Source organism: Arachis stenosperma, chromosome 6 (genome assembly GCF_014773155.1).
Source record: "Arachis stenosperma cultivar V10309 chromosome 6, arast.V10309.gnm1.PFL2, whole genome shotgun sequence".
Taxonomy (NCBI): domain Eukaryota; kingdom Viridiplantae; phylum Streptophyta; class Magnoliopsida; order Fabales; family Fabaceae; genus Arachis; species Arachis stenosperma.
The window spans coordinates 9,062,502-9,133,224 of record NC_080382.1 but is presented as its reverse complement, the minus strand read 5'-3'; the positions used below and the strand labels follow the sequence as shown (position 1 = coordinate 9,133,224).

The 70,723-nt window shown below is 37.9% G+C and overlaps 7 protein-coding genes, 3 non-coding genes and 1 pseudogene across 16 annotated transcripts; 5 read left to right on the top strand and 6 right to left on the bottom strand.

Moving 5' to 3' along the window:
• Nucleotides 1–1,386: 1,386 nt before the first annotated feature.
• On the bottom strand, nt 1,387–1,490 carry LOC130938174 (small nucleolar RNA R71). The gene has a single exon (XR_009069349.1). It is a non-coding gene; the product is annotated as a small nucleolar RNA R71 (small nucleolar RNA).
• A 7,830-nt stretch (nt 1,491–9,320) lies between these two features.
• Nucleotides 9,321–9,428, bottom strand: LOC130938506 (small nucleolar RNA R71). The gene has a single exon (XR_009069670.1). It is a non-coding gene; the product is annotated as a small nucleolar RNA R71 (small nucleolar RNA).
• Nucleotides 9,429–33,237: 23,809 nt separating this feature from the next.
• On the top strand, nt 33,238–33,311 carry TRNAM-CAU (transfer RNA methionine (anticodon CAU)). Its single transcript has one exon. It is a non-coding gene; the product is annotated as a tRNA-Met (tRNA).
• Nucleotides 33,312–33,812: 501 nt separating this feature from the next.
• On the top strand, nt 33,813–34,439 carry LOC130933607 (uncharacterized). Its single transcript, XM_057863229.1, has one exon. It carries the CDS (start codon nt 33,813–33,815, stop codon nt 34,437–34,439), a length of 627 nt encoding a protein of 208 aa, XP_057719212.1.
• Nucleotides 34,440–38,652: 4,213 nt separating this feature from the next.
• Nucleotides 38,653–39,162, top strand: LOC130933606 (uncharacterized protein At4g04775-like). Its single transcript, XM_057863228.1, has 2 exons — nt 38,653–38,811; nt 38,890–39,162. The coding sequence occupies exons 1-2, from the start codon at nt 38,653–38,655 to the stop codon at nt 39,160–39,162; spliced, it is 432 nt and encodes a 143-aa protein (XP_057719211.1).
• A 310-nt stretch (nt 39,163–39,472) lies between these two features.
• On the bottom strand, nt 39,473–42,854 carry LOC130933605 (uncharacterized). Its single transcript, XM_057863227.1, has 4 exons — nt 41,469–42,854; nt 40,598–41,189; nt 40,075–40,514; nt 39,473–39,917 (listed from the first exon to the last, which is right to left on the bottom strand). The coding sequence occupies exons 1-4, from the start codon at nt 42,852–42,854 to the stop codon at nt 39,573–39,575; spliced, it is 2,763 nt and encodes a 920-aa protein (XP_057719210.1). The 3' UTR covers nt 39,473–39,572.
• Nucleotides 42,825–43,581, bottom strand: LOC130934451 (uncharacterized). Its single transcript, XM_057864018.1, has 2 exons — nt 43,471–43,581; nt 42,825–43,265 (listed from the first exon to the last, which is right to left on the bottom strand). The coding sequence occupies exon 2, from the start codon at nt 43,263–43,265 to the stop codon at nt 42,897–42,899; it is 369 nt and encodes a 122-aa protein (XP_057720001.1). The 5' UTR covers nt 43,471–43,581; the 3' UTR covers nt 42,825–42,896.
• Nucleotides 43,582–43,973: 392 nt separating this feature from the next.
• LOC130934388 (polyadenylate-binding protein 2-like) lies at nt 43,974–51,160 on the top strand. 7 transcript variants are annotated; one of them, XR_009067759.1, is made up of 5 exons: nt 43,974–44,067; nt 44,213–44,315; nt 44,748–44,818; nt 45,517–45,671; nt 49,124–51,160. XR_009067759.1 is itself a non-coding variant. In XM_057863966.1 (4 exons), the coding sequence occupies exons 1-4, from the start codon at nt 44,020–44,022 to the stop codon at nt 49,130–49,132; spliced, it is 231 nt and encodes a 76-aa protein (XP_057719949.1). In that variant the 5' UTR covers nt 43,974–44,019; the 3' UTR covers nt 49,133–51,160. The 7 variants fall into 7 exon arrangements, 4 of the variants coding, with proteins under 4 accessions (XP_057719949.1, XP_057719947.1, XP_057719946.1 ...); XR_009067761.1 differs by lacking the exon at nt 49,124–51,160 and adding an exon at nt 47,177–47,467; XR_009067760.1 differs by lacking the exon at nt 49,124–51,160 and adding an exon at nt 45,887–46,625.
• A 1,304-nt stretch (nt 51,161–52,464) lies between these two features.
• LOC130933603 (tRNA (cytosine(38)-C(5))-methyltransferase 2-like) lies at nt 52,465–55,398 on the top strand (annotated as a pseudogene).
• A 415-nt stretch (nt 55,399–55,813) lies between these two features.
• LOC130933398 (uncharacterized) lies at nt 55,814–59,918 on the bottom strand. The gene has a single exon (XM_057862995.1). The coding sequence runs from the start codon at nt 59,892–59,894 to the stop codon at nt 56,103–56,105; it is 3,792 nt and encodes a 1,263-aa protein (XP_057718978.1). The 5' UTR covers nt 59,895–59,918; the 3' UTR covers nt 55,814–56,102.
• Nucleotides 59,919–65,842: 5,924 nt separating this feature from the next.
• LOC130933602 (cold-responsive protein kinase 1-like) lies at nt 65,843–66,253 on the bottom strand. Its single transcript, XM_057863226.1, has one exon. It carries the CDS (start codon nt 66,251–66,253, stop codon nt 65,843–65,845), a length of 411 nt encoding a protein of 136 aa, XP_057719209.1.
• Between the last annotated feature and the right edge of the window lie 4,470 nt (nt 66,254–70,723).

Genomic DNA, 70,723 nt, shown 5'->3' with positions numbered 1-70,723 from the left:
GAATTATACAGAAAAAGCTGGGCATTCAAAAATGCCCAGTGAAGAAGACAGACTGGCGTTTAAACGCCAGCCAGGGTGCCTGGCTGGGCGTTTAACGCCCAAAAGGGTAGTAGTTTGGGCGTTAAACGCCAGAATGTGCACCATTCTGGGCGTTTAACGCCAGGATGGCAAAAGGGGGAAGATTTTGTTTTCAAAATCAATTTTTTTCAAGTTTTCAAAGTTTTTCAAAATCAAATCTTTTTCAAATCATATCTTTTCAATCAAATGTTTTCAAAATCAATTTCTTTCCTTTTTCAAAGATACTTGCTATCAATTAATGATTTGATTCAACATTTCAAGTATGTTGCCTTTTCTGTTGAGAAAGGTTTAATGTTTGAATCATATCTTTTCTTGATAGCCAAGTTATTAATTTTTAAAATCAAATCTTTTTAAAATTGTTTTCAAATCATATCTTCTCAATCACATATTTTTTAAAACCAATCATATCTTCTTAACCTCATCTTTTTCAAAATAATTTTCAATCAAATCTTTTTGACTTCTAATTTCAAAATCTTTTTCAAAAATCACTTTACTTCTCTCCCACTTTCATTTTCGAAAATTAAGTAATGTTTTTCAAAAATGTTTTCAAAATCTTTTACTTAATTTTCGAAAATTACTTCCCTTCTTCTCACATCCTTCTATTTATGGACTAACACTATCCCTTAATGCAAAATTCGAACTCCATCTTCTTTGATAAGTTCGAATTTTCTACTTCTGTCTTCTACTTTTCTTTTCCTCTGACACTTCAAGGAATCTCTATACTGTGACATAGAGGATTCCACATTTTCTTGTTCCCTTCTCTTTCTTATGAGCAGGAGCAAAGACAAAAGCATTCTTGTTGAGCCTGATCCTGAACCTGAAAGGACCTTGAAGAGAAAGCTAAGAGAAGCTAAAGCACAACCCTCTTTAAAGGACCTGACCGAATTCTTCAAAGAAGAAGAACACATGGCAGCCGAAAACAACAATGCCAACAATGCAAGGAAGGTGCTGGGTGACTTTACTGCACCTACTCCCGACTTCTATAGGAGAAGCATCTCTATCCCTGCCATTGGAGCAAACAACTTTGAGCTTAAGCCTCAATTAGTTTCTCTAATGCAACAGAATTGCAAGTTTCATGGACTTCCATTGGAAGATCCCCATCAGTTTTTAGCTGAGTTCTTGCAAATCTGTGACACTGTCAAGACTAATGGGGTTGACCCTGAGGTCTACAGGCTTATGCTATTCCCTTTTGCTGTAAGAGACAGAGCTAGAACATGGTTGGATTCTCAACCTAAAGAAAGCCTGGACTCTTGGGAAAAGCTAGTCAATGCCTTCTTGGCAAAGTTCTTTCCACCTCAAAAATTGAGTAAGCTTAGAGTGGAAGTCCAAACCTTCAGACAAAAGGATGGAGAATCCCTCTATGAAGCTTGGGAAAGATACAAACAATTGATCAGAAAATGTCCATCTGACATGCTTTCTGAATGGAGCATCATAGGTATTTTCTATGATGGTCTCTCTGAACTATCCAAGATGTCTTTGGATAGCTCTGCTGGAGGATCTCTTCATTTGAAGAAGACGCCTACAGAAGCTCAAGAGCTGATTGAAATGGTTGCAAATAACCAATTCATGTACACTTCTGAAAGGAATCCTGTGAACAATGGGACTAATCAGAAGAAAGGAGTTCTTGAGATTGATGCTCTGAATGCCATTCTGGCTCAGAACAAGATATTGACTCAACAAGTCAATTTGATTTCTCAAAGCCTGTCTGGAATGCAAAATGCACCAAGCAGTACTAAGGAAGCTTCATCTGAGGAAGAAGCCTATGATCCTGAGAACCCTTCAATGGAAGAGGTGAATTACCTAGGAGAACCCTATGGAAACACCTATAATTCTTCATGGAGAAATCATCCAAATTTCTCATGGAAGGATCAACAGAGACCTCAACAAGGTTTCAACAACAATAATGGTGGAAGAAACAGGTTTAGCAATGGCAAGCCTTTTCCATCATCTTCTCAGCAACAGACAGAGAGTTCTAAGCAGAATACCTCTGACTTAGCAACCATGGTCTCTGATCTAATCAAAACCACTCAAAGTTTCATGACTGAAACAAGGTCCTCCATTAGAAACTTGGAAGGACAAGTGGGTCAGCTGAGCAAGAAAATCACTGAACTCCCTCCTAGTGCTCTCCCAAGCAATACTGAAGAAAATCCAAAAGGAGAGTGCAAAGCCATTAACATGGCCGAATTCTGGGAGGAAGAAGAGGCAGTGAACGCCACTGAGGAAGACCTCACTGGACGTCCACTGGCCTCCTATGAGTTCCCCAATGAGGAACCATGGGAATCTGAGGCTCAAAATGAGACCATAGAGATTCCATTGGAATTACTTCTGCCATTCATGAGCTCTGATGAGTATTCTTCCTCTGAAGAGGATGAGTATGTCACTGAAGAGCAAGTTGCTAAATACCTTGGAGCAATCATGAAGCTAAATGACAAGTTATTTGGAAATGAGACTTGGGAGGATGAACCCCCTTTGCTCACCAAAGAACTGGATGACTTGTCTAGGCAGAAACTGCCTCAAAAGAGGCAGGATCTTGGGAAGTTTTCAATACCTTGTACCATAGGCACCATGACCTTCAAGAAGGCTCTGTGTGACTTAGGGTCAAGTGTAAATCTCATGCCTCTCTCTGTAATGGAGAAGCTAGGGATCTTTGAGGTACAAGCTACAAAAATCTCACTAGAGATGGCAGACAACTCAAGAAAACAAGCTCATGGACTTGTAGAAAATGTTTTGGTTAAGATTGAAGACCATTACATCCCTACTGATTTCATAGTCCTAGAGACTGGGAAGTGCATGGATGAATCCATCATCCTTGGCAGACCCTTCCTAGCCACAGCAAAGGCTGTGATTGATGTTGATAGAGGAGAGTTAATCATTCAAGTGAATGAAGAATCCTTTGTGTTTAAGGCTCAAGGATATCCCTCTATCACCAAGGAGAAGAAGCATGAAGAGCTTCTCTCAAAACAGAGCCAAACAGAGCCCCCACAGTCAAACTCTAAGTTTGGTGTTGGGAGGCCATAACCAAACTCTAAGTTTGGTGTTGAACCCCCACATTCAAACTCTAAGTTTGGTGTTGGGAGGTTCCAACATAGCTCTGAGCATTTCTGAGGCTCCATGAGAGTCCTCTGTCAAGCTAATGACATTAAAGAAGCGCTTGTTGGGAGGCAACCCAATGTTATATTTTATATATTTTCCTTTGTTATTTTATTTTATTTTGTAGGTTGATGATCATGAGAAGTCACAAAATCAATTGAAAAAGCAAAAACAGAATGAAAAACAGGAAGAAAAATAGCACACCCTGGAGGAAGAACTCACTGGCGTTTAAACGCCAGTGAGGCTAGCAGTTGGGCGTTTAACGCCCAGTCTGGCACCATTCTGGGCGTTTAACGCCAGAAAGGGGGCACCAGACTGGCGTTAAACGCCAGGAAAGGGCAAGAACCTGGCGTTAAACGCCAGAAATGGGCACCAGCCCGGCGTTTAACGCCAGAATTGGCTCAAAACGTGTTTTTGAATGCCATTTGGTGCAGGGATGACTTTTCCTTGACACCTAAGGATCTGTGGACCCCACAGGATCCCCATCAACACCACCACCCTCTCTCTTCTTCACCCATTCACCAATCACCTCAACACCTCTCTCCCAAAAACCCCCACCTATCAAATCCCACTATCATCTTCACTCCTTCATTTTCACACACCCTAAACACTACTTCTTCCCTTTTGGCCGAACCACAAAGCCATCTCCCTCTCCTCTTTTTCTTCTTCTTCTACTCTCTTCTTTCTTCTTTTGCTCGAGGACGAGCAAACCTTTTAAGTTTGGTGTGGTAAAAGCGTTGCTTTTCGTTTTTCCATAACCATTTATGGCATCCAAGGCCGGAGAAACCTCTAGAAAGAGGAAAGGGAAGGCAAAAGCTTTGCTTTCACCTCCGAGTCATGGGAGATGGAGAGATTCATCTCAAGGGTGCATCAAGACCACTTCTATGAAGTTGTGGCCATGAAGAAGGGTCAACTTTGATCAAAGGTTGGACCAAGTCCTCACAAACATTTGTGAAGAGGGCGCTCAATGGAAGAGAAACTCAATAAGGAAGCCGGTTCAACTGAGAAGGCATGACCTCAAGCCCATCACTAAGAAAAGGATGGAGCAAACAAGAGACCCCTCTCATCATGAGATCCCTGAGATACCTCAAGGGATGCACTTTCCTCCACAAGACTATTGGGAGCAAATTAACACCTCCCTAGGAGAATTGAGTTCCAACATGGGACAACTAAGAGAGGAGCAACAAAGACAAGGAAGAGACATTGAGGAGCTCAAGCACTCCATAAGACCTTCAAGAGGAAGAACAAGCCGCCATCACTAAGGTGGACCCGTTCTTTAATCTCCTTGTTCTTTATTTTCCTATTTTTCGAAATTTCATGCTTATGTTTGTCTATGTTTGTGTCTTATGATCATTAGTGTCTTAGTGTCTATGCCTTAAAGTTATGAATGTCCTATGAATCCATCACCTTTCTTAAATAAAAACTGTTTTTAATCACAAAAGAACAAGAAGTACAGGATTTCAAATTCATATTTAAAACTAGCTTAATTGGTTTGATGTGGTGGCAATACTTTTTGTTTTCTGAATGTATGCTTGAACAGTGCATATGTCTTTTGAATTTGTGGTTCATGAATGTTAAAATTGTTGGCTCTTGAAAGAATGATGAAAAAGGAGACATGTTACTGAGGATCTGAAAAATCATAAAAATGATTCTTGAAGCAAGAAAAAACAGTGAATACAAAAAAAAAAGAGAGAAGGAGAAAAACGAAAAAAAAAAGAGGAGAAAGAGAAAAAGAAAGAAAAAGAAAGAAATAAAGTTGTGATCCAAGGCAAAAAGAGTGTGCTTAAGAACCCTGGACACCTCTAATTGGGGACTTTAGCAAAGCTGAGTCACAATCTGAAAAGGTTCACCCAATTATGTGTCTGTGGCATGTATGTATCCGGTGGTAATACTGGAAGACAGAGTGCTTTGGGCCACGGCCAAGACTCAATAAGTAGCTGTGTTCAAGAATCATCATACTTAACTAGGAGAATCAATAACACTATCTGGATTCTGAGTTCCTAAAGAAGCCAATCATTCTGAATTTCAAAGGATAAAGTGAGATGCCAAAACTGTTCGGAGGCAAAAAGCTACTAGTCCCGCTCATCTAATTTGGAGCTAAGTTTCATTGATAATTTGGAGTCTATAGTATATTCTCTTCTTTTTATCTTATATGATTTTCAGTTGCTTGGGGACAAGCAACAATTTAAGTTTGGTGTTGTGATGAGCGGATAATTTGTACACTTTTTGGCATTGTTTTTAGTATGTTTTTGGTATGATCTAGTTAGTTTTTAGTATATTTTTATTAGTTTTTAGTTAAAATTCACTTTTCTGGACTTTACTATGAGTTTGTGTGTTTTTCTGTGATTTCAGGTATTTTCTGGCTGAAATTGAGGGACCTGAGCAAAAATCTGATTCAGAGACTAAAAAGGACTGCAGATGCTGTTGGATTCTGACCTCCCTGCACTCGAAGTGGATTTTCTGGAGCTACAGAAGCCCAATTGGCGCGCTCTCAACGGCGTTGGAAAGTAGACATCCTGGGCTTTCCAGCAATATATGATAGTCCATACTTTGCCCAAGATTTGATGGCCCAAACCGGCGTTCAAAGTCACCCTCAGGAATCCCAGCGTTAAACGCTGGAACTGGCACCCAAATGGGAGTTAAACGCCCAAACTGGCATAAAAGCTGGCGTTTAACTCCAAGAAGAGTCTCTACATGAAAATGCTTCATTGCTCAGCCCAAGCACACACCAAGTGGGCCCGGAAGTGGATTTTTATGTCATTTACTCATCTCTGTACACCCTAGGCTACTAGTTCTCTATATATAGGACCTTTTACTATTGTATTTTCATCTTGGTTCTTCTGGTTCCCTCTCTGGGGCCGAAACCAATGATCACTCTTGTTCTTATGTATTTTCAACGGTGGAGTTTCTACACACCATAGATTAAGGTGTGGAGCTCTGCTGTACCTCGAGTATTAATGCAATTACTATTGTTCTTCTATTCAATTCCGCTTGTTCTTTGTCCAAGATATCACTTGTTCTTCAACTTGATGAATGTGATGATCCGTGACACTCATCATCATTCTCACCCATGAACAAGGTGACTGACAACCACTTCTGTTCTACAAGCAATCAAGGCTCTAGTGAATATCTCTTGGATTCTTTAACCGGAATCTTCGTGGTATAGGCAAGAACTGATGGCGGCATTCAAGAGAATCCGGAAGGTCTAAACCTTGTCTGTGGTATTCTGAGTAGGATTCAATGATTGAATGACTGTGACGTGCTTCAAACTCCTAGCAGGCGGGGCGTTAGTGACAGACGAAAAAGAATCAATGGATTCTATTCCGGCCTGACCGAGAACCGACAGCTGAATTCCGCGTGCCGTGACAGGGCATATGCAATCGTTTTCACTGAGAGGATGGGAGGTAGCCACTGACAACGGTGAAACCCTACATAAGCTTGCCATGGAAAGGAATAAGAAGGATTGGATGAAGACAGTAGGAAAGCAGAGAGACGGAAGGGAAGGCATCTTCATGCGCTTATCTGAAGTTCCTACCAATGAATTACATAAGTATCTCTATCCTTATCTCTATGCTTTATGCGTTTATCACCTTTACCCATTTGAGTTTGCCTGACTAAGATTTACAAGATGACCATAGCTTGCTTCATACCAACAATCTCCGTGGGATCGACCCTTACTCACGTAAGGTATTACTTGGACGACCCAGTGCACTTGCTGGTTAGTTGTGCGAAGTTGTAGTGATCACAATTTCGCGCACCACTTGCCATGGAAAGGGATAAGACTGATTGGATGAAAGCAGTAGGAAAGCAGAGATTCAGAAGGAACACAACATCTTCATGCACTTTTTTGAAATTCCCGCCAATGAATTACATAAGTATCTCTATCTTTATTTATCTTTATTTTCGAAAATCATTATAACCATTATAATCTGTCTGACTGAGATTTACAAGATGACCATAGCTTGCTTCATACCAACAATCTCCGTGGGATCGACCCTTACTCACGTAAGGTATTACTTGGATGACCCAGTGCACTTGCTGGTTAGTTGTGCGAAGTTGTGACGAAGTGTGATTCACGTTTGAGAGAACCAAGTCTTTGGCGCCATTGTTGATGATCACAATTTATGCGCACCAAGTTTTTGGCGCTGTTGTCGGGGATTGTTCAAGTTTGGACAACTAACGGTTCATCTTGTTGCTCAGATTAGGTAATTTTCTTTTTAAAAAGTTTTCAAAAATTTTTCAAAAAAATTACAAAAAAATTTATAAAATCATAAAAACAAAAAATTTTGTGTTTCTTGTTTGAGTCTAGAGTCAATTTTTAAGTTTGGTGTCAATTGCATATTTTTATTTTTCTAAAAAATTTTCGAAAATTCATGCATGTGTTCTTCATGATCTTCAAGTTGTTCTTGGTAAGTCTTCTTGTTTGATCTTCATATTTTCTTGTTATGTGTCTTTTCTTATTTTTCATATGCATTTTAGAATCCTTAGAGTTTAAACATGAAAAATTTCTAAGTTTGGTGTCTTGCATGTTTTTCTTTTCTTGAAAATTTTTCAAAAAAGTGTTATTGGTGTTTATCTTGACATTCATAGTGTTCTTGCATGCATCATTGGTTTTGATCCAAAATTTTCATGTTTTGGGTCATATTTGTGTTTTTCTCTCTCATCATTAAAAATTCAAAAATAAAAAATATCTTTTCCTTATTTCTCTCAAAAATTCGAAATCTTTGGGTTGACTTAATCAAAAATTTTTAAAATTAGTTGTTTCTTGTTAGTCAAGTCAAGATTTCAATTTCAAAAATCTTATCTTTTCAAAATCTTTTTCAAAATCAAATTTTTTCTTTTTCTTTTTATTATTTTCGAAAATTTTATTTTTTAAAATTAATTTTCAAAATCTTTTTCTTATCTTTATCTCATAATTTTCAAAAACTTTACTAACAATTAATGTGATTGATTCAAAAATTTGAAGTTTGTTACTTTCCTATTAAGAAAGGTTCAATCTTTAAATTCTAGAATCATATCTTTTAAGTTTCTTGTTAGTCAAGTAATTAATTTTAATTTAAAAAAATCAAATCTTTTTCAAAATAAATTTCAATCATATCTTTTCAATCATACCATTTTCAAAATCATATCTTTTTCAAAATCAATTTCAAAATCTTTTCTAACTTCTTATCTTTTCAAAATTGATTTTCAAATCTTTTTCAACTAACTAATTAACTTTTTGTTTAATTTTTATCTTTTTCAAAACCACCTAACTACTTTTCTCTTTCTAATTTTCGAAAATCACTTCCCTCTTTTTCAAAATTTTTTTAATTAACTAACTGTTTCAAATTTTAATTTTAATTTTAATTCTTCTCTTAATTTTCGAAAATCACTAACCTTTTTTTTTCAAAACAATTTTTGAACTTCTTCCCTCTCTCATCTCTTTCTATTTATTTTATTTATTTACTAACACTTCTCTTCTACTTATAATTCAAACCTTCTCTTCTCTCTGTGTTCGGATTTTCCCTCTTCTCATCCTTCTATTTCTTCTTTTCTTCTTCTACTAACATAAAAGAATCTCTATACTATGACATAGAGGATTCCTCTTCTTTTTCTGTTCTCTTCTTTTTCATATGAGCAGGAGCAAGGACAAGAACATTCTTGTTGAAGCAGATCCTGAACCTGAAAGGACTCTGAAGAAGAAGCTAAGAGAAGCTAAAGCACAACAATTCAGAGAAAACCTTACAGAAAATCTCGAAAAAGAGAGAGACATGGCCGAACCCAATAATAATGGTGGAGGCGCAAGGAGGATACTTGGTGATTATACTACACCTACTTCCAAATTTGATGGAAGAAGCATCTCAATTCCTACAATTGGAGCTAACAATTTTGAGCTGAAGCCTCAACTAGTTGCTCTAATGCAACAGAACTACAAGTTTCATGGACTTCCATCAAAAGATTCCTATCAGTTTTTAATTGAGTTATTGCAGATCTGTGAGACTGTTAAGACTAATGGAGTAGATCCTGAAGTCTACAGGCTCATGCTTTTCCCTTTTGCAGTAAGAGACAGAGCTAGAACATGGTTGGACTCACAACCTAAAGATAGCCTGGACTCTTGGGATAAGCTGGTCACGGCCTTCTTAGCCAAGTTCTTTCCTTCTCAAAAGCTGAGCAAGCTTAGAGTGGATGTTCAAACCTTCAAACAAAAAGATGGTGAATCCCTCTATGAAGCTTAGGAAAGATACAAGCAGATGACCAAAAGGTGTCCTTCTGACATGCTTTCAGAGTGGACCATTTTAGATATATTCTATTATGGTCTATCTGAGTTCTCTAAGATGTCACTGGACCATTTTGCAGGTGGATCCATTCACCTAAAGAAAACGCCTGCAGAAGCTCAAGAACTTATTGACATGGTTGCAAATAACCAATTCATGTACACTTCTGAGAGGAATCCTGTGAGTAATGGGACGCCTCAGAAAAAGGAAGTTCTTGAAATTGATGCTCTGAATGCCATATTGGCTCAGAATAAAATGTTGACTCAGCAAGTCAACATGATTTCTCAAAGTCTGAATGGATGGCAAAATGCATCCAACAGTACTAAAGAGGCATCTTCTGAAGAAGAAGCTTATGATCCTGAGAACCCTGCAATGGCAGAGGTGAATTACATGGGTGAACCCTATGGAAACACCTATAATTCCTCGTGGAGAAATCATCCAAATTTCTCATGGAAGGATCAACAAAAGCCTCAACAAGGCTTTAATAATGGTGGAAGAAACAGGTTTAGCAACAGCAAGCCTTTTTCATCATCTTCTCAGCAACGGACAGAGAATTCTGAGCAGAGCTCCTCTAGCTTAGCAAACATAGTCTCTGATCTATCCAAGGCCACTTTAAGTTTCATGAATGAAACAAGGTCCTCCATTAGAAACTTGGAGGCACAAGTGGGTCAGCTGAGTAAGAAAATCACTGAAACTCCTCCTAGTACTCTCCCAAGCAATACAGAAGAGAATCCAAAAAGAGAGTGCAAGGCCATTGATATTATCAAAATGGCCGAATCCAAGGAGGAAGGGGAGGACGTGAATCCCAATGAGGAAGACTTCATGGGACGTCTCCCAGACAAGAAGGAGTTCCCTATTGAGAACCTAAAGGAATCTGAGGCTCATATAGAGACCATAGAGATTCCATTAAACTTCCTTCTGCCATTCATGAGCTCTGAGAACTATTCTTCCTCTGAAGAGGATGAAGATGTAACTGGAGAGAAAGTTGCTCAATATCTAGGAGCCATCATAAAGCTGAATGCTAAGTTGTTTGGTAATGAGACTTGGGAAGATGAATCTCCCATGCTCATTAGTGAACTTAATACAAGGGTTCAACAAACTTTACCTCAAAAGAAACAAGATCCTGGTAAATTCTTAATACCCTGTACCATAGGCACCATGACCTTTGAGAAGGCTCTGTGTGACCTGGGGTCAGGTATAAATCTTATACCACTATCTGTAATAGAGAAACTGGGATCTTTGAGGTACAGGCTGCCACATTCTAATTAGAGATGGCAGATAAGTCAATAAGACAAGCTTATGGATTAGTAGAGGACGTGTTAGTGAAGGTTAAAGGCCTTTATATCCCTGCTGATTTCATAATCTTAGACACTAGGAAGGAGGAGGATGAATGCATCATCCTTGGAAGACCCTTCCTATCCACAGCAAGAGTTGTGATTGATGTTGACAGAGGAGAGCTAGTCCTTCAATTGAATGGGGACTACCTTGTGTTTAAAGCTCAATGATCTTCCTCTGCAACCATGGAGAAGAAGCATGAAAAGCTTCTCTCAATACAGAGTCAAACAGAGTCCCCACAATCAAACTCTAAGTTTAGTGTTGGGAGGCCACAACCAAACTCTAAGTTTGGTGTTGAGAAGCCCCCACATTCAAACTCTAAGTTTGGTGTTGGGAGGCCCTCATCATGCTCTGAACATCTGTGAAGCTCCATGAGAGCTCACTGTCAAGCTATTGACATTAAAGAAGCGCTTATTGGGAGGCAACCCAATTTTTATTTATCTATATTTTTATTGTTCTTTTATATTTTATTAGGTTCATGATTATATGGAGTCACAAAACAATTGCTAAAATTAAAAACAGAATAAAAAACAGCACACCCTGGAGGAAGAACTTACTGGCGTTTAAAAGCCAATAAGGAGCATCTGTCTGGCATTCAACACCAGAACAGAGCATGAATCTAGCATTGAACGCCAGAAACAAGCAACAGCCTGGCATTCAAACGCCAGGATTGTACCCTGAGGAAAGCTAGCGTTTAACGCCAGAAACAAGCATCAAGCTGGCGTTAAACGCCAGAAACATGCTACATCTGGGCGTTTAACGCTAGAAACAAGCATCAATCTGGCGTTAAATGCCAAGATTGCATGCAGAGGGCATTTTACACGCCTAAAAGGTGCAGGGATGAGAAATCCTTGACACCTCAAGATCTGTGGACCCCACAGGATCACCTCAGGATCTGTGGACCCCACAGGATCCCCACCTACCTTCTCCCTCTCTCTCACACCCATCATCTCTTCCCCATAAACCCCACCTACCTTCAAATTCAAAATCTCTTTCCCACCCAAACCCACCCCAAATGACCGAAACCCACACTTCTCTCCCTCTCCTCCATACCTTCTTCTTCTTTTTCTATTCTTTCTTCTTTTGCTCGAGGGCGAGCAATATTCTAAGTTTGGTGTGGTAAAAGCATAGCTTTTTTGTTTTTCCATAACCATTTATGGCACCTAAGGCCGGAGAAACCTCTAGAAAGAGAAAAAGGAAGACAAAAGCTTCTACCTCCGAGTCATGGGAGATGGAGAGATTCATCTCAAGGGTCCATAGCTCAATAGTAGAGCATTTGACTGCACATCAAGAGAGTCCACTCATGGACCTCAACAAGAGCATGAGGAATTTCCTCATAAGAAATCCCTGAGATGCCTCAAGGGATACATTTTCCTCCACACAACTATTGGGAGCAACTAAGGATAGGAGCACCAAAATCACTAGGGATCAAGCAACAGAGGTAAAGAAGAGACATAGAGGAGCTCAAGAGCACCATTAATTCTTCAAGAGGAAGACGCCACCCTCACTAAGGTGGACTCATTCCTTAATCTCCTTGTCTATTTATTTTCTGTTTTTCAGTTTTTATGCTATATATTTGTCTATGTTTGTGTCTTTACTACATGATCATTAGTATTTAGTAACTATGTCTTAAGGCTATGAATAATTCCATGAATCCTTCACCTCTCTTAAATGCAAAATGTTTTTAATACAAAAGAACAAGAAGTACATGAGTTTCGAATTTATCCTTGAATTTAGTTTAATTATATTGATGTGGTGACAACACCTTTTGTTTTCTGAATGAATGCTTGAACAGTGCATATGTCTTTTGATCTTGTTGTTTATGAATGTTAAAATTATTGGCTCTTGAAAGAATGATGAAAAAGAGAAATGTTATTGATAATCTGAAAAATCATAAAATTGATTCTTGAAGCAAGAAAAAGCAGTGAATAACAAAGCTTGCAAAAAAAAAGTGGCGAAAAAAAGAAAAAAAACAAGCAGAAAAGCCAATAGCCCTTAAAACCAAAAGGCAAGGGTAAAAAGGATCCAAGACTTTGAGCATCAATGGATAGGAGGGCCCAAGGAAATAAAATCCAGGCCTAAGCGGCTAAATCAAGCTGTCCCTAACCATGTGCTTGTGGCATGCGGGTCCAAGTGAAAAACTTAAGACTGAGTGGTTAAAGTCGTGATCCAAAGCAAAAAGAGTGTGCTTAAGAGCTCTGGACACCTCTAACTGGGGACTTTAGCTAAGCTGAGTCACAATCTGAAAAGGTTCACCCAGTTATGCGTCTATGGCATTTATGTATCCGGTGGTAATACTGGAAAACAAAGTGCTTAGGGCCACGGCCAAGACTCATAAAAGTAGCTGTGTTCAAGAATCAACATACTTAACTAGGAGAATCAATAACACTATCTGAACTCTGAGTTCCTATAGATGCCAATCATTCTGAACTTCAAGGGAAAAAGTGAGATGCCAAAATTGTTCAGAAGCAAAAAGCTACAAGTCTCGCTCATCTAATTTGAACTAATATTCATTGATACTTTGGGATTTATAGTATATTCTTTTCTTTTTATCCTAATTGATTTTCAGTTGCTTGGGGACAAGCAACAATTTAAGTTTGGTGTTGTGATGAGCGGATAATTTATACACTTTTTGGCATTATTTTTAGGTAGTTTTTAGTAGGATCTAGCTACTTTTAGGGATGTTTTCATTAGTTTTTATGCAAAATTCATATTTCTGGACTTTACTATGAGTTTGTATGTTTTCTATGATTTCAGGTATTTCCTGGCTGAAATTGAGGGACCTGAGCAAAAATCTGATATGAGGCTGACAAAGGACTGCTGATGCTGTTAGAATCTGACCTCCCTGCACTCGAAATGAATTTTCTGGAGCTACAAAACTCCAAATGGCGCGATCTCAACGGCGTTGGAAAGTAGACATCCAGAGCTTTCCAGAAATATATAATAATTTATACTTTATTCAAGTTTAGATGATGAAAACTGGCGTTCAACGCCAGTTCCATGCTGTATTCTGGAGTAAAACGCCAGAAACACGTCACAAACCAGAGTTAAACGCCAAAAACATGTTACAACCTGGCGTTTAACTCCAAGAGAAGCCTCTGCCTGTGTAAAGCTCAAGCTCAGCCCAAGCACACACCAAGTGGGCCCCGAAAGTGGATTTCTGCATCAATTACTTATTTCTGTAAACCCTAGTAGCTAGTCTAGTATATATAGAACTTTTTACTATTGTATTTTCATCTTGGTATCTATCTTTGGACGTTTAGTTCTTAGACCTTGGGGGGCTGGCCTCACGGCCATGCCTAGACCTTTTACTTATGTATTTTCAACGATGGAGTTTCTACACACCATAGATTAAGGTGTGGAGCTCTGCTGTACCTCGAGTTTTAATACAAAGTACTACTATTTTCTATTCAATTCATGCTTATTCTTATTCTAAGATATTCACTGCCCTTCAACCTGATGGCTGTGATGATCCGTGACACTCATCATCATCCGTCCTTATGAACGCATGCTTGACAACCACTTCCGTTCTACCTTAGACCGAGCGCATATCTCTTGGATTCCTTGATCAGAATCTTCGTGGTATAAGCTAGAACCCTTTGGCAGCCACTCTTGAGAATCTGGAAAGTCTAAACTTTGTCTGTGGTATTCCGAGTAAGATTCAAGGATTGAATGACTGTGATGAGCTTCAAACTCGCGATTGTTGGGCGTGGTGACAGACGCAAAAGAATCAATGGATTCTATTCCAACATGATCGAGAACCGATAGATGATTAGCCGTGATGTGACAGAGCATTTGGACCATTTTTACTGAGAGGATGGGAAGTAGCCATTGACAACGGTAACGCCCTACATACAGCTTGCCATGGAAAGGAGTATGAAGGATTGAAGGAAGGCAGTAAGAAAGCAGAGATTCAACAGGGACAAAGCATCTCCATACACTTATCTGAAATTCTCATCAACAATTTACATAAGTATCTCTATCTTTATTTTATGCTTTATTTATTATTATTTTTGAAAACCTTTATAACCATTATAATCTGCCTGACTGAGATTTACAAGATGACCATAGCTTGCTTCATACCAACAATCTCCGTGGGATCGACCCTTACTCACGTAAGGTTTATTACTTGGACGACCCAGTGCACCTGCTGGTTAGTTGTGCGAAGTTGTGAAGAATGTGAGTGAACCATAGTAGTGTGCACCAAGTTTTTGAAGCCATTACTAAAAATTGTTCGAGTTATGAAAAGAGTAAATCACAATTTTGCCTATCACTACCAAAGCAAGAAAATAACAATAACAACTAAAGAAAACAATAAATGACTTGGAAACATAAATTTGCATTAATTGGAATTAAAATAACAAAAGTGTTCATAACATGAAAATTGACATAAAAGAGAAAATAACAAAAGAAATGAAGAAGATGGAGAAGATAAATACAAGAAAGCATAAAAACATAAATGAAACTACACTAAAACAAGAATTAAAGTGCTGAAATTAAAAGAAAACTAAGCTAAAAACCCTAATTCTAGAGAGGAGGGGGAGCTTCTCTCTCTAGAATACAACCTACATAATGCTAAACTAACCCTAATTTCTCCCCCCCTTCACATGGAGTGAGGCCTTCCTTCATATAGCACTCAAACAGTTTCAGAAAGTTCCAAAATTGGGCCTTGGAGGCCCAAAAATCGCCCCCAGTAATTTGCAATAAATGAGTCACGCGCTGGGAAGTGTGCGTATGCACACTTGCTGATTTTCTTCTTGTGCGTACGCACAGGGGGTTGTGCGTACGCACACATGGTTTTGTGGCTCTTGTGCGTACGCACAGTAGGTTGTGCGCACGCACACTCCAATGTGTACTTCTCCTTTGTTTTTTTTCATGTTTTCTCCCTTTGTACATGCTTCATTCCACTTTTGGCTATCCATTCTTGCCTCCAAGGCCTGAAATCACTCAGCAAACATGTCATGGCATCAAATGGAATAAAAATGAAATTAAATTTCTCATTTCAAGTACAAAATTGCATGTTTTCACATTTAGGGTCAAATTGGGGATCAAACATAAAAGTATGCTATTTTGGTGCCTAAGTGTGAGTTCATATGCTAGAATCCATTCAAATTAAGCCAAAATATATCAGAAAATATGGACTCATCAATTCTCCCACACTTAAACAATAGCATGTCTTCATGCTAAACCAACAAGGAGAATGATCAAAGGGGTAGATCAACTTATTGAATGCAACTATCTATATGCATGCAAGTATGTATATACTATCTACACCTATATATCTATCTATAGTTTTCTATGAGGTTGGTGAGAACAAACTATCAAATTCTCAAGCAAGTATAGACAAATAGGGCAAAGTAAGGATATAATCCAATGCAAGCAAAACCCAAAGAATTGATTCAAATTTCAAAATGAAGCAACTTGCAAGAATGCATGATAAGAGATGTGGAAACATAGAATTGAATAATTGAACCCTCACTAGGTGTGTATACACTCTAATCACTCGGTGTCTAGGATTTAATCACTCAAGTCTCCTTCTAATCATGCTTTCAAGGATTTGCTTTTCATCTAACAATCAACAAACAAGTGATGCATGAATGCAATTATCATGAGGACTTTATATGGTTGTAACGGGGTTAGGGTTAAGGTGAGATAGATATGGCCAAGTGGACTAAGATTGAATCCTTGATTAGTTTAAGTTCCCAACTTAACCTATATCAACCAATTCAAAACAAAATGCAATCCTAACCTTCCGTCATTCTCTATTCACTAACACTCATGTATGCTTTCGCAAAAACATCACATATGCAATTCTTTATTCATTGCTTTCCTCTTTAGGGTGACTAGTGCACCCGTTTTATGATGAAGAGTTTTTTTTTCAAATCAGAATTGCATATGGTCTAATTAGTTCATACATGAGTGTTTCCATTTTCCAAAATTTTCAATGAAATACCCAAAACAAATATTTTCATTCACTACCAATGTTTCCCAAATTTTCTCCACACTTAAATATAACACACTCCTTCAACCTAAGCTAATCAAGGATACAATTGAAGGTAATTCATGGTTTTTTCACTTAGGGTTGTGATGTGCTAATATCAAGAACAATGGGATAAATAAAGCTCAAAGTGGGTTAACAATGGTAGATGTAAAGGGTAGGCTATATGGGAAAAGTGAGTTTAATTCAAAGACGGCCTCAATCATGCTCAATGCAATTCAAAACATCAATCATTAGAAATAAAGAATCAAGCAAAATCAAGATTACAATCATAGAAGATATATAACACACTATGAACAAAATTAGTGGTTAAAATGTGTAACCACTCAATATAGCTCAAAACTCACAAGGTATTTTGTTCTTTACTCTTCTATGCCCCATAAAAAAATTCATTCAAGCAAGTTTTAAAAATAGTTTTCCAATCAATTCAATAGAATGCCCTATAACAAAAACTCTCGGAAATCTTTGTTGTTTTTTACCAAAATTATTTCCTATATGTATGTATGTATGTTGTGATGGATGCAATTTTTCAAAATTTCCTAGTTCTTCTCCTAATTTTCAATAGACAAAAAATTAACATGAACAATTAGGACAAAATGAGCTAGGCATAAGCTATTCACATCATCTAATCACAACTTCTATCTATAAAATATATACCATGCAAAGGGTACAAAATGCAATAGATATAAACTACGAAGAAAATGCAATATAACAATTAAAAACACTCCAAATATCTACAAGAAACATAATAAAAGAAAACAAAAATAAAGTGCAAAGTGTTTAGAAAAGAGAATTTACGCCCCCAAAATGACGAATCCTCCCCTACACTTAAGCAGTTGCACGGTCCTCCGTGCACAAACACGATCCGGGGGGTGTCTCTCAAGAGCTCCACCTTCAGTTGGCGGATGCGGGGGCTCGGGTTGTGTGGAAATCGCCAATGTCCGACGCATTCTTGGCGTCCCCATCCTCGGTGTCCTCCTCCTCCCCCGGCTCCTTGCCTTTATGTCTCATCCTAAAAAAGAATGAATAAACTATAATTATGAATCATAGGGTAAGTAGCACAAAAAGGTAAAGGAGAGAGTAAATAAGCATCTAATTGAGGAATTTTGCATAGTGGTATGGAATACACACAACAGCCGGCTAACATGGCATCCACATAATGAAAAAGTAAGCATGAGTTTCTCAACTAAATGGCCTAAGATGCAAGCAATAGATGATCATCAATTAAGGACAAGCAAACTTAGGCAACTACCAACAAGAGTGAATTGAATGTAGGAATTATTGGATATTGAAGTTGTGCAAGTGAAAGAGCAAAATTGATATAAAATAGCACAACAAACAATAATCAATACAACGATGAGGAGAAACTACTTATTCATCTTTAAGAACAATCAAATAATCAAATGGGAAGGTGCTTGCTACAAAAAGTGACAAGTCTTGATAAGAATTAAGTCAAGTCAACTTAAACAAATGCAAAGTATTAACAAGGAGCAAATACCTTGTGGTGTGATTATATTGACTTAAGAACCATGATGAATAAGCAATTCCATTCAATTCACTAAATTCAAGATGTACTTGTTCAAAATTGCACCAAATAAGAGACAAAAAGTCAATTTCTAAATCAATTTGGTGCTAGTAACTCAACATAATAACAAGTATATTGAAATTCCAATCCCAAAATAACATCAAAATCATTTAAAGGTGCACAATTCTTGATTAGAATGCCAAACAAGGATATAGTTCAACACATATGGTAGCTACAACACATGCATTAAATCAAAAGTTCATCTAGGCATTATGTCAAACACATGGAATGTAGTGCACATATTAATCAAATTCAGGCCAAAATTCATGTATCAACAACCCAAAAATCTAAATTGAACACTTGCAATGCAGCAAACAAACAATTAAACAAAACTTAAGCTAAATTACCAAAATTAAATAAAGAAAACAAAAATCAAAGAAGCAACTATGCACAGAAAGAAAATTAAAGTTAAAATAAGAAAATTGGAATGATAAAGAATAGAAAAGAAAGGGATAGGCAACAGTGGCACTTGTGTTAGCTACTGTGAGGCTCACGACGGTGGAACTTCGCCGGAGAAGAGAAGAAAGAAAGAAGAAAAAGAAGAAAGAAAGAAGAGAAAAGAAGAAAAGAGAAGAAAGAGAGGCGGTGGTGGTGGTAGTTCCGGTGCCGGCGGCGGCGGTCAGACGGCGACGTGGTGATCGCTGGAAGAAGGGTTGGGTGGCTGGGTTGATGAAGAAGAAGGAGCAAAAAAGAAGGGAAGAAGGGGTGTGAAAGGGGCTGGTGTAACATGGCACATTTCCTTATTAACACCCAGAACGCGATGTGTGCGTACGCACAATAACAAAATTTGGGGGTGTTCATACGCACAAGACGTGCGTGCGCTGTTGGCAGGGGAGGTTTCAAGACGTGTGCGTGCGCATGCACAGAACACTCTCTTTTTTTTCTTTTTCAGGTTGGATCAAGTGTGCGTGCGCACGCACAAGAGCGTAAGGGGGCAGGGGTTCACATGCACAGGCTGTGCCAACGCTCCCACCAGAGTGGTTGCAAGTTGGCGTGCGGACGCACAATCCTGTGCGGCCGCACAGATAGTGTGAAAAAGGGCATGTGTGCGTACGCACGAGCAGGTGCGCACGCACAAGTCGCAGAAAATAGGGGAATGCGCGCGCACAAGGCGTGCTGGCGCTGCGAACAGTGGGCATAATAGCTTGTGTGCATATGCACAGATGGGTGCGTACGCACAGGAGGTGAATTTTTGTTGATGCGTGCATGCGCACAGGTGTATGCGCATGCACATGCCCTGTTTTTTCCAAAAAAAAATTTTCAAAATCTAAGGTACCGAGCCTTAGTTCAATCAAAACTCAACACCAAAACATGCAAGAACTCATAATTTCATTATCCAAACCAAAATTAACTTACCAACCTCAAAATTAACTAATTATGAACTAACCAATCAAACAAACATGCAATAACACAAAATATATACAAAAGAGAATAGTTAGAACAATGTTAACAAGCACTTTTATTTAATGTCTTTAAGTTAGATAATTGGGAGGGCCCTTGCTATGGTGGCTTGTGCTTGACTTCTCCACCAATGCTAGAATATCCAATGTCCTCTGGAATCCCAATCCTAACCATAAACAAAGACAACCAACAAGCAAGCTATTTACATATTAACATATTTACAATAGCCAATAACTTTACACCATTGCAACTCCCCAGCAACGGCACCAAATTTGATAAAGAGAATTTATTGTATAGTTTGGAATCAATCAAAACAAGAATCAATTCGTTGGTAGCATAGTCCAAACCAACAATGAAATCTCTTAATCAAATGTTAAAGTTCAATACGAAATAACCGGGAGTTTCAAATCCCGGGTCGTCTTCCATAGGAGTTGCAATTAAGTGTTCAATTATTGGCTATGAGGAGAAAATGGGGGAGACAAAGAAATGTAAATAGCAAGGAATGTAAACATGCAAGAAAGTGACTTGATATGCAAGAAATTAAAAGTTAAAGCAAGTAAAAGCAATACAAAGGGAAATTAAATGCTAAAAAGGGACTCTTGGCATGAATTGGAGAATTTAGGATTCCTATCCTAGTTATGGACCACAAACATGGCAATTGTGTGGAATCAATCCAAATTAGTCAATCTTCCTTGAGAATTAGTCAAAAGCGTAATTGATCTCAATCCATAAGTCCTAGTCAACTCACTAATTACTTAGTGAAAGACTAGCGTCAATGGAAACCAAACCAATTAACTATTCTCACACAATGTGGAATGGACATCCACAACTCAATTCCACCCAAACATCTAATGTCTCAACCAAGGGTGTGAAAACTAAACATGCAAGAAATTAAACACCAAAGCAATAAAAGTCAAAGCTAGGAAAATTAAAGTGCAAGAAACCTCTTGGCAAGTAATTGAGAGCTAAGGTTACCTATCCTAGACATTGACCACAAACATATGATGATTATGAAGAGTTAATCCTACTTAGTCAACCCTAACATCGAGGATAAGTTAAATAGGCATATTTGATTTCAATCCATAAGTCCTATGTCAACACTAAGGGGTCACATAGAGTCAATGGAAGCCAAATCAACTAACTACTCTAATGTATCAAATAAGAATAGATATCAATGACTCAAGGATCACCAAAACCAACAATTTCAAGCCAAGAGTGGAGAAAAACTAAGTAAAAACTAAGCCAAGCATTTTATCAAACACTTGGTGTTCATGAAAATAAAATAATATTAAAATACATTAAAAATAAATTCTAAAGATACCAAAGCAAGAAAATAACAATAACAACTAAAGAAAGCAATAAATGACATGGAAACATAAATTTGCATTAATTGGAATTAAAATAACAAAAGTGTTCATAATATGAAAATTGACATAAAAGAGAAAATAACAAAAGAGATGAAGAAGATGAAGAAGATAAAGACAAGAAAGCATGGAAACATAAATGAAACTACACTAAAACAAGAATTAAAGTGCTGAAATTAAAAGGAAACTAAGCTAAAAACCCTAATTCTAGAGAGAAGGGGGAGCTTCTCTCTCTAGAATACAACCTACATAATGCTAAACTAACCCTAATTCCCCTCCCCTCCTTCACATGGAGTGAGGCCTTCCTTCATATAGCACTCAAACAGCTTCAAAAAGTTCCAAAATTGGGCCCTGGAGGCCCAAAAATTGCCCCAGCAATTTGCAATAAATGAGTCACGCGCTGGGACCTGTGCGTATGCACAGGTGTGTGCGTATGCACAGGTGTGTGCGTACGCACACTTGCTTATTTTCTTCTTATGCGTACGCACAGGGAGTCGTGCGTACGCACACATGGTTTTGTAGCTCTTGTGCGTACGCACAGTAGGTTGTGCGCACGCACACTCCAATGTGTGCTTATTCTTTGTTTTCTTCATGTTTTCTCCCTTTGTACATGCTTTCTTCCACTTTTGGCTATTCATTCTTGCCTCCAAGGCCTGAAATCACTCAACAAACATGTCATGGCATCAAATGGAATAAAAGTGAAATTAAATTGCTCATTTCAAGCACAAAATTGCATGTTTTCACATTTAGGGTCAAATTGATAATCAAACACAAAAGTATGCTATTTTGGTGCTTAAGTGTGAGTTAATATGCTAAAATCCATTCAAATCAAGCCAAAATATATCAGAAAATATGGACTCATCATGTATCCTAATCGCCGTATGAGAAACGGCGACAACGGGGTGACATTTGAGTGCGAGGATCTGATATTGTTTCGCACTCAGCGTGTGAATACGTTGTCAGATTTAAAGAGTTTGATATTGAACAAGCTCGATGACACAGAAGCAAGGGAGATTGGATGGGTGGCGTATAGGTTGCTGGCCCCATAGGTAACGGAGTCTTTCGGTTTCGACTATTTCGACTTCAAGGGGACGAGCATGTGCGAGTGATGTTCGACATCCATGGGAGGATCATGGTGGAGCAAGTAATGGAGCTGTCTGCAGAGGTGGGACACAGTGGCGGTGGTCCTTCCATACACTCGACCTGTGTGTAGGACGACCGACCCCTCGCACCACCGCCCATTCATGTCACCGTTCCAGTGGATGAGGCTAGGGATGAGAATGAGTGTGTTCCGGAGACACCCGTTTCGACTGCGGCCCGCCACGTCCTGCCTCCATGGTGGACGAAATTGTGATCCTCTATGTATTTGCATGAGATTTATTTAATGGCTATTGACTATATGTGGACACAACTCCGTTCAACTTAACCAGCAAGTGTACTGGGTCATCCAAGTAATACCTTACGTGAGTAAGGGTCGATCCCACAGAGATTGTTGGTATGAAGCAAGCTATGGTCACCTTGTAAATCTCAGTTAAGCAAATTAAAATTGATTATGGATTTTCGAATAATAATAAATAATAAACAGAAAATAAAATAGTAAATAGTTACTCATATAATTCCATGGTGGAAATTTCAGATAGACGTATGGAGATGCTGTGCTCCTCTCGTATTTCTACTTTCTTATTACATTCATCCAATCCTTCTTACTCCTTTCCATGGCAAGCTGTATGTAGGGCATCACCGTTGTCAATGGCTACATCCCATCCTCTCAGTGAAAATGGTCCTATGCTCTGTCACAGCACGGCTAATCATCTGTCGGTTCTCAATCAGGTTGGATAGAATCCCTTGATTCTTTTGCGTCTGTCACTAACGCCCAGCCTTCAGGAGTTTGAAGCTCGTCACAGTCATTCAATACCGGAATCCTACTCGGAATACCACAGACAAGGTTAGACTTTCCAGATTCTCGGAATCCTACTCGGAATACCACAGACAAGGTTAGACTTTCCGGATTCCCATGAATGCTGCCATCTATCTAGCTTATACCACGAAGATTCTGTTGGGGAATCTAAGAGATATGCGCCCGGCCTAAAGTAGAACGGAAGTGGTTGTCAGTCACGCGCGTTCATAGGTGAGAATGATGATGAGTGTCACGGATCATCACATTCATCAAGTTGTTGTGCAACGTATATCTTGGAATAAGAATAAAAGAGAATTGAATGGAAAATAATAGTAATTGTATTGAAACTTGAGGTACAGCAGAGCTCCACACCCTTAATCTATGGTGTGTAGAAACTCCACCGTTAAAAATACATAAGTGAAAGGTTCAGGCATGGCCGAATGGCCAGCCCCCATGATCTGAGAACTAATCGTCCCAAGATGTCTAATACACTAGTAAAAAGTTCTATTTATAATAAACTAGCTACTAGGGTTTACAGAAGTAAGTAATTGATGCATAAATACACTTCCGGGGCCCACTTGGTGTATGTTTGGGCTGAGCTTGATCTATCCACGAGCTGAGGCTTTTATTGGAGTTGAACGCCAAGTTATAGCGTGTTTCTGGCGTTCAACTCCGGGTTGTGACGTGTTTCTGGCGTTTGACTCCAGACAGCAGCATGTACTTGGCATTGAGCGCCACTTTACGTCGTCAATTCCCGAATAAAGTATGGACTATTATATATTGCTGGAAAGCTCTGAATATCTACTTTCCAAAGCCGTTGAGAGCGCGCCATTTGGAGTTCTGTAGCTCTAAAAAATCCATTTCGAGTGCAGGGAGGTCAGATTCTAACAGCATCAGCAGTCCTTTTGTCAGCCTTTTTCAGAGTTTTGCTCAAGTCCCTCAATTTCAGCCAGAAATTACCTGAAATCACAGAAAAACACACAAACTCATAGTAAAGTCCAGAAATGTGAATTTAACATAAAAACTAATGAAAACATCCCTAAAAGTAGCTTGAACTTACTAAAAACTACCTAAAAACAATGCCAAAAAGCGTATAAATTATCCGCTCATCACAACACCAAACTTAAATTGTTGCTTGTCCCCAAGCAACTAAAAATCAAATAGGATAAAAAGAAGAGAATATACTATAAATTCCAAAATATCAATGAATATTAATTCTAATTAGATGAGCGGGACTTGTAGCTTTTTGCTTCTAAACAGTTTTGGCATCTCACTTTTTCCCTTGAAGTTTAGAATGATTGGCTTCTCTAGGAACTTAAAATTTCGGATAGTGTTATTGATTTTCCTAGTTAAGTATGTTGATTCTTGAACACAGCTACTTTTATGAGTCTTGGCCGTGGCCCTAAGCATTTTGTTTTCCAGTATTACCACTGGATACATAAATGCCACAGACACATAACTGGGTGAACCTTTTCAGATTGTGACTCAGCTTTGCTAGAGTCCCCAGTTAGTGGTGTCCAGAGCTCTTAAGCACACTCTTTTTTGCTTTGGATCACGACTTTAACCACTCAGTCTCAAGCTTTTCACTTGGACCTTCATGCCACAAGCACATGGTTAGGGACAGCTTAGTTTAGCCGCTTAGGCCTGGATTTTAATTCCTTGGGACCTCCTATCCATTGATGCTCAAAGCCTTGGATCCTTTTTACCATTGCCTTTTGGTTTTAAGGGCTATTGGCTTTTTCTGCTTGCTTTTTCTTTTTCTTTTTTTTTTCCGCAAGCTTTTTTTTCACTGCTTTTTCTTGCTTCAAGAATCAATTTTATGATTTTTCAGATTGTCAATAACATTTCTCTTTGTTCATCATTCTTTCAAGAGCCAACAGTTTTAACATTCATAAACAACAAGATCAAAAATATGCACTGTTCAAGCATTCATTCAGAAAACAAAAAGTATTGTCACCACATCAATATAATTAAACTAAATTCAAGGATAAATTCAAAATTCATGTACTTCTTGTTCTTTTGAATTAAAAACATTTTTTTCATTTAAGAAAGGTGAAGGATTAATGGAATTATTCATAACTTTAAGACATAGTTACTAATGATCATGAAGTAGAGACACAAAACATAAATAAACATGAAGCATAAAAATAAAAAAATAGAAAGAAATAAGAACAAGGAATGAATCCACCTTAGTGGCGTCTTCTTCTTGAAGGACCAACAATGTCCTTAAGCTCTTCTATGTCCCTTCCTTGCCTTTGTTGCTCCTCCCTCATTGCTCTTTGATCTTCTCTTATTTCATGGAGAATGATGGAGTGCTCATGATGTTCCACCCTTAATTGTTCCACATTATGGCTCAAATCTTCTAAGGAAGTGTTGAGTTGTTCCCAATAGTTGTTGGGAGGAAAGTGCATCCTTTGAGGCATCTCAGGGATTTCTTGATGATGAGCTTCCTCATGCATCTCTTGAGATCCGTGGAGGGTCTCTCTTGCTTGCTCCATCCTCTTCTTGGTGATGGGCTTATCCTCTTCAATGGGGATGTCTCCTTCTATGATAACTCCAGCTGAGTAACATAGATGACAAATAAGGTGAGGAAAAGCTAGCCTTGCCATGGTGGAGGGCTTTTCGGCTATTTTGTAGATTTCATTGGAGATGACTTCATGAACTTCTACTTCCTCTCCAATCATGATGCTATGAATCATGATGGCCCGATCCACAGTAACTTCAGATCGGTTGCTAGTGGGAATGATGGAGCGTTGAATGAACTCCAACCATCCTCTAGCCACAGGCTTGATGTCCAGTCTTTTTAGTTGAACCGGCTTGCCTTTGGAGTCTCTTTTCCATTGAGCTCCTTCCACACATATGTCCATAAGGACTTGGTCCAACCTTTGATTAAAGTTGACCCTTCTAGTGTAGGGGCGTACATCTCCTTGCATCATGGGCAAGTGGAACGCCAACCTCACATTCTCTGGACTAAAATCTAAGTATTTCCCCCGAACCATTGTGAGATAATTATTTGGACTCAGGTTCATACTTTGATCATGGTTCCTAGTGATCCATGCATTGGCATAGAACTCTTAAACCATTAAGATTCTGACTTATTGCATGGGGTTGGTTAGGACTTCCCAACCTCTCCTTCGGATCTCATGTCGGATTTCCGGATACTCATTTTTCTTGAGCTTAAAAGGGACCTCAGGGATCACCTTCTTCTTTGCCACAACATCATAGAAATGGTCTTGATGGCTTTTGGAGATGAATCGTTCCATCTCCCATGAATCGGAGGTGGAAGCTTTTGTCTTCCCTTTTCCTTTTCTAGAGGATTCTCCGGCCTTAGGTGCCATTGATGGTAATGGAAAAACAAAAAGCTTATGCTTTTACCACACCAAACTTAAAATATTGCTCACCCTCGAGCAAGAGAAGAAAGAAGAGAAGAAGAAGAAGATGAAAATATGTAGGTTTCGGCCAAGGTATAGAAGAGGGGGTTGTGTTGTGTGAAAATGAAGTAGAATGGAAGGGTATATATAGGGAGGGGAGAGGGTGTAGTTTCGGTCATTTTAGGGTGGGATTGGGTGGGAAAGTGTTTTTGAATTTTGAAAGTATGTGGGGTTTATGGGGAAGAGTGGATGGATGTGAGTGGTGAAGTGGTAATTGGGAAGAGAGATTGAAGTTGTTGGGAAGTGTGATATGGGGAAGAGTGTTCATTGGGAGGAGAGATTCAGAGATTGAAGTTGTTGGGAAGAGGGGAGAATATGTTAGGTGGGGATCCTGTGGGGTCCACAGATCCTGAGATGATCCTGTGGGGTCCACAGATCCTGAGGTGATCCTGTAGGGTCCACAGATCCTGAGGTGTCAAGGAATTACATCCCTGCACCAAATAGGCATGCAAAATGCCTTTGCACACCATTCTGGCGTTTAAACGCCGAGTTGATGCATGTTCTGGGTGTTCAACGCCCATGTGAAGCATGTTCTGGGCGTTCAACGCCCATGTGAAGCATGTTTTGGGCGTTCAACGCCCATGTGAAGCATGTTTCTGGCGTTGAACGCCAGTTCCATGCTTGTTACTGGCGTTCAGCGCCAACTTTCCTCAAGGCACATTCCTGGTGTTTAAACGCCAGAATGTTGCTTATTTCTGGCGTTCAGCGCTAGATTCATGCTCTGTTCTGGCGTTGAACGCCAGCCAGATGCTTCTTACTGGCGTTGAACGCCAGTCTGTCCTTCCTCCAGGGTGTGATTTTTCTTCTGCTATTTTTGATTCTGTTTTTAATTTTTATATTTTTTTTCGTGACTCCACATGATCATGTACCTAATAAAACACAAAATAACAATAAAATAAAATAAAATAAAAATTAGATAAATAAAATTAGGTTGCCTCCCAATAAGCGCTCTTTTAATGTCATTAGCTTGACAGTGGGCTCTCATGGAGCCTCACAGGTGATCAGGTCAATGTTGTATAGTCCCAACACCAAACTTAGAGTTTGGATATGGGGTCTTAACACCAAACTTAGTGTTTGGTTGTGGCCTCCCAACACCAAACTTAGAGTTTGACTGTGGGGGCTCTTCTTGACTCTGTACTGAGAGAAGCTCTTCATGCTTACTCTCTTTTGTCACAGAGGGATGGCCATGTGCCTTAAACACAAGGTAGTCCCCATTCAATTGAAGGACTAATTCACCTCTATTGACATCTATCACAGCTCCTGCTGTGGCTAGGAAAGGTCTTCCAAGGATGATGCATTCATCCTCTTCCTTCCTAGTATCTAAGATTATGAAATCAGCAGGGATGTAAAGGCCTTCAACCTTTACTAACACGTCCTCTACTATTCCATAAGCTTGTCTCAATGACTTGTCTGCCAATTGTAATGAGAACAAGGTAGGTTGTACCTCAATGATCCCCAGCTTCTCCATTACAGAGAGTGGCATAAGATTTATCCCTGACCTCAGATCACATAAAGCTTTTTCAAAGGTCATGGTGCCTATGGTACAAGGTATTAAGAACTTGCCAGGATCTTGTTTCTTTTGAGGTAAAATTTTCTGAATCCAGGTGTCTAGTTCACCAATGAGCAAGGGAGGTTCACTTTCCCAAGTCTCATTACCAAACAACTTGGCATTCAGCTTCATGATAGCTCCTAAATATTGAGCAACCTGCTCTCCAGTCACATCTTCATCCTCTTCAGAGGAAGAATAGTCTTCAGAGCTCATGAATGGCAGAAGGAGATTTAATGGAATCTCTATGGTCTCTATATGAGCCTCAAATTCCTTTGGATCCTTAATAGGAAACTCCCTCTTGCTTGAGAGATGTCCCAGGAGGTCTTCCTCACTAGGATTTTTGTCCTCCTCCTCCCTTGTGCATTCGGCCATATTGATTACATCAATGGCCTTGCACTCTCCTTTTGGATTCTCTTCTGTATTGCTTGGGAGAATACTGGGAGGAGTTTCAATGACTTTCTTACTCAGCTGGCCCACTTGTGCCTCCAGATTTCTGATGGAGGATCTTGTTTCACTCATGAAACTGAAAGTGGCTTTTGACAGATCAGAGACTAAATTTGCTAAATTAGAAGTGCTTTGTTTAGAATTCTCTGTCTGTTGCTGAGAAGATGATGGAAAAGGCTTGCTATTGCTCAGCCTATTGCGTCCACCATTGTTAAAGCCTTGTTGAGGCTTTTGTTGATCCTTCCATGAAAAATTTGGATGATTTCTCCATGATGAATTATAGGTGTTTCCATAAGGTTCACCCATGTAATTGACATCTGCCATTGCAGGGTTCTCAGGATCATAAGCTTCTTCAGAAGCTGCCTCTTTAGTACTGTTGGATGCATTTTGCCATCCATTCAGACTTTGAGAAATCATGTTGACTTGCTGAGTCAACACTTTGTTCTGAGCCAATATGGCATTCAGAGCATCAATTTCAAGAACTCCCTTCCTCTGAGGTGTCCCATTATTCACGGAATTCCTCTCAGAAGTGTACATGAATTGGTTATTTGCAACCATGTCAATGAGTTCTTGAGCTTCTGCAGGTGTTTTCTTTAGGTGGATGGATCCACCTGCAGAGTGGTCCAGTGACATTTTCGAAAATTCAGAGAGGCCATAATAGAATATATCTAATATGGTCCATTCTGAAAACATGTCAGATGGACACCTTTTGGTCAGCTGCTTGTATCTTTCCCAAGCTTCATAGAGGGATTCATCATCTTTTTGTTTGAAGGTTTGAACATCCACTCTCAGCTTGCTCAGCTTTTGAGGAGGAAAGAATTTATCCAAGAAGACCGTGACCAGCTTCTCCCAGGAGTCCAGGCTATCCTTTGGTTGTGAATCCAACCATATTCTAGCTCTGTCTCTTACAGCAAAAGGGAAAAGCATGAGCCTGTAGACTTCAAGATCTACTCCATTTGTCTTAACAGTCTCACAAATCTGCAAGAACTCAGTTAAAAACTGATAAGGATCTTCAGATGGAAGTCCATAAAACTTGCAGTTTTGTTGCATTAGGGCAACTAGCTGAGGTTTCAGCTCAAAATTATTTGCTCCAATGGCAGTAATGGAGATGCTTCTTCCATCATATTTGGACGTTGGTTTTGTAAAGTCACCAAGCATTCTTCTTGCATTATTGTTGTTGGGTTCGGCTGCCATCTCCTTCTCTTGTTCTAATATTTCTGAAAGGTTGTTTCTGGATTTTTGTAATTTAGCTTCTCTTAGTTTCCTCTTCAGAGTCCTTTCAGGTTCAGGATCAATTTCAACAAGAGTGCCTTTTTCCTTGTTCCTACTCATATGAAAGAGAAGAAAACAAGAAAAGAAGAGGAATCCTCTATGTCACATTATAGAGATTCCTTTATGTTAGTAGAAGAAGAAAGGGGAGAAGAGTGAAGAAGAGTGGGTTCGGATATTTAGATGGAGAGAGGTGAAGAGAAGTGTTAGTAAATAAATAATTAAATAAAATAAGAAAAGAGAGGGAGAATTTCGAAAATAATTTTGAAAAAGAGGTTAGTATTTTCGAAAATTAAAGATAAGATAAGATTAAAATTAAAATTTAAAACAATTAATTAATTAGAAAAGATTTTTGAAAAAGGATGAGATATTTTCGAAAATTAGAGAGGGATAAGTAGTTAGGTGGTTTTAAAAAAGATAAGAAACAAACAAAAAGTTAGTTAGTTGATTGAAAAAGATTTCGAAATCAAATTTGAAAAGATAAGAAGATAAGAAGTTAGATAAGATATTTTGAAATCAAATTTTGAAAAAGATAAAATTTTTGAAAAAGATATGATAAAAGATAAAAAGATTTAATTCAAAAATTTGAAATTACTTATTTCACTAATAAGAAACTACAAGATAAGATTCTAGAACTTAAAGATTGAACCTTTCTTAACAAGAAAGTAACAAACTTCAAATTTTTGAATCAATCATATTAATTGTTAGTGTAATTTCGAAAATTATATATAAAGATAAGAAAAAGATTTTGAAAGAGATTTTTGAAATTTTCGAAAATAATAACAAAAAATGAAAAAGATATGATTTTTGAAAAAAGATTTTTTTAAAAAGATAAGATTTTTTTAAAATTGAAAATTTGACTTGACTTGTAAGAAACAACTAATTTTTAAAAATTTTTGACCAAGTCAACCCAAAATTTCAAAAATTTAGAGGGAAATAAGGAAAAGAGATTTTTTTATTTTTGAATTTTTAATGAGGAGAGAGAAAAATACAAACATGACCCAAAACATAAAAATTTTGGATCAAAATACAAGATGCATGCAAGAACACTATGAATGTCAAGATGAACACCAAGAACACTTTGAAGATCATGATGAACATCAAGAACATAATTTTGAAAAATTTTTTATGCAAAGAAAACATGCAAGACACCAAACTTAAAAATCTTTAATGCATGGACTCTAACAAACGAAAAATGCATATGAAAAACAACAAACAACACAAAACAAGAAATCATCAAGATCAAACAAGAAGACTTGTCAAGAACAACTTGAAGATCATGAAGAACACTATGAATGCATGGAATTTTCGAAAAATACAAGAAAAAATTTTAAAGCATGCAATTGACACCAAACTTAAAAGTTGATTCAAGACTCAAACAAGAAACACCAAATATTTTTTTATTTTTTTATTTTTATGATTTTATGATTTTTTTATTTTTATTAATTTTTTTTCGAAAATATTTTTGGAAAAACGAAAAAGAAAAGAAAATTTTGAAAAAGATTTTTGAAAAGAAAATTACCTAATCTGAGCAACAAGATGAACCGTCAGTTGTCCATACTCGAACAATCCCCGGCAACGGCGCCAAAAACTTGGTGGACGAAATTGTGATCCTCTTTGTATTTGCATGAGATTTATTTAATGGCTATTGACTATATGTGGACACAACTCCGTTCAACTTAACCAGCAAGTGTACTGGGTCATCCAAGTAATACCTTACGTGAGTAAGGGTCGATCCCACAGAGATTGTTGGTATGAAGCAAGCTATGGTCACCTTGTAAATCTCAGTTAAGCAGATTAAAATTGATTATGGATTTTTGAATAATAATAAATAATAAACAGAAAATAAAATAGTAAATAGTTACTCATATAATTCTATGGTGGGAATTTCAGATAGGCGTATGGAGATGCTGTGCTCCTCTCGTATTTCTACTTTCTTATTACAGTCATCCAATCCTTCTTACTCCTTTCCATGGCAAGCTGTATGTAGGTCATCACCGTTGTCAATGGCTACATCCCATCCTCTCAGTGAAAATGGTCCTATGCTCTGTCACAGCACGGCTAATCATCTGTCGGTTCTCAATCAGGTTGGAATAGAATCCCTTGATTCTTTTGCGTCTGTCACTAACGCCCAGCCTTCAGGAGTTTGAAGCTCGTCACAGTCATTCAATCCCAGAATCCTACTCGGAATACCACAGACAAGGTTAGACTTTCCAGATTCCCATGAATGCCGCCATCTATCTAGCTTATACCACGAAGATTCTGTTGGGGAATCTAAGAGATATGCGTCCGGCCTAAAGTAGAACGGAAGTGGTTGTCAGTAACGCGCGTTCATAGGTGAGAATGATGATGAGTGTCACGGATCATCACATTCATCAAGTTGTTGTGCAACGTATATCTTGGAATAAGAATAAAAGAGAATTGAATGGAAATAATAATAATTGTATTGAAACTTGAGGTACAGCAGAGCTCCACACCCTTAATCTATGGTGTGTAGAAACTCCACCGTTGAAAATACATAAGTGAAAAGTTCAGGCATGGCCGAATGGCCAGCCCCCATGATCTGAGAACTAATCGTCCCAAGATGTCTAATACACTAGTAAAAAGTTCTATTTATAATAAACTAGCTACTAGGGTTTACAGAAGTAAGTAATTGATGCATAAATCCACTTCCGGGGCCCACTTGGTGTATGTTTGGGCTGAGCTTGATCTATCCACGAGCTGAGGCTTTTATTGCAGTTGAACGCCGAGTTATAGCGTGTTTCTGGCATTCAACTCTGGGTTGTGACGTGTTTCTGGCGTTTGACTCCAGACAGCAGCATGTACTTGGCGTTGAGCGCCACTTTACGTCATCAAATCCCGAATAAAGTATGAACTATTATATATTGCTGGAAAGCTCTGGATATCTACTTTCCAACTCCGTTGAGAGCGCACCATTTGGAGTTCTGTAGCTCCAGAAAATTTATTTCGAGTACAGGGAGGTCAGATTCCAACAGCATCAGCAGTCCTTTTGTCAGCCTTTTTCAGAGTTTTGCTCAAGTCCCTCAATTTCAGCCAGAAATTACCTGAACTCACAGAAAAACACACAAACTCATAGTAAAGTCCAGAAATGTGAATTTAACATAAAAACTAATGAAAACATCCCTAAAAGTAGCTTGAACTTACTAAAAACTACCTAAAAACAATGCCAAAAAGCGTATAAATTATCCGCTCATCACTCCACATTGGACAGGTAAGGAAATTTCTCGTTGAATTACGTGCTTACTTAAAAACGAATAAACCTCAATTCCAAGAAATAATATTTTCTACGAAGACATTCACTGGGGGGCTATAATTGGAGATACCATTGTTCTGGTACATAAGTTCCTATTATAGTTTAGGTGCTTTATCTGTTTTTGGATTTATAGTTCTATGATTCATAGTATCATTTTCTATTTGATACCTTTGAATTCCATATTCGAAGTTTATTCTATTTGTACAAAATGATAAAGGGGTCACATTCAATCATTGTTTGTGCATTAGTTGTCAATTCTTCTCTTTACCGCGGGGTAGAGCAGCTTGGTAGCTCGCAAGGCTCATAACCTTGAGGTCACGGGTTCAAATCCCGTCTTCGCAACCTCAAGGTTATGAGCCTTGCAAGCTACCAAGCTGCTCTACCCCTGCAATACCGGCGCTTTTGGCAGTTCCGTCTCACTATTACAGTCTGGATTTGGACACTATGCATGAGAGGACTCTGTTTCTTGACACGGGTGAAGAGGATTACAACCTAGACGGTGGTGTAGAGTTTCGGATCAGTCACAAGTTTAGAAGTTGAGAGGCAGTGCTTCAGGGTGTGAAGAACTATAGTATTCGGAGGAGTGCGAAGTACTAAGTGATCGAATTGGACCGGTTAAAGTACCATGTGCAGTGCCATCAAGCTGATAATGGGTGTCAATGGAGCCTCCGTGTGGCCCTTTGACAGAACCTTGGATACTGGTAAGCTTAAGTTTACCTGTGCCTTTCATTACTTTTATACGATAGACTAAGTAGCTGTACGACATGGCTAAAGCAATCTTGTGTTGTTGTGTTCAGGGAGGTTCGGAGGGTGGGTGGAGTGCATAGTTGTCTAGTACCCACCATGTCTCAAGGCCATCGTCAGCTAGACAGCAGCCTGATCTGCCGGGTCATCTTGCCGTTGATTCAGTCCAACCCCTCTGTAAGCATTCCAGTTTTGCAAGGTGCAGTCCAAGCAAGCTATCACTTCAAACCATCCTACAGAAAGGTGTGGATGGCCAAGCAGAAGGCAATTGCACAAATCTATGGGGATTGGGAAGAGTCGTACAATAAGGTTCCTAAGTTGCTTCAGGCACTGCAGAGCTATTTTCCTGGTACCATTTGTGACCTAAGCGTCAAACCATTCTATGATAGACACCTCCTGGTACGTGACTGCAGTATGTTCGACAAGGTATTTTGGTCTTTCCCGTCATGTGTCGAAGCCTTCCAGCATTGTAAGCCCTTTGTCTCTGTAGATGGTATGCATCTGTATGGCAGGTATGATGGTGTGTTGCTTATTGCGGTGGCGCAAGATGGGAATAGCAACGTCCTGCCTATTGCTTTTGCCATTGTGGAGTCCGAGAGCACCGAGTCATGGTCGTTCTTCCTAACTAATATGAGACGTGACGTCACCCCAAAAGATGGCATGCTGGTTATCTTTGACAGATTTCAGGCTATTAAGGCCACGCTTAGCTCCGATGACAGTGGTTGACATCCCCCAAGAGCCTACCATGCTTACTGCATAAGACACATGGCTGTGAACTTCATGACCCGGTTCAAGTCAGCCGAGGGCAAGAGGTACCTTATTAACGCTGCTTATAGTCCAAGCAAGGCCGGTTACGAGTGGTACATGGATGCGTTAAGAGGAGTCTCGCCTACGATGGTTGACTGGGCTGGTCATTTCAGGAAGGAGATTTGGCTACAACATTGTGACAGCGGGCGTCGGTTTGGTCACATGACGACAAATCTGTTCGAGTGCATCAATGTAGTGTTGAATGACACCCGGTACTTGCCGATTTCTGTCATTGTGCGCATCACGTACAGGAGATTACAGAAGTTATTCGTGACGAAGGATAGAGAGGCACAGCCACAGCTCCCTGCTGGATGCCGATTCTCACAGAGACTATTGGCCACCATTGAGAAGAACAGAGAAGGGATACCGAAGATGCGTGTCACTCACTGCGACAGGCGGGCATCGGTGTTTGTTGTGGAGGAGCTTGAGCCGTTTGAGGGATGGGGGCGGTTCCTTCCGTGTTTGGCTATAGGAGGGCACATGTGACTGTGGCTTATTCCAATCCCTCCACTATTCGTTCCGACACGCACTAACTGGGTGTGCCGCTGCTAGCATTGAGTGGGCCCCATATGTGCATCCTGTGTACAAATAGGAAGCTGTTTTCAAGGTGTACGAGATAGAGTTTTCCCCTATCCCAAACAAGTCGATGTGGATGGAGTGGCATGGGACGAGACTGTGTCCTAACCCAGTAATGCGTCGGAAGGCAACTAGAAGGCCCGTGTCCACCAAATTCTGGAATGACATGGACGAGACTGAGCGACATGAAAAGCGGTGTGGCCTGTGTAGGCAATACGGTCATACTAGAAGGGGATATCCTAATCAGCCCACGGGAGATGTGTAGGTCGTACTAGGCTTGTATGTATACCAAAGTTGGCATATGTTGGTCCTTTTTTAATGTAGTGTGTTATCTAATGTTGTAGTAACAATGGACGTGAAATATTGTAACTTCTAATGAAAGGTTTAATGACGAGCTTGTCACTTTATGATATGTTGGTTTTTTTCCTTGAAAGGAACAATAACATAAACATAAATGCTCATAAGAAAAAAAACCAATAAAAATAACAATATACACAAATAAAGTACCACTAAAGTGCAATCCAATTAAAATCAAAATGTACATACCATACTTTGAAATAATAAAATATACATACATAAGCTTAATCCAACTATAGTACATACAATACTACAATCAATATCTCTGGTGTGGATCCTGGTAGTGGTGCTTGTTCCTAGTGCCACATGGGGGAGGCTGAGCTTGTCGTTGAGGTCGAGTCGGTCGAGGATCTAGGCCTGCGGCTGCCGGATCCTACTGCATCTGAGGACGATACGACTGCATCCCTCCTGACGATGGACCTGTGGCAAACTGGTGTAACTGAAGTTGAGTCTACGGGTGTGTAGCTATCGGTGGGGTCACCTGAGGCTGGGACTGGGTCAAGTACATGCCATAGTCATAGGAGGGGGTGTCGCGTACTGGCTGCCTAGCCGAAGGCCCGTCCCGTATGAGGAGCCAGATGCCAGTGATATCTGCAGCATCCAGGAGAAGATTTGGGCAGGAGCTGATTGGTGATGGTCCACCGCGATGCCAACCTCCCTGCCTGTGCGAAATGCCTCCGGTGATGTCCGTGATGCCCCGTGTGCTGCCAAACAGAGTGACTAGTAAGTCCAAGCCAGCACAGCAGAGCCCCATGATAACGCCCTGCACTATGCAAAGTCTCGGAGAAGAGGTAGCCACCGTACGTGCACCAGGTTGTTGGACTTGTCTGTCAACAGATACCCTCCAATTAGTAACATAATGTAGCATTGGGCATACTGTCGGAGGGTCTCAAGATCGTCGGTCGGGGGTATCTGGTGGACACGATCATGCAACCAAACCAGCTTCAGCATGAAAGACTCCTTCCTCTGTGCCGCCTGCTGTGCCACCACCGGAGGCCTGGCACCAAGCAGCTGCTCCACCATGGCCCATGTCTCCGTGTTGTACCACCTACCAAAGTCACGAAGGCACCCCCAACAGGTTTCCCGTGTGTACGTAGGCATCAATTAGCCATATGAGGAGTACGTGCTAGAGGTCAGCAGGTTTCGTGATTTGTAGCCATCAATTAGCCATCATTAGTATTTTTAATGGTGTGAAATTACATCTAATAGTGTAGAGTTACTCACTTTTCTTTTGTCGGTTAAGTACTAGCCAAATTTTAATAAAAACGCTAGCCCTCTAAACTTTCTCAAATCTCTTAATAAATAGAAATAGAGGCAAATATGAGTTTCTTTAGTTTCGAAGCCAACATAAAATGTGCTGCAACATAGAGCGATTATAATTATATCAACAAAACAAACCTTTTCAAAAGCTGAAGAACTTCCAAGTTAAGGCCTTAATTTCCATGTTCAAATTATATTGCAGGTAGGTTGAATTCAAAAGAAAAACAGACAGGTGATATCTTAATCAATGGACGCAAACAAGCACTTGCTAATGAGTAGCACTCTCTTACTTAGCAGCCTCCTCCTCTTCCTTCTTCTTCTTAGCAATGGCCTTCAAGGTCTCCTCCTTCTCCCTCTTCAGTGCCTGCTCCCTCATGACATTGGCGTAGATCCTGACGGAGGGGTCCGGTGTCTTCTCGCCAGCAGAGAAGGGATCGTGGCGCTCCGGCGAGATGACCTGCTTGAGCCTCCTTTGGTGGTACTCACCCTCCCTGTCGGTAATCTTCTGCGGCTTCCTGAACCCCAATTCGTTGCCGCTGTCATCAGCACCGGGAATCTCCTTGAGCAGAGATTTGGGGGCAGTATAGGAGGAAAGCTTGCGAGCAACCTCGTTATCCATGGCATCGATATTCTCTTCATCTTCATTGGCAGGGATTGAGGGAGATGAAACGTGTGCGTCTCCGAACGCCATCGCTCCACGAGTGCCAAAATCAAGGAATTGTCAAATGTGAAGTCCCTGAGCGGCACCGTGTCGCCGAATTCGGCCTCAGCCAGATACAGGACGATGTTGTCCGGTAGAAGAAGGGTATGGCTGACTCGCCGGGGCAGTAGAAGGCGAGGCCTCTGCGGAATGAAAAATAAATTTTTAACCTATAAAGAGATAATAATACATTTTTCTACTCTACTTAAGAATAAAGTACAACTACTACTTAGGAACATACTACCATGTGTCTACTCCATAGCTGTCTCTAAATTACTTATGTCGGTAAGCAAATCCTAATTAAGTCATACAAATCTTACGCAAGCAAATATTGTTCTAAATTCATCATACAGTCCAACCCCTAAAGCATTTTACTCAGTGCTTCTCACTACGAGACTACCCTAACAATGTCCACATACTTAGATTAACCGAACATAATGCCACTAACCTCAAAGTCGGTCGCCCCGGCATAATGCGACGTCTCGTTTAGTCTGTTGATGTCCCCGTCGTTCCCCGCCTGGCGTGCCATCACCGTATCGGATTCAAATATGGTAGGAAACGGTTAAAAGAGGGGAGAAAGAGTTTGACTAGGTCAAAGTGGGGAACAGGCTGTAAAGGACTTATACTTATAGGCGTCGTTCGGTCTTATCTTGTTTACAGTGTAAACGAGATAATGATCTATCTCGTTTACAATATAAACGAGATAGACCCAGTCTATCTCGTTTACAGTATAAACGAGATAGACCCAGTTAATGTGTCATATCTCGTTTACACTATAAACGAGATACACGCAATATCATCTCACTTACAGTGTAAACGAGATATGACTGAAAACACAAATCGGTAAATATTTTTAAAATTATTTATTTCGGTAATTAATGATTTTATTTTATTTAAAAGACATATCGGTCCCTGACCTTTTTAAAATTGGACATTTTCGTCCCTTAAGATTTGAAAATACTTTTAAACCCCTCACCTTGTAAAATCTGGGACAATTGAACCCCTCCGTTGATTTGGGTTGAAAAACATCACCAGAGAAGGCTGATGTGGCTGGGGGGAGTGTGACCTGTCCGTTTAGGTTGCTGAGCTGGAGGGGATACTAAAAGTTGAAGGACAGATCGATCCCTCACCCACAAAACGACGTCGTCCCCTTCCCTGAGCCCTATTTGATCGAAAACCTTGGAGGAAGACATGGGTGTTGATGCTGCGATCGTCCATGATGAGTGAAGGGAGCTCTTCATGCACAAGACCTGGAGGGGATCTTCATGTGCTGTGCCAGGAGGATGTGAGCGAGTTGCGATTGCGCCCAAGTGTTACTGTGGCGTCTACGCCATTATGTACAAGTCAAGAACGACTAGTAACCCTAATAGAGTGTTTCTTGGGTGTCCACTGTTCAAGGTAAGTGAGCGATTTTTACAGTAGTTGGCTTATAGTGTGCTGGGTGTTAATGAGTGATTCACTGAAATTTTGTTCCAGGCTAAAGAACCGTATTGCCGGTACTTTATGTGGCTGGATGAACATTTGAAAAAAATTAGGGCCGTCGAGTTTGAAGCCTTGGGTGCGGTGGATGAAGCTGATAGAGTAGCCATTGAAGAACAGCTGCTTCGAAATAAGGATATTGAGAAAAAAGTAGAAGAGTTGGAGAGGAAGCTGTTGTCTATTGAAAGCCAAAAAAAATTGACTTTGTGGCATATAATTGTGATTGGTGTAGTAGTTGTTGTTGTTGCTGTATGTATGTTTAGGGTGTAAACATGATTGATGTTCATGGAGTTGGTTGTAATGGTTGATGTAAAAATGGTTGATGTACATGGAATTGATGCAAAAATGATTGATGTACATGGAATTAGTTGTGGTTGCTGTATGTATGTTTTTTTTTTGGAATTCTTTGTTGCTGTATGCATATAATTTAGAACATTAAGACATTATTCCAAGCATTAAACAAGATAGTAATTCTGGATAGATTTAAAGCAAAATGTTATAATGACATTGTATCTGATTTAATCCAAAACATAGCTAAACAGCATGAGTTAACTCCAAAATATGATAATTTCTGGTTGGCATGTAAACAAGTTTGCCAAGATTACTTTGCTAATAAGCATTGTCTAATGTCATGCTAATAACTAGCCAAAAAAAAACACACAGAAATCATGCTGCCTTGTTCACTTCTTCTGAGGCTTGAGAATTCTCTTTGTGGCACTGGTAGCTGCTTTCATGGTCTCCTTCGAGGGTCCCCTGCTGGTTGGAGTTTTTCGTGTGTGTGGTGTTGGATTTGGTGGTGGATTTGCACTTGTTGGTGGTCGAACAATTGGTTGCTTGGGTCTGAAAGTATGTGCAGCAGCATTGGAGTCTGGTTGGTCCATTCTTGGCAGCTGGGATGGAGGTCTGAATGGAGTCTGTACTGGAGCTGAAGGTTGGGCCATAAATGGTGCAGGAACTGGTGCAGACCCAGCTGCCTCCCCAGCAATAGGTTCACCCAATGTTTGACCCTGTGATTGATTTTGATCCTATGTAAGAAAGACACAGCAATGTAACCAAATGGGGTAATTAGTGCTTAAGCAGTATCAATTTTGTATTACTGACTAATAATAAGAAGCATAAAATGGAGGGGCTGATTAGTGCTTTACCAAATGAGGTCTAAAGCATTTTTGGGTGCCGGCTTACCTCTGGTTGAGGGGCTGATTGTGAAAGGGGAAGCAGCACCAGAGCTTGTGAGTTGTCAACTGTCTTCTTGGGTTTCTTCTTCTTTGGTTTCCAGTTCGGGTTGCTTGGAGCTCCTTTACAAGTTTTATAATTATGCCCTTTCTCGTTGCACTTGCTACATGTAACCTGGAAGCTCTTTTTCAGCTTTTCTCCTTGAATATGAGCTTCAGCAGGGTCCTTGTTGCGGTTGTGCACCTTTGGCCGCCCAATAGGCCGTTTGATAGGTGGTGGGGCAGGCCTCAGCTGCTCAGTTGTGGTCCAGAATTCTTCACTCAGAACGGGCTTGATGCAATGTGCATATGTCTTGTGAATGGACTCTATACACAACCATGGATGCACGTAATCCTCAACCTGGTCATGCCTCTTTCTGATAGCAGCAATAGCATGTATGCACGGCATGCCTGCATAAACAGCAAAAGTTACATGTAAAAAAGCATAATTTTACATACGACCAAAACATATTAGTTGGGCTTAAACTCTTTACCAGTCAATTGCCAGGTGTTGCATGAACAGGTGTGCTTGATTAGATCCACGTCCACTTTCGTCTTCTTTCTTGTGACCTCAAACCTTTTTCTTTCATTGTCCCCCACCCACTCAGCTATCCACCTACTGCTTGGTTTTATCTTCATCTGCAACCTTTTCTCTTGAACTGGTGCTAACTTACCCCTATGGTGTTCTAACAATCTAATGTGCTTGGTCATCTTTCTCATTAAGTAGCACCTAATCTCCTCACACATTGTCAAAACAGGTTTTACTCTGTATTTTACTACCTTTGCATTGAACACTTCACACATATTATTAGCCAGGTTATCCACCTTGGATCCATGACTAAAATAGGCTTTAACCCAGGTGGTAGGTTCAAATTTCATCAAATATTCCCATGCCGCATTGTTTACCCCCTTCAGCCTATCCATTTTCTCCTTAAATTCTGGTTCAGTTGTACACCTAGCACACTCCCACACAATGTCTCTAATGTGCATGTCTTTGAACCTATTAATAAAGTTCTTCCATATATGCATGACACAGTTTCTATGATGTGCCTTTGGCATTACCTCTTTTAAGGCTGGCAGCAGGCCCTACTCATTTCCACCAACAATTAAACAGCATTATAGGCTACCCTAACAAACTATAGAACTAAGCACATTATAAGCTAAGTCAATAAACACCAAAATATAAACAGCAAATAGGGTAACTCAATAAACACCAACATCTAGACATGTTATATGCTAATTCAATAAACAACAAGATATGAACAGATTATAGGCTATTTTCCTAAACATCAACAACTAAGCAGATTATAGGCTAAGTCTATCAACACCCACAACTAAGCACATAAAGGAAAGCAAGATTGTTACCTTTTGTTGGTCGGACATAAAGTTCCAACCGAATTGGGAGGCATCACCCAGGTCTTCTTGAAGTAGTGTCAGGAACCATTTCCATGACTCCTTCGTCTCAGATCTTGCAACCGCAAATGCCACAACATAGAACTGATTGTTGGCATCCTGTGCCACTGCTGATAGTAACTGACCTCTATGGTATGTCTTAAGAAAGGCCCCATCTAGATGGATGAAATGCCTACATCCACTCTTGAAGCCTTGCTTACAGCCCTCGAAGCAGATATACATCTTGTCAAAGACAGGAAGGGACTGAGGGATAGGCTTCACATCAATTCTTGCTGTTGACCCAGGATTACTCTTGAGAATCTCCATCCCATACTCCCTGAGCTTTCCATACTGTTCTTTTTCGTTTCCTACTAGCCTTTCCTTGGCTTCCTTTACTGCCCTATATACCATCTTCGGATGCACAACTAAGTTAAACTCTTCCCTGAGGAAATCAGTTGCCTCATTAGTTGTCATATGAGGTTGACTTCCCATTCGCTTTTTCACCTTCTTACTGATCCAGTGTTGATCAGCAGCATTACTACCCAGATCTCTTGCACATGTGTGCTCAGACTTGTAAGTCTTAACCTGGAAGCATAGCAGTGTCTTGTTGTAAGATAGATGTGCCAACCATGGACAGTTTTCACCTCTGCATGCAACTCTTACCCTTTCCTTATCATTCTTTATCCACAACAATTCTCTCCCCTCAGCTATGAACATATCTTTCACAACCTCTTTGAAGCCATCTATGGTTGCAAACTTGGTACCCACCTCAAATCTCCCCTCTCCAAATCCATAGTCTTCATTAAACACTGGAAACTCATGCTTGTCTCCCTCATCCTCTGAGGACACTGGTGTGTGAAGGTCCTCAGATGCATACTCATAAACTGGGTCATCATCATCTGATTCCTCCTCATTCATATAGAGCCCTATTGGAGGCCTGTCATTGGGCTGCACAGATGGAACATCTTCTTCAGCATGCACAGCAGCACCAGTTTTTTGGGGCTTGTGATGAGGAACACTTCCTTTGGGCTTCGCTGTGGGCCTGATTCTTTTGGGCCTCGCACTAGGCCCAGTTCCTTTGGGCTTGGCAGCACCTGCAGTCTTTCTCCCAGCACCTCTCTTGTTCCCACTTGACTCTGTCCCTGGCCCTTCCTTGACAGTGACCCTTCTTCTTGGCATCACTTTCTCCTTTCCTTTCACAGTGCTTCTTTTCTTCATCAGATCATTCTCCTTATCACAACTAGATGAGTCATCATCAGAACCAGTTTTAGTACCATTCGGAGGAGGTTTATACAAGTCATCCTCCCCACTACCATTCCCATCCCCTGCTGTCGATGGTGATGACTGAAGCTCCCGCATGATACTGTCCACATCAACTGCATCATCAAATTCTTCCGGCCCCTATTCTGCAGCAGCTTCTACTTCCACAATCTGTGGCTCATCAACAGCGTGATCGAAGTAAATATAGAACTCGTTGATATTTGAGTTCCTCAACTTGTTCTCCCGCATTTCATTGATTCCAGCATCCCCTCTCAGTATGTGCAGTCCAGACTCAAGATCATTACTGGTTGGGTCATACCAATAGACTGCCATGTATGTTGCATAGCCCAGACCCTTGAATAGTGTAACCAAATCCCCAAAATTTACAAAATCCAAATTCATCTCTGGAAATTTTTCAACCTTCCCACCAATATACTCAAGAGTGTCACCGGGTCCTCTACCAAAATGCCCTCCATGGTAAAAAACAGGTACAGCATATATATCAACCATCTGCATTACGCACAGATATAGCAATCACACATTAAACCCTAGATCAAGTGCCTGAGAATTTGAAATCAGTTAAATCCCTATAGAATTTTTTCCAGTCTTTTCCCCGAAACAGAGCAAGCGATCATCACTAACCCCAACCCCATGCATTATATTCTACCAAAGACTTAAACAAGAACGGACAGTGTGATTCGACTAATACCCTTACCTCTGTAGCAGAAGGCAGCTTCTTGCAAGACGAAGCCTGTCAAATCCTTCGCCACCCGCAACGTCCACTGAGCACACAACACCTTCTCAACAAGTTGAAGACGTTCTTTTTTTTTTGGAGGGAGAAAGAAACTGTTTGTCTTCAGGTAGGGTTTTCAGTAATTACAGGCGTGGCTTCTGGGTGTTATGGGAATAACAATATGTGAAATCGGCTCAGGGAAGGGGACGACGTCGTTTTGTGGGTGAGGGATCGATCTGTCCTTCAACTTTTAGTATCCCCTCCAGCTCAGCAACCTAAACGGACAGGTCACACTCCCCCTAGCCACATCAGCCTTCTCCGGTGACGTTTTTCAACCCAAATCAACGGAGGGGTTCAATTGTCCCAGATTTTACAAGGTAAGGGGTTTAAAAGTATTTTCAAATCTTAAGGGACGAAAATGTCCAATTTTAAAAAGGTCAGGGACCGATATGTCTTTTACTCTTTTATTTATTTAAATAAAAAATACGAAAGGAGGGAACGCTTCTGTCGGTGTTTTTTTTTGACGGAGAAATGGAAAATGACGACGTCAACATGAACGCCGAAGATAACAACGAACCTGTATTATCTCTTTCTTCTTTTGTTGCTATTCTTTGTTTCTTTGAGTTCACCTGATTTCATTGAATCGCGCTTTCCTCTTCTATGCTGCTGATTTCGAATCCGAAACCCTAATTTTGATGATACGCCACTGCTATTGTGAGTGCAGGATTTTGATGACATGGATAAGCGCTTGAAGGATATAGAAGATGAAACTGCTACTCTTAAAGACATGCAAGCCAAGGTCGAGAAGGAGAAGGGATCTATTCATGGTAGCTATTTTAATTTTTATTTTGTAAATGATTTCTTGTTCTGCATCGATCATAGAATATGTCCTAACTCCTTTGCCCACAAGATGTTTTGTTTTTGGTTGGATGATTACGATTTGGCTTGTTTGTTACTGGCCTATGAGTAGCGCTCTCTCACTTGGCTGTGAAGAGAAGCTATATTCTTGTATACTCATTTGAATATTCATGTTATGAACAAATTCAAGCTGAATTTCGTTGACCTCTGTTTTAGAGTTCACACGGCTTCATGACTTCGTGCTTAATATTGTTGCATTATACTTTTTTTTTGTGGTTTGTTATGTTTTTCTATCTCTTTTTCATTCCCTTCTCATTCTTATCTATGTTAATGTGTAAACAATGTTATCCCAGTGTATTGTTAGACTCCATTGTCTGTTATTGATTCTAGTCTCCCAATAGATCTCGGAACTGCATCTGCTGGTCTGGTCAACAGAGAGGAGATAGATTCTCATTCAGTCTTTGTAGGCAATGTGAGCTCTCTCATTCCTTCTTTACTTGAGAAATTTTTATGTTGTTTGGCTGTCTTCTCCTCACCACTCATGATATGGACTGAATATATTATTGTCTTAACTTCTTTCGAAGATATCAACGTCATAACTTTTGTCTAATTCATTTGGTTATGAGCCAATGTGTATTGGAGGATAAATACATTGGACTTTGCACATTTTATCCTGGGAAGTTCAAATCTTTTGTTGCTGTTGAATATGCTTGTTCTGTTTTACATTTGGATTGTATTTCCATTTGGTGGCATCCTGCTTTGACATGATGTTTTGACTACAATCACTGGTTATGCTTCCATCTACGAGATTTCTGTTATTGTAATACTGCCGTTGAAAGTATAGGATAACATATGGCTGGAGGAGGAAAAAAATTTTCATTAAGAACTTGAAATTAACTGAGTGAAAAAATAAAATATAAAATGCAAAAAAAAAAACCCTTTAAGGGATAGAAGAGAGGGTAACATTAGTTAAGGGAAGTGATCTTTCAGGTTTTGTGAATTTTCATATTTTGAGAGAATGAGGGAAAAGAAATAATGAACCAAGAAAAAAAGAAAAGGAAAAAAAATCAATTTGTTATATTTAAGGATAAAAATGATAACCCTTTAGGTAGAAGTTTTAATTGGCATACTGCCAACTTTTTGCGTTGGGATTGACTGAGGAATTGTTAGATTGGAGATGATGAGCTAGGACTCCTACTGGTGAGAAGAGGACATGCTCTCTAGGTCAAGTACTATATGACTTTATATCATTTTGGTTGCAAGTTCAAAGGATGCTTTTAGTGGTGCCTACTTCTCGAGAAATATGTAGACCTCCCTTTTCCATGGTAAGAGATCCTCGACATTCTTATTTTATTCCTTTGTATGATCAAAAGGGATTTCTTTTAACTTGGGTCTTTTTAATTGTCTCTGATGCGTAAGTATCTTTATCTTTTTCTAGTGAATTTGCATTCAAATTGTTGAGTTTAATCAAGATTTAAATACCTTTAGTCACTATGAATGCTACTTTGAGTTGTTTGTAATTTCTGTTTATTTCAAGTAGCATTTGGGGAGTTTTGTAGCAGAAAAGGAAGAAAGTGAATGATGCTGTCAACCCCGATCTCCTTGCACTCAAATAGAAATAACTTGAGATAAAGAAGTCCAATTGACGTGATTCCAGTAGCATTGGAAAGCTAACTTTCAGAACTTTCCAACGATAAATAATAGTATACCTTTTTCTTCCATTTCGTACGGCCCCCTCCACGCTGAACTTGAGCTTTCTCAAGTTCAGCGCCAACATGACAATTCCAAGGGAAGCTGCACGCATCACTCCATGCTGAACTTGGGTTAATCTAAGTTCAGCGTGGACTCAAGAAGAGCAAAAGAGTAGCCACGGCCTCCTCCACACTGAACTTGGGAATTTCCAAGTTCAGCGTGGACCTTAATGAACCCAATGGTCCCCACTCGTCCCAAGATGCATTACACGTGAAGCTTTGCAAATTTTGATTTAACTTTTATTATTAAAATTAGGAAAAGATATTATTTTAATTTTAGGAAATATATTTTACATTAATTAGGATTAGATATAAAACGGAAAAGAATCAGCTCTTCGGGCTCTAATCTCTTCTCTTCGACCTCATTCCGCGCTTTACAGTTTTTATGAATCCTAATTTTCTCTCTGAACCATGAGCAACTAAACCTCTGCTGTTAAGGTTGGGAGCTCTGTCTATTGTATGGATTGATACTATTTTTTTCTATTTTAATTCATGTACTGATTTATAATTCAAGAATTGTTTTCGTTCTTTATTTTATGAATCTGGGCGGAATGGAAGTATGACCTTGGTTCTAATTGAGTTCTTGTATAATTTGGAAAAGCTCTTTACTTGAACAACAGCTTGAAAACATATTCTCCTAAATTTCTAATTATCTGGACTTAACGGGATACGTGACATATAATCCTTATATTTGGGTAATTAGGATTTCTGTGGCATATAAACTAGAATTGAACTTTACCCTCTAATTGGAATTAAGTGACCAAGGAATTGGCGGTTGATGAATTTTAGAGGAGACTAAAAGGGTCTAAGAAATTAGGTTTTAGTCACCTATAGTTTGCTATGAATTAAATCTTGCATAATTAAAATAGTTGGTAAAAAAAGTCAATTCGAAAAATAGATGACTCTGAAACCTTAACTGTTTCTCCATATATTATTCACAACTTTTTACTGTTTGCTTTCTGGTATTCTGAATTATTGTTTACTTTCTGATATTCTGAATTACTGTTTATGCTTTTAAACCTTCAAACACCATTTTCTGCTCGTCTAACTAAGTAAATTATTCAACCATTGTTGCTTAGTCCATCAATCCTCGTGGGATCAACCCTCACTTACCTGAGATATTACTTGGTACGACCCGATGCACTTGTCGGTTAGTTTGTGGTTATAAATTTCGCACCAAATTTTTGGCGCCGTTGCCGGGGATTAACTGTGATTGACAACTACTCGTTGTTTGATTGCTTAGATTAGATAATTTTTTTCTTTAATTAGTTTCTTTTAGCATTATTCATTTTTATTTTCCGTTTCTTTATGTACTTTATTTCTTTTTTTTTCCTGTTAGTATTTCCTCCCCCTGTATTCGTTCATTTTTTTTATTTTCTTTAACTTCAATTTTTATTTTTTTCAAACATTCATTAGTTCTTTTTTTTCTTTATCCTTTATACTTTCATTTTTTTATTTTTTTATTTTCATTTTTATTCTTTTCATTATTTTTTATTTTTATATTTTATTAGTTTATTTTATTTTTTGTCTTAAAAAAATTACATTATATATTTACTCTTTCCTAATTTCTGAATTTAAGTTTGGTGTTTCCGTAGTAATTTTTCTTTTAAAAATATTTTTTTAAATATTAGTATTTTTTGTTTAATTTTTGAATTTTTAATTCACCTCTTTCCATTTATTTTCGAATTCTTCTTTTATTTTTATTATTCTTTATTTTATTTCTTTTCCAAAAAAAATTCTATTCTTTCTTCTTTACTTTTCTGTTTACCACATGATGCGTTTAATTCTTTTTGGTACTTTGTGCTAAGGAAAAATAATAGAAGGAGATCACATGGGTTATTACTCACACCCAATGAGTGATTCTTATTATTGTGGATGGAGGAACTACCCGAATTTTGGTTGACAAAGTCAAAACTAAAGAAACTTCAGTGCTCCATGTTCCAACTATCAAGAACCACCATCTCCATATTCATACCAAGAACCACCACTTCTCTATCCATATCAAGAACCATCATCTTTCTACCTATATCAAGAGCCACCATCTCCCTATTCATACCAAGAACCATCCTCTTTTTACTCTTATCAAGAATCATCATCTCCTTCTTATTCATATCAAGAGCCACCATCTCCTTATTCACATCAAGAACCATCAGCTCTTGAGTTTCTCATGAAAGAATTCATACATGATATAAGGACGAGTGTCAAAAATGTAGAGAAATATGTGCATTTGATTATCAAGCCCCAGGAAGAGGAACAAGCAAATTCGTTCCCAAGAGATATAATGCAAGATCCTATGGAAGAAAGTGAGGAAATCAATCAAAGGAGTTCATACTCCAGTCAATTAGAGAACTTTCCACCCTCACACATGGAAGAAGAGGAAGATGCAAAAACAAAGGAGGAAGATGCACCAACAAAGAAGGAATATGCACAAACAAAGGAGGTTGTAAGGGATGAAAATAATTATAAGAATCTACACTGCAATGAAGCAGAGAGTGGCATAGAAGGTGAGTCTATCGAACCACCAATTCAAGAAATTTTTGATGAAGGGTACACACTAACCATCACACAACACCCAAATTTTGAAATCAAAGAAGTGAAAGCAACCAAGGAAAGCACTGAAAAGGGAATTGTGACCAAGAAACAGAAGAAAATATCCATGAAAAAGAGAAGTTCAGAAAAAAATAATCCAACCTCTACACCAACAAGCAAGGTGAATCAAGCTAATCACAATAAAAGAAAGCTTGTTAGGATGAATTTATATCAGGGGTACTAATTTTCACCTCTCTCCCCTTGGAGACATTTCTTTTAACCAACTGGAAGAAGAGGAAGAAAATTCAACAATCAAGTGTCAAGCTAGTGACATTAAAAAAGCGCTTGTTGGGAGGCAACCCAACTACTAGTACCCTTGGTTTTAATTTTATAGTTATTTTCATTTTAGCATGATAGTTATTTTAGTTCTCGTTTTAATTTACTCTATCTCAATTTTTTTATATTTTTCATGTTTTACATGTGTTTTGGTCATGCAGAGTGATTAGAACAGGAACAGGAGCAATTAAAAGAAATTTTTGATACCCTGGAGTTTTTCTTTGTTTGGGGACAAGCAAACTTTTAAGTTTGGTGTTGGAGGAGCACAACCGGAGGAATGAGATGGCCACCAGCATAACTGAGGTGGTTGAGTTGCTTTCATTCTATTTTCCCTTTTGTTCTTATTTTGTTGTCTTCTATTTTCTGTTGCTTTGATTCCCTACATGATCTTTAGTACTTTCAGTTCTTAGATTTAGTTTCATTCTGTTCTTTGCTTTTAGTTTAATAATTCAAAAAATAAAAAATAATTGTCTCATGTACCACTCACTAAGCTTGAATTTAAAAAGAAAAGAAAAGAAGTGATGTATTGGATGAGAAATTGAGTTTATATTTAAGAGTAGTCTTATTTACTTAAATGTGGTGGTGTTATTTGTGATTTTGAATGCATAATATGAACAGTGCATATTTGAATTTGAATCAAAGAATGTTAGTGCATAAGGAATAGGAATTTAGAGAACTATTATAAATTTTCTGAATTAAACAAAAGCTTAATCTTTGAAGCAAAAGAAATAGCAAAAGAAAAATAAAAGCAAAGTCCAAGGCTCAAAGTATCAATGACTAGGGAGGTCTGACATGATTAAAAGCTCAAAGAGTTATTTCCCTAGTCATATGCTTGTGGTATTCTTGTATCAAGCAATCCTTGAGACAGAATATTTAGAGTCGAGGCCAAATACATTTAGCAGATTATGCCAAAGGCTTTGAGCACCACTGTCTGAGAGTAGCTGAAAGAAAAATCAGAATTTAAAGAGAGTTCCCCAGTTAAGTGCTTGTGGTGTTCTTGTGTCAACTAACCATTGAGACGAAACATTTAAAGTCATGACAAGGCTCAAGGTGCAAAGCACCAAAAAAAAAGAGAATTAAAGGAAATTTGCTGTGTTCAAGGATTAAACTGAAGTATAAAGATCAGAGAATTCATAATTTAATCCGGATTCTAATTCCGAATGACAGTGACATTCCTCTAATTCAAAGGAGAGTGAGATGCCAAAACTGTTCAAAATCACAATAGATAAACCCCACTTTAAGAAGATACATGGGCATAATTGAACTCTCACTTCTCATGCAAATTCACATCTTAATTATGTACTAATTTTGGTTGCTTGAGGACAAGCAACAAGTCAAGTTTAGTGTTGTGATGCGTGAGCATCTTCTCTATCTTTTTCTAGGAAAAATTTGTATTCAAATTATTGAGTTTAATCAAGATTTAATTACCTTTAGCCACTATCAATGCTACTTTGAGTTGTTTGCAATTTCTGTTTATTTCAGGTAGCATTCAGATGGATTTGACGGAGTTTTGTAGTAGAAAAGGAAGAAAGCGAATGATGCTGTCAATCCCGACCTCCTTGCACTCAAATAGAAATAACTTGAGATAGAGAAGTCCAATTGACGTGATTCCAGCAGTATTGGAAAGCTAACTTTCAGAGCTTTCCAACGATAAATAATAGTATACCCTTTTCTTCCATTTCGTACGGCCTCCTCCACGCTGAACTTGAGCTTTCTCAAGTTCAGCGCCAACATGACAATTCCAAGGGAAGCTGCACGCATCATTCCACGCTAAAATTGGGTTAATCCAAGTTCAGCGTGGACTCAAGAAGAGCAAAAGAGTAGCCACGGCCTCCTCCATGCTGAACTTGGAAATTTCCAAGTTCAGCGTGGACCTTAATGAACCCAATGGTCCCCACTCGTCCCAGGATGCATTACACGTGAAGCTTTGCAAATTTTGATTTAACTTTTATTATTAAAATTAGGAAAAGATATTATTTTAGTTTTAGGAAATATATTTTACATCAATTAGAATTAGATATAAAAGGGAAAAGAATTAGCCCTTCGGGCTCTAATCTCTTCTCTTCGACCTCATTCCGCACTTTACAGTTTTTATGAATCCTAATTTTCTCTCTGAACCATGAGCAACTAAACCTCCACTGTTAAGGTTAGAAGCTCTGTCTATTGTATGGATTGATACTATTATTTTTCTATTTTAATTGATGTACTGATTTATAATTCAATAATTGTTTTCGTTCTTTATTTTATGAATCTGAGTGGAACGGAAGTATGACCTTGGTTCTAATTGAGTTCTTGTATAACTTGGAAAAGCTCTTACTTGAACAACAGCTTGAAACCATATTCTCCTAAATTTCTAATTATCTGGACTTAACGGGATACATGACATATAATCCTCTTATATTAGGGTAATTAGGATTTCTGTGGCATATAAACTAGAATTAAACTCCACCCTCTAATTGGAATTAAGTGACCAAGGAATTGGCGGTTGATGAATTTTAGAGGAGACTAAAAAGGTCTAAGGAATTAAGGTTTAGTCACATATAGTTTTTCATGAATTAAATCTTGCATAATTAAAATAGTTGGTAAAAAAAGTCAATTCGAAAAATAGATAACTCTGAAGTCTTAACTGTTTCTCCATATATTATTCACAACTTGTTTACTGTTTGCTTTTTGATATCCTGAATTACTATTTTATGCTTTTGAACCTTCAAACACCATTTTCTGCTTGTCTAACTAAGTAAATCACTCAACCATTGTTGCTTAGTCCATTAATTCTCGTGGGATCGACCCTCACTCACCTGAGGTATTATTTGGTACGACCCGGTACACTTGCCGGTTAGTTTGTGGTTATAAATTCCGCACCAGTCTCCCCTATTTTAACACTGCTTTTACCTCAAAAACTAAAGAAAAAAGAAAGTAAAAGAATTGAGGTGCACTATAGAGAGTAACTTGCACAATAGATAGCTGTGATGAAAAAATGAAAAGTTTATATTTTTATAAATTACCAAGAATCTGAATACTAATTGATGGATTTTGAAATTTAGCTTGCCAGATCTTTTCATTTGTGGTTGTCTAATGGCAATATGGTACTCTATTCTTTAAAGTGTAGCTTGCATTTCGGAGGATGCATCTTGATACTTGCAGTCATATAGGCCAGGACAAAGTATTTTGTCCCAGAAGTTTTCCTGCATGTTAGCATGCCTGCTGTTGCCCATTGGTTGAAGACATATCAAACCTTTTGTGTTTTAGTTTCGGAAAAACCAGTACTAACATAATTATTTGCAACTTGCAAGGAGGGATGTTCCTGCAAAATAAGGCTGATTATCTTTTTGGTTGGGGTGGCTTTTCAAACTTGCAGGAGAAGTGGAGGACAAATTGAGAATTTTAACCTAAAAAAAAACTTGATAAAGGAAGAAACAATTGTATGGTCTACAAGCACTCTAAAAATCTTTATGTCCATAGTATATTTTATCAACAAATCTAAATCTTACGTTTTCTTTAATATTATATCTCAACAGTAAAAAAAGAGAGAGAATTATTATTGCTTGTGTTATCATCAGAGGCTCAAGTGGTTGAAGCATTTGAAATCAACGACAGAGCCAACGATGTTTACGAGCATAATTTCGGTCATCGTCCTTATCAGGTTTTTTGCTTTTTGTGCTTCTGCGTAATGGCTAATTCTTTCTGTCAATGAATTCTGGTACAGTAATTAAAGTTTTGTGCTTGTGCATAGTTCTAGTTAGTTCAGTGTCTCCAGGTTATTCACACTTTAGTAATAGTTAGGTTTTAGTATAGTATGCTATGTTATGTAATCGCTTCAAGTTCAAAATTAATGGGATTTATTTGTAGCTTATGAGGTTTTAGTTTTATTCTTCATTTAGATGAAAATGCTTGTCTTCTTGTCATTCGATGTTCGGAGTTTGACTTTGGCTATTGTTTTCGATACTACATGAATTTGGATACTTAGCTACAGAGACATAGCCGAGACAAAAATATTGTGCTGCTGATCTTGGTTTTGTTTATGTTTCTTTGCTTAGGGAAATATTCAATGCTTGACTGCGGCTGATCTCGACGGCTATGGCGCAGATGCATGGCTTCTTTCTCCTCCCTGCCAACCTTACACGCGGCAAGGTGAACCTTTTTTTTTCATTCCTTCTCATTTTCCTATTTTGTGGGTTACTTTATCCTATTTTAGCCAAAGTTGCTCAATGATCTTGTGTTAGGTCTCCAGAAGGACCACTGGTGATGCTCGGGCATTTTCTTTTCTTCAGATTCTTGAGCTTATGCCATTCTTATTGAAGCCTCCAAGCTTGTTATTCGTAGAAAATGTTGTTGGCTTCGAGATTTGTCAACTTGGATTAACTCATAAGTACAAGTCTCGTTTCATTAGTGATTTTCTCTATTCACTTCCTTTTTCTTTGTACTCGTGTTGCATACAGACATCTGACACACATGCAAAACTGATTGAAATATTGGACAGAACAAATTTTGTTACACAGGAGTTCATTTTGAGCCCACTACAGTTTGGAATCCCATATTCTAGGCCTCGATATTTTTGTCTGGTAGGGTATTATGGTCCTTGGTGTATGCTTTCTTTATCTTAAATGAGAATTTTAAAAGGTTTTGGTTGTATTCTATGTCATCAAGGAAACAGCTGGAGCTATCCTATATGCTTTGGGATACAATCATCTGATTGTTATCTAATTGTTTCAGGCTAAGAGAAAGCCCTACTCTTTTGTTAATGAAATTTGGAACAGACAACTGATTCAATCTCCAAGACCATATGAGCATTTTGATACAGCGTTTATTGAAGATGATTTATCACAAGAGGACAGGCATAAGTTGTTGCAGTCATGTCAATCTATTGAAAGTTTTCTTGAGTTAAAGAATCCTAGCAATAATATTGAGGCTGAATCTGCAACTTTGGGCAAAGGTGATGATAATGTCTGTGACTCTTTACAGCAGTATTATGTTCCCCTGAGTTTGGTTGAGCGGTGGGGAAGTGCTATGGGTATCCACCCGTACATTAATTATTGCAGTATATTCAAATCAGCATATTATAATATTTTCTTTTTTTTTGTAGGGGGGGGGGGGGGGGGGGGGGGTTAGTATTAACAGTATTATTTCTGAACTCTTGTTTCCTTAAAAGAGCCTAGATGTTGTCTATCCTGATTCAAAGTGCTGCTGCTGTTTTACAAAATGTTATTACAGATATGTGAAGGGAACTGGATCCCTTTTGGCGACTGTTCAGGTAGGATTTCTAATTGGTAGAAATCTTTTTTGATGTATTGTTTAATGTATTCTCATAACAATGTAATTCATGTTATTGCCTTTCAAGCACTATGATGCTGTTTGTGCTTTACAATCATCATTATATCTAACATTTTTGGTAGCTATTCATAGTTGTGACTTTGATGGACTAAATTGTTGATACAATCTTTGGGATTACTACCAGTCTACCACATTGGGTACCTATGAAACTGTTCTCACTCTTTGATGTCCTCCATTTTGTACATTTAGCCAAAGAAGAGGGATGAAGCATCATTGAAGGAGCAGTGCCTTAGATATTTTACCCCTAGAGAGGTGGGTGATTTCTTTATATCCCATTATTCTATAGCTTCTATGTTGGTACTTAGCATTATTATATAGAATGCCATGCATTCGTGTCCATGAATGCTCGGTAAAATTGTATTGTCTTCATTTCATTGCATATAACTAATCTACAAGGTACTTCTTGTCGTCCCATGACTAGGTTGCAAACATTCATTCGTTTCCTGAAGATTTCAAGTTTCCAGATCACATTACTCTCAAACAACGGTATGCCATTTACTATTTCATACCTTAGCGTCAATTCCATGTAGAAACATCCATTAAATGTAGTTATTGCTGTCTAGAATTTGAGTTCAATATTACCTGCTTTTCATGACCCAAGGTCAGATAAGTGTCCATATTGGCATGCTTAATTCTATTGATTTTGTTTATCTTATCAATCTTACTTTCTTTTGCAGGTATGCTTTGCTAGGAAACAGTTTAAGCATAGCAGTTGTTGCTCCCTTACTTCAGTATCTTTTCGCCAATCCGTAGTTATTTTCGGTCACATTGATATGATTCATTCACTAGCAGCTGATATTTTCGAATCATGCCATTGCCTCCTACAATTTTTGCAATGACAATCGGAGATCCTGCAACTGGTTCATTTCCCCGAAAACCACATTCAATCATGTGATCGTAGTTATCAATACTGACCCTAGGTAGTTGTGAAATGTAATCGGAATTTGAAAGGGATTAGAAATGTTATATTCAAGCATGTTGCAGGGTCATGATCAGTTTTCGTCGTGCTTCCAGTTCTTTACATTATTGAATTTAATTATAACAGTAGTATTCTTTTGGTATAACAGTAGTATTCTTTTGGTATAACAGCCTCAGAAATCTAAGGCTTTCATTGGAATCTTTGGTCCTAATTATAGCAGGCAATTATGAGTAATCCTAAGGCAATTTTCATTCTCAAAAACACAATCTTTTCTAGTTTCGCTGATCAAATAATGAAAATAAGTAAATAACTTCTTAACAACCTTGAAAAGCACACTTCAAAATCCATTAATCAGCTACCAAAAATTTAACCTTGCCAAGAGATGAAGCCAACTCAATAGGCTAATGAATAATATGACTATGCTTCTGATCAATTCTCAACAAATCAGTCCAACGGTTCATATATTTGTTTAGACTTAGAAGTGTATAAATAAGATACACGAAAAATCGCTAATAACATCACCAATCCAAAACAAAACTCATAAGGGTATAACTTGAGCATTACAGTAGTAGTCATATGCTGGAACTCAGGAAATTCACGCATATACCATTGTACTCGACCCCTAAATGCTACTCATGTATCAAAATCATCAAGCAACTTACTGAACTCTTGAAGCCACCGCATATTAACAAGACACCGCTTATAGAAGAATTCCTCATTCATTCATGCATAATAATAGTACGACGTAGAAGGATATAAATTTAGCATTCAAAAAGTAGGCATCACTAGGTAAGTCCAGATATGATGAAACATTATTGTTAATATGGACATAATAAAAATACTGACAAGTGCTTAAAACAACAGATATCAATTAGTGCCTAAACTATGATCTACACGAACATCATCAACTCTGGTCTGCTGTACACATTGTTCTGCTCATCCTCCAAGATCGGGTATGCAGCTACAAGAGCATCCTGAGCTCCGATGTACAGTGAATTATAGATCTTCCAATACACTTCCCTAATCTTTCTTGCCGGGTGGAACAGCCCTTGGAGGCAGTAGTTGAGAATAACGGCAGCACCCAAGGCTACCCTCATCCCTTCGATGGCTTCCATCACAGCGTTGATCACGTGTGGAGAGGTTTCGAAAATGTTTGGCCAGACATAGTTCAGCAGATGGACTAGAGCATCCTCACAACCCAATCCAGCTACTCCCAGCGCCATGTGCTTCACAGCAGAAGCCACCGTTTGCCTATGAACCAAATCTCTGTCCATGAGAGCATCCTCAAGCAATGGAGTCACAGCATAGATGTAGTCCTTTCCCATTTCACCAATGTATTCAAAGAGGAAAGAGAGTGACTTGAGGACACCATTTTGCACATTGAGCTCTGGCACACGGTACTCATTCATCAAAGCAGGTAACACTGTGAAAGGCGAGCACGTCTCTGCAACTATTGCAATTGCTACAGTAGTGCAGACACGGTTCTGCCTCTCCTGCACCTTGAGGTTATTCAGAAGAGTTGCCAAGACATCCTGTGGACCAATGGCTTTTGCAATATAACCAAAAGTGTTCACAGTCGCCCTTCGGATTCCCTTCTTGTGTGCCTTCAGCATCTCAAGAAGCTCAAAACAGATCCTCATCCATTCTCTAGCTGGCACAAACTCTGCACCACGGTCAGCAATTCTCCCCACAAGATCAATACAATTTTCCTGCACTTTCTCATGCCTATTCTTCAAAATTGGTGTCAACCTGGGAAGCAAATCTTTGATAGGTGGAGTCATCTTCGTCATACCAATAACATTGACGATTGACTTGAGAGCTCCCAAAATTGACCCAAGAACTTCGGGATATTCCTCTCCCAAATATTCATACAACACAACACCAAGATGGCCCATCAGTTGTTCCTCATGGCACTGCTTCATAACAACAGCAATCCTTGAAATAAGGTCTGCTGCTTGCTGTCTCACCTTTGCACTCTTGTTGTTTAAACGCCATTTGATGGTACCACAAATCTGAGGAAGATAAGGTTTCACTCTCTGCCCAAGGGAGTTCACAACAGCACCAAACCCATTAAGCATCACATTAGCATCATCACTGGTCTGCTCTTGGAATGCGTATAGAATACCATCAATGAGAAGCTCTTCTAACCTTGCATCTATATCAGATGATCCCAAGTTCGTGACCACCTTCTCAATAGTCTCCATAACCATTCGCCTGTAAGGTTCACTCTCATCTTTAAGATCCTCAACTATCCTTCCAACAATATCAGCAACACCAACTTTATTAGCAATCTCTACAGTAGTCTCGACAAGTTGCTTATAATTTCTTCTATCCAGAGCCATCCTCCTAACCCAGAAATTCCTGAAAAACTCAGGGAGGATATCATTTCTAATATAATCCGCCTCCACACCCTCGGTGCTCACACATTGCTTCACCACTTTCAGAACTATTTTCTTCATTTCCTCATCAGGTGACTGGAATTCACGAATCAGAATAAGCATCACTTCTTTAGTATAGTAACTGGCATATAGAGCTTCCATCAATGGAATGATAAAACCAATGGCCTTCAAAAATGCAGCCAACACCTTACCACGGTGTTGCCTGATACCCTTCCATAGTGGCTTCAACACAGAGTCAAAACTTTCAATACCATAAGGAGCTGCAGCCTCTGCAAGAGCAGCAAGAGACAAAGCAGTGATGGTTCTCACTTTCTGATTCTCATCATTCAGACCATGCTCAATAATTTCCACAAGGGATCTCAAATGTGGCAAAACTGCACAACCAATTAAAATAGCAATCTGTTGAACAATCTTAATCCCCGTGTGCCGAGCCTGCCATGATTTCTTACTTTGACAGACAGCCTTCAAAAAGGGCAAGAGCGCAGGAATACCAAGAGCTGAAGCAACAACACTAAAAGCCCTAGCAGTAGTGTTCCTAACATATTCATCGATGTTATCAATATCAGGTCGCATGGCTGCAATCATAGTGGCCAAACCAGCAGCCTTACTAAGGTTAGAGATGATTTCTCTCCCCTCCACACGGGCATAGTAGTCTTCATCAATCAACAAAGGTTCAATCACAACAAGAATCTTATGCACATAAGGGCGAACTAATTCATCCAATTTATACAAAACCCTATCAATTACCTTAACCAACAAGTGCCTCTCTTGGTCCTCCAGTGTAGGTTGCATGAGCAGAGGCAAAATCCTGTTAAACAACGGCCCAGCACCAAACTCACGAGCCTTATCAGTGAGCTGTCTTAGAGCTGTTTTCCTTTGAGGGGGCGTTCCATTCTTCACCTTGAGCAGAAGTTTCATGATCTTCCTCTCTTTCTGCTCATCAGGTGACAACTCCTCTTCATTTTCTTCATTCAACAAAGCACCAAAATACTGGTAATCCTCGGGTTTCATGAATGGCAACCCACCAGGTGCTTCCTTAGGAACATCAAACTGCTGACCACGGTTCTCCTCAGGGATCTGATAAAGAGGAGTCCCCATCGGAGTAGGCGTTGCGAGAAGCTTCCTCGCAGGGGTCCTAATAGGCACATATGAAGCAGGTGGCTCCAAAATCTTATACCCTTCTTGAGGAAACATGGCATCAAGCTCCTCATCAGTCAAAGGCCTATTCCTCTCCTCAATATCCCTCTCCCACCTCAACAAATTATACTGCTCCGGGGTCACAGAGCCACGCAATTGCCCGGGGGTTGGAGTGGCCAGTCCAAACCCACCAGCAGGGGTCACACCAGGGGTATAAGCAGCTGCAGGGGTAGTACCGGGCAAAGGGGTTGCCCTGCCCATAGTAGCAGGAGTTTCATCCCACCTAGAACCCTGCCTCTTCGGGGTTGGGGTAGCCATGCCAGAGAGCTTAGGGGTAGCATCCCAAGTCATCCCAGCAGGCGTAGCACCAGGGGTAACACCACCAGCAGGTGTTGCATCTGAGTCCACCAACCTCCCAGGCGTAGGAGTCTCATCCCATCTGTTCCTCCTTCCCGGAGTCGCGTCAGTCACCCTCCCCGGGGTAGGGGTGGCATCCCACCTCCCCGGAGTTGTGTCCGGCATATCCCAATCCGAGGTTTTCGACTTCTTTGCAGCACCACCCTCATCTTGTGACTGGTCCCACCTGTTCCTCCGCTTCTGCTGTTGCTGTTGCTGCTGCTGCGGTGCAGCCTGTGGTGGCGCCGCCTTAGCAGCCTCCTCCTCTTCCTTCTTCTTCTTAGCAATGGCCTTCAAGGTCTCCTCCTTCTCCCTCTTCAGCGCCTGCTCCCTCATGACATCGGCGTAGGTCCTGACGGAGGGGTCCGGTGTCTTCTCGCCAGCAGAGAAGGGATCGTGGCGCTCCGGCGAGATGACCCGGTTGAGACTCCTTTGGTGGTACTCACCCTTGTCGGTAATCTTCTGCGGCTTCCTGAACCCCAATCCGGTGTCGCTGTCATCACCACCGGGCATCTCCTTGAGCAGAGATTTGGGGGCAGTAAAGGAGGCAAGCTTGCGAGGAACCTCGTTATCCATGGCATCGATATTCTCTTCATCTTCATTGGCAGGGATTGAGGTGAGGTAGGAGCCCTTGTCGGAACCGCCATAGAGGTCAGTGTCGAAGGTGAGAGAAGTGAGGGATGCAAGTTGCTGCTCCTTCTTCTTGCGGTCGTCCTGCGTCTTTGCAATCTCTGGATCCAAAGACGCCATTTTTGTTGCGTTTCTGATGCTTCTTAAGACTATGTTTGGTTGAAAGGAAAGAAATAGAGAGAAAGTAAATAGAAAGGAAAGGAACGAAAGGAAAGAAATTGAGTGGATTTTTATTTTTTTTAGATGTGTTTGGTTGAAAAGAAAATAAAAAGAAAAGAAATATTATAAAAAGACAATTTTATCCCTATATTATAATATATATTAAAAAAAGTAAAGAGGTAGTATTAGAAGTAGAGAGAAAAATATTAGTTTTCTCTCCATTTTCTTTTTAATGTTGGAGAGAAAAAAATTGGTAGGTCCCACCAATTTTTTTTCCATCCATTTTCTTTCTCCTCAATTTTCCTCTTCAACCAAACAATGAAAAATAATTATTTTCCTTCCCATTTTCTTTCCTCTCTTTTCTTTCCTTCCATTTTCCACTCAAACAAACATAGCATAATTGATATTAGCGTAAATTCTAGGGAGACTGAAGATTAGGGTTTGAAAGAGTGAGAAAGTGACGAAGAAGGCGAAACGGTTCTGAGATGTGAGAAGAAATGAACCAGGGTGGCTGATATAATACCCTAGAGGTGTTCGCGGATCGGATTGGATCGGATATGGCCAAAAATTCGATCCGATCCGCATTAAAATCATCGGATCGGATCGGATCCAATATTCACGACTTTTAAAGTTGGATCTGATCCAATCCGATCTGCAAATTTACAGATCGGATCGGATATCGGATATATCCGTAAAACACAAAAATATTTTTAAAAACTTATTTTTATTAAAAAAATATCAATAAAATTCATTTTTTTCTATTTTTAAATATGTTTACTCTTAAAATAATATTAAACATACTTTTTAAATAATAAATTAAAATAATATAACATATATGATAATTATTAATTGAAATAAAACATAAAAAGAATATTTACTTATTTATTTCTTTAATTTTGCGAATACGCGGATATGCGGATCGGATATGCGGATACCAACACAAAATCCGCAATCCGATCCGATTAGTGTGCGGATCCGATCCGATTAGTGTGCGGATCCGATCCGATTCGATCCGAAAGCCTTGCGGATCGGATTCATATCCGCAATTTTCGGATCGGATTCGGATAAACACCGCGGATATGCGGATCGGATCCGATCCATGGACACCCCTATAATACTCCACTATTGTTTGGAATTTTAAAGTTCCATAAAAAAAGAAAAATTTTATCTTTATACTAAATTTAGGCCATGGATTCCTTATTCCCACTTATATGTGGGAGTACTATTAATCGGTCTAAAAATATTTACAAATTAAATACTCTTTTTATTTAAAAAAAACTCGTGATTAAAATTTTGTCTCTCTAGTTTTGTTTTTTACACTTTTTTTTTCTTGTAACTATAGTTTCAAAGATGAGAGATATATTTGTTAGAGTTTTTTTTAATAATGCTCATGTTCTCCCATCTCTGCAGCTATCACTGTGGTTATCGCTGTCTGCACTCAGCACTACCACCACCACTTCTACTGCCGTCACACCACACTTTTCAGTCATCTACGTTGTTGTGCTTCGTCTCTGCCGCCCATGTGAACTACTTAGGTTTCATTTTATTTTATTTTGTTTTAATGCTTTTTCTATGTTAATTCTTGTGAATTTGGAAGTTTTTGTGCTGTCTTCGCACCATAGTTTTTATTTTATTTTATTCCTCTATCCTGCTTTTTTGCTTTTTCGAGAAGAAATTGGGGTAAGTCGCTGAAGCAATCTTAATTATAGAAGACATGAGTCCCAGAGATATATCATGCAAAATTGGTCTTTCTTTATCAATTAGAAGTTAAATCTTGTTGTCTATTTGATTGTTAGATTTAATTGATTAATTTTTATTTTGTAATGTGTTTGCATAAAGAATTAATTGTTGGAACATGTCCATGAGAATTGAAAATCTTATTCTCTTCTAGCAAAGAACTATCTTAATTAATTTTGGATTTTTTTCGTAGCATGTACTTTTAGTTATATACTATCAAAAATACTTCCTGTCATCCTAATGTAGTAGAGTTGTATTCAGTATTCAGTGTTAATAAGGAAGAAAACAGGCTTCATCAGTTGTGAGTAAGGAGAATAGGCACTGTTTATCCTCTGCATTCCTAATTCACTGTTTGTTAGTTAAGTGAATTTGAAAGTTCTTGCTCTAGCATAATCCAACAATAATCTTTATAAAGTTATTTGGCAGAGTATGCCTTTTGAGAAGTGTGCAAATGTGTAATTTTGATTGGCAATAAATTTATTTATGAGTTTAATAGTTTTACTTGAATGTTGTTTTGATTTCAAAAGAATTGTATAGTAAACCAGTTTTCAATTAAAAGTTTCCCGTCCTTATATGTCGGTGATCATATATTGCGTTTGTGAGAATCATGATAGTTTGCACTACCTTTGGCTATAGCTTTCCACATAGAATACGTACCACAACTAAAAGAAAGCTGTAAATTTGATGACATGTAACATGGTTAGATTAAATGTATCCATATATCTAGAATGTGCACAACTTAATAATCCATGTTTGTGTTCGTCGATCATCAATCTTAAATTTTATACATAAAATACAGTGTAGAATGAAATAGATACCTGAATGATTCCCTTGCTATGGGTGAGACCATGCATTGATTTATGCCTCTCTCACCACTTTCTAAGTCTTCTCTTCTCTTAATAGCTTCCTCATCTTGGTAGAATTGATAATCTTAATACTTAGGAAGCACTAGGAGTCACAATATTAAATCTATTAGCATATAGTTGTGACATATATAGTTTAAATTTTTGAACATTAACTTTTTGGTTTAATTATAGTCATGCTAATTGTGAAGTGCAACAATTTACAAAGTTTCTGATAGAAAACATACCAAAATTTCCTTAATTCTCCTTTTGTTCTTCAATCATCTAGCATTTTCATTTTTTTGTGCAATATTTGAAATTTTCTGCACACTTCAGTGTTCTTATCTTTCTCCCAATCAATGCTGCAGAGAAAGACATCAAAACTACTGCTTTTGATAATTCTCAATAACACAGTGGATCCTTTTATGGTGCTGATAACTCTAGTTATAATAGAATTTACTATCAGGTAGTGACTTTAATTAACTATGTTGTTTGACATTTTATATTTTGTTCAAAGTAGATTCTTGACTTACTTGCAAATTGCACCTTTTTTTATTCTTTAGGAGTCAATATATGCTCAAGCGCAGTATGAAATTTCTGGTGTTCAATATTTTGAAAACTATCAACAGCAATTTGATCCTAGATATGGAAGAGGATATGGTGTTCCTACAAATCTCAACAGCCTAATTTTATTTGTTCCACTACAGACTGCTCAGGTTCCCCAACCTCCTCAAATATTTTAACATATAACAACTTAAATCATTAAGAAACTACCAGTAGCAGCTTTTTGTGTCTTCGTTTGGAGTTGGTGTTCAATTGCCCCATGTTTTTGTCATTGTTAACAATCACCTCTAGATTGTTTTGAAAAATAGAATTATGAGCTTGTGTTTTATATATCGTTTAAGTGACATTTTTCTTCTGTTTATATATGCTGAACAGATTGTGAAGGAGACCAAATGTTATTGAATGCATTTTTGACTTCTTTGGTACCACTATCTTTTGTCAAATTTGGTTTGAAGCATTAGAAGATTTCATAGAGTGATCATTGCCTCGGCCTTTACAGGTAACCTCTGATTTATTCCATCATTATTTTCTTTTTGTGCTTAATTTGTGACATGCTGTGCTTTTTAAGATTTTTTAGTTTTGAAGTATGGAAGCAAAAAAAGTGATTCACTGGTATAATAAGGATAGTCTCACAATCTGAATTATATAACAAATTTTATTTATCATTAGTGCTTTCTTATTTTGAATCCATTTATCTGGTGAATGAACTAAATATTACTTCACTGCATTAGTATTCATCTTACCCCCTTTGTTTGTTCTTTTGTTTGCAGGAAAGAAATTTTGCATCTTTATAAGTGCAAGATGAAAGCAAGAGTTATTATTGAACCAACAATAGATAATTGTATTCTAAATATAAAGCTCTAGAGTATTTCAAGTAAAACGGTCTAGAAAAATAAGTTTATTCATAATTGCTTTATGAATTTGAAGCTGACTGGCACAGAATGACTTTTACTATGTTGGTTGCCTAAAATTGAAAGTGGTCAAAATGCTCTAGGCATTGAAGTAGCAGGGAAGGGTGCAATTAGTTTTGAAAAATTAGAGTAATATCTTGGTGTAATAATTGTGTAACTTTATTTTATGATTGATATTGTACTTTGTAACTTTATATGATTATTTGTATTAAGTTATATTGTATTATATAATTTAAGATAGATCAATTATATCTTATAAATTTAGGATATGTTTGAGCTTTGTTATTGCTCATTCTTTGGATTAAGTTATATTGTATCTATTATACCAGAAATAATTAGTTACGATAATATATAGGTCACTAATAATTTATATTATTTTTTTCATATAACTGACAAATTAAAAAAAATTAGTAATATAAAATTGTAACATGTAGAGGAAGGATAAATTAGTGTATAAATTAATAAAAAATAATTCAGTAATATGACTTTCAGAAAAGCATGCAAAACGTGGTATAGAGAAAATAGTAAGTTTTGAGGGTTTGGAAGTTTATACGGCAATAGATATTTCTAAGTGCACAAATAGGTCGTATTACATGATACGTTGATTTAATTACACTAATACATTTGTTAATGCTTAGTAAAATAAATTACAGCTACATGAGGAGAGAAATTGAAATAAGATATGAGTATAGTAGCTTATGATACATTAATAACATCTTTGGTGAGATTGGAACAATTATTCATATCTTCTTTTTAGATTTAATAAAATAGATTTTTTTTATTATGCATTTTTTATTTCTCTCATTATGAATCACTTTTTTGTTATCATAGAAAGAACTTACTCATAATTATGATTTAATTTCAAAATCATCAATTATTTATCTCATTTTTTTATGATGAGCTCTTTTTTATTAAAATAAAAAAAAAACAAATTGTATAATATATATTTCACAACTATAAAGACAAAATGACTTGAAATTTGAATAATAATGATCCATTCACTAATAATGCTAATTAGAGAATTATTATTATTATTATTATTATTATTATTATTATTATTATTATTATTATTATTATTATTATTATTATTATTATTTGTGCAAATACGAGGAGGTTGAGTTGAAAAGTGTCTTCATTTGACTTCCTAGTCACGGCAAAGCTAAAAGGGTCAGGAGTCAAGTAAGGACAAGTTTAGAGCTAGAATACTCTAAAACTGAAGTTAAGTTCTTCTTTAAGAATCCTTAGTTCAGAGGAGGTGGATGTTCCCTTGGCAAAAGAGCATAAGGAAAAAAAATTGCAGCAAATTGAACTATTGTAAACCACTAAACTATTTAAAATTGTAAACTACTAAACCATTTACTTGCACAATTCCATACTATTAAACTATTATAATTAGCGGTTACTTTCTATAGGAATCTTCTATGATACAAAATATGGGAGAATGGATGATGCATATAAGGCGTTTGATGAAAATTGTCAACGAAGAACTTGCAGCTTATACCACTATGATTACTTCGTATGCTTATAATACAGATTCTTGCCCCTATCTGACGTTGGTATATTCATGCTCTTATTTTGGAAATAGTTAAATTGCTTCCATCGAGATTATTAACAATTTAATTCATTATCTGGAAGCTATTTGATTTTCAATAAAGGAACATCCTTCAACAATTTCAGTTGTGTGCAGAAATGAAGCAGCATGATTCCGTTGAAGTTCACAACAATTTAGCAATGGATAATTCAGTGAATATGCTAAAGAAAACCATGGTCATGAATGAATCAAATGTGTTAGGAATTTATGATACCCACTGAAAGTTCTAGATCATGAAGAATGAGAAGAATACATGCTTAGTTCCTAAATCACCTCTACCATGTTTGGCCTTTGCTCAGAAAGCTCATGAATGCACATCACTGCAATCTTTGAAAGAATTGCTGCTTCTGGTTTCGAATATTTTCCCTTTAGATTTGTGTCCACAAAATCATCAAATCTCAAAAACTCAACTGCCATTCTGATTGAATCCCCTACTATTGTCTTTTCAGACAGGACTTGAAGAACAATGACACCGAATGCATAAACGTCGCTCTTCTTGGTGATGCGTCCAGTGGTAATGTATTCAAGAGCTAGGTATCCCATGGCAACACCAACCTTCGGTGCCGAGTAAACAATGTCGTCTGCTAGAAGCTTGGGGAACCCAGCATCCATGATCAATGGGTTAAACTGATTATCAAGAAGAACTTTTTCAACTAAAATATTTTGGTGAACCATTGTAGGTTTGCTTGCTTCATTGCTGTGCAGATATCCAAGACTTGGTTAAAAAGGATTAGCAAATACTCAATATCAACAAGATAGATACTTACGTTCATTCTGCATAATGATTATAGCTTAATCTTTACTATAGGTTCATAATAGTCATCTTAATTCATGTAACCGATGCTAAATACTGAATAGTTAAAACATACCTTGTTGTAAGAAAGAGGCAAATTTTCTGATCTACAATGAGTTTCTTAGAAAATATTGGGTGTCGAAAAAGAACTACCCTTTTGCATTGCCCTTGATGATGGAAATCATATTAGAAGACTCAAGCACATTTTCACTTCCATCTTCCATATCAAGATGTATAGAGTGCCACCGGTTACAAAATCATAGACAAAGTAACATTCACTTCTACTACTTGAGCAACAAAAACCTCTCATCTTTATAATGTTTTTGTGTCTCGGTGAGGTTAGTAGGCTCAATCCCTTCAAGAATTCAACTTCCTCAAGTATGCAGCATGTCACATTAATACTTCTGATGATCACAGAAGAACCATCTCTGAGAACTCGTTTGTAGACGGCAGAGAATTCGCTCTAACACAATAAAGATAGAAGCAAGTGAGAAAGTATCCGTATGAAGCTGAACAAGATTATGCAAACACATTACAAAATAAAAATTAATCAATCAAGTCTAACAATCCTATAAACAACAAGATTTAACTTCTAATTGATAAAGAAAGACCAATTCTGTATCTCTCGAACTCATGTCTCACATAATTAAAATTGCTTCAGTGACTTACCGCAATTTCTTTTCAAAAAAGCAAAAAAGCAGGGCAGAGGGATAAAATAAAATAAAAACTGTGGTGCGAAGACAGCAGAAAAACCTCCAAATTCACAAGAATTGTCATAGAAAAAGCATTAAAACAAATAAACTAATCTAAAACCTGAGTAGTTCGTAGGGGCAGAGACGAAACGCAACAACGCAAAGGACCGAAAAGTGTGGTGTGGCGGCAGTTGAAGTGGTGGTGGCAGTGCTGAGTGCAGGCAGCGATAGCGACAGTGATAGTTGCAGAGATGGGAGAAAAACATGAGCATTATTGAAAAAATCCTAGTAGAGACATCTCTCATCTCTGAAACTATGGTTACAAGAAAAGGGAAAAAGTGTGAAAAACAAAACTAGAGGGGCAAAATTTTAATCATTAGTTTTTTTTTTAAAAAATAAGAAAACAGGGTTCAATTTGTAAATAATTTTAGATAGGTTAATGGTACTCCTACATAAAAGTGGGAGTAAGGAATCCATGGCCTAATTTTAAGGTAGAAATTTAATATAAAAATCTTTTCACCTTTAGCGTTCTCTTTCTTGCTCTATTATCAAAACCTGCCTATTCACTTTCTCTCTTTTTCTCTCATCTTAACCTGCCTTTTCACTTTTTCTCTTTTTCTCTCATCTTTTTTTTATTTATTAAGCAACGTGTTTTTTTTTTTAATTTTAGCATTTTATTAGTGTTAACTTTTTATGAAATAAAATAAAAAAATTATTGTTTTTCATAACATTTTTTATTTTTATTTTTTATGATTTACTTTTTTTAGAATTTCATAAATTCATTACAGTACAACTTAGATCGTACTAATATATTTTTATTTTTAATTAATCTAATTTTATTTACATAATTTAACATTTAAATGATATAGTTTAATTAATAATTAAATTTAATTTGATAAAAATAAACGTAATCATATTAATATTATTATTATTATATTTATATGATTAATTATGTTTATTCAATTTTTAAAAAATTAACTATTTAAAACCGTTAGTTTTAAATTAAAAAATTAATATATTCGTATTATTTTTAATAAACATTTTCGTTTTATTTTTTGAATGAGACTTTAGCCACTATAGTATTTTAAATATCTCAATGAAAGAGATAGATAAATACAATCTTTTAAACTTATATATATATATATATATATATATATATATATATATATATATATATATATATATATATATATATAGGTACAAAATATCTGGAAAAAAACTAATAAATCTTACCTAGAAAATATAGTTAGAAATATCTTTTAAGTAAGATAATAAAAAAATATATTTTGTTTATCATATTTATTTAAAAATAATAAAAATACATTTATTTTTTAAGGTTTAATTATTCCGTTGGTCTTTATAATTTTGTCGAATTTTTAATTAGGTTTTTATATTTTTTTTAATTGAGTTTATATATCATATCAAATTTTGTAACTAAATCCTTGCCATCACAAAAATATTAGAATCAACTGAATATTTTGTTAAATAAAATAGAATATTTATTCAAGTAGTAGGCATATTCGTTTTGTTTAACATAATATTAATTTTAGTAGATAAGTGTTTGACAATATTTTTCAAAAGAAAAAAATGAAAAATTATTATTCTACGTTCTAAAATGTAATTTATTTTTATTTTAAAATTTTAATACATTAATAGTTTAATATATCTAAATATATAAATCTTATATTTCTCACAAATTTCCTCAGAAATAATGTTAATAGAATATTTATACATATAGATATCTAAAAAATAATTGATACATAAAAAAATATTGTTTAAATTTAAACAATAGTTTAAATTTTTTTCCTATCAAATTTGTACTATATTACAATAAACTATGTTTTTTAGAAGGTATTATATTAATGGAACTTTTAATACATATTGATAAAATCATTAAGTAATTAATGTATTATTTTTGTAAAACTACAATTAAACTTAATTGAAAATAATCAGCAAATAAAGAAATTAAATAGAAAAATACTCTTTGAATTAATAAATTGACAAGATAAGAAGATAAACTAAAGCAATAGAATAAATAAAAGTAGAAGAGAAACTAAATTAAAGGAACATTGAACCTGGAATTGAGAAGAAATAAACCTAAAATTAAGAGAAATCCTAAATCCTAAAACCTAGAGAGAGGAGAGAGCATCCCTCTCTCTAAAAACTACATCTAAAACCTACAATTTTTATTTATCTATATTTTTATTATTCTTTTTATATTTTATTAGGTTTATGATCATGTGGAGTCACAAAACATTTGCTAAAATTAAAAATAGAATCAAAAACAGCAGAAGAAATAGCACACCCTGGAGGAAGAGCTTACTGGCGTTTAAACGCCAGTAAGGAGCATTTGGCTAGCGTTAAACGCCAGAACAGAGCATGAATCTGGCGTTGAATGCCAGAAACAAGCAACAGTCTGGCGTTCAAATGCCAAGATTGCACCTTGAGGAAAGCTAGCGTTTAACGCCAGAAACAAGCATCAAGCTGGCGTTAAACGCCAGAAACATACTACATTTGGGCGTTTAACGCCAGAAACAAGCATCAGTCTGGCGTTAAACGCCAGGATTGCATGCAAAGGGTGTTTTACACGCCTAATTGGTGCAGGAATGATAAATCCTTGACACCTCAGGATCTGTGGACCCCACAGGATCCCCACCTACCTCAAATCACCTCAATCTCTCTTCCACATAAACCCCACCTACCTTCAAATTCAAAATCTCTTTCCCACCCACACCCACCCTAAATTACTGAAACCCACACATCTCTCCCTCTCCTCCATATCTTCTTCTTCTTCTTCTATTCTTTCTTCTTTTGCTCGAGGGCGAGCAATATTCTAAGTTTGGTGTGGTAAAAGCATAGCTTTTTTGTTTTTCCATAACCATTTATGGCACCTAAGGCCAGAGAAACCTCAAGAAAGAGGAAAGGGAAGACAATTGCTTCCACCTCTGAGTCATGGGAGATGGAGAGATTCATCTCAAGGGTCCATAGCTCAGTAGTAGAGCATTTGACTGCACATCAAGAGAGCCCACTCATGGACCTCAACAAGAGCATGAGGAATTCCCTCATCAAGAAATCCCTGAGATGCCTCAAGGGATACATTTTCCTCCACACAACTATTGGGAGCAACTAAGGATAGGAGCACCAAAATCACTAGGGATCAAGCAACAGAGGCAAGGAAGAGATATAAAGGAGCTCAAGAGCACCATTAATTCTTCAAGAGGAAGACGCCACCCTCACTAAGGTGGACTCATTCCTTAATCTCCTTGCTCTTATTTTTCTGTTTTTCGATTTTTATGCTTCATGTTTGTCTATGTTTTGAGTCTGTGCTACATGATCATTAGTATTTAGTAACTATGTCTTAAGGCTATGAATAATTCCATGAATCCTTCACCTTTCTTAAATGAAAAATGTTTTTAATACAAAAGAGCAAGAAGTACATGAGTTTCGAATTCATCTTTGAAATTAGTTTAATTATATTGATGTGGTGACAATACTTTTTGTCTTCTGAATGAATGCTTGAACAGTGCATATTTTTTATCTTGTTGTTTATGAATGTTAAAATTGTTGGCTCTTGAAAGAATGATGAAAAAGAGAAATGTTATTGATAATCTGAAAAATCATGAAATTGATTCTTGAAGCAAGAAAAAGCAGTGAAGAAAA

Bases quoted from the DNA above. Each gene is read 5' to 3' on its own strand.
- LOC130933607 (XM_057863229.1), top strand. From the start codon at position 33,813: ATGTCTCAAGGCCATCGTCAGCTAGACAGCAGCCTGATCTGCCGGGTC.
- LOC130933606 (XM_057863228.1), top strand. From the start codon at position 38,653: ATGCACAAGACCTGGAGGGGATCTTCATGTGCTGTGCCAGGAGGATGT. The intron at 38,812-38,889 runs GTAAGTGAGCGA...ATTTTGTTCCAG, and splicing joins TTGGGTGTCCACTGTTCAAG to GCTAAAGAACCGTATTGCCG.
- LOC130933605 (XM_057863227.1), bottom strand. From the start codon at position 42,854: ATGCGGGAGCTTCAGTCATCACCATCGACAGCAGGGGATGGGAATGGT. The intron at 40,515-40,597 runs GTAAAGAGTTTA...CTGTTTATGCAG, and splicing joins CAACACCTGGCAATTGACTG to GCATGCCGTGCATACATGCT. The intron at 39,918-40,074 runs GTAAGCCGGCAC...TTTCTTACATAG, and splicing joins AATCAGCCCCTCAACCAGAG to GATCAAAATCAATCACAGGG.
- LOC130934451 (XM_057864018.1), bottom strand. From the start codon at position 43,265: ATGGTTGATATATATGCTGTACCTGTTTTTTACCATGGAGGGCATTTT.
- LOC130934388 (XM_057863962.1), top strand. From the start codon at position 48,265: ATGAAAGAATTCATACATGATATAAGGACGAGTGTCAAAAATGTAGAG.
- LOC130933398 (XM_057862995.1), bottom strand. From the start codon at position 59,894: ATGGCGTCTTTGGATCCAGAGATTGCAAAGACGCAGGACGACCGCAAG.
- LOC130933602 (XM_057863226.1), bottom strand. From the start codon at position 66,253: ATGGTTCACCAAAATATTTTAGTTGAAAAAGTTCTTCTTGATAATCAG.